Raw genomic sequence first — 72,089 nt, forward strand, 5'->3', positions numbered from 1 at the left:
GTCTTGTCAACATATTATTAGATTTATCTAGACAATAAACAGAAATAAGTTTGTCACAATTTAGTATGAAAACACTTAAACAACCGAAATTCCTTATAACTGAAATTCTGACGAACGTTTATAAAACCGATTTCGTCAACACTGATACGACACGTCAGTTTAAAAAAATTCCACTCTTTTATGACACACTGAAGATATTCCAGAACTTTCCTGCTCCGTCTTGGTGACATTCATAATATCGATAGTACTGATGTTGAAACACGGCCCTCAGGCCACATAACTGGACTCAAGGACTGTTAACTGGAGGCTTCAGTTATCATACGGGAGAAGACTGTTTTACATATTGAAATATTTCTGTTCTGTTGAGTGAACTTGTTACAAAATTCTCATCGCTATAAGCTGCTTGATTTAGCAAGCTATCTATAACTTTCTGCAGCATTTTCCTTCTCTTTTGACAACGATATACAGTGTGATTCAAAAGTAGTGCTCTTAAACGCTACACCCTGATTCCTTGCGTACTAACAGCGAAAATTATTTTTACCAAAATTTCGTCCTGTTCATAGTTTCTGTTGAAAATTGACCTCAAAGAAGGCAGTTCCGCAAATTGCCATCACGTGTAAGACAGGCACATTCGTTCAACGTTCTGTAGCCGTGCTGCCCAATTAAAGCACTGAGTAGAATTCTGCGTTCGAAAACTCGATTTCTAGATTTCGATTCCGTCTTCAGCTATTTTGTAAAAATGTTTTCTAATTGCAGACTATGTGGTTCGGTATCCAGTCTCTTAACCGTTGTACTGCAATTACATCAAATGTTATGCAGAATACTGCAACGATAAAATCTTATCGGACTTTCGCCCGTCTTGTCGCAACGTTTCAGTGAGTTCTGTAACCTTCACTTCGCCTAAAGATGATGGGTGCAAAAATCATTGAAACGTTGCGACAAGATGAGACCACACACCCGAGCTGATCACCCGAGAATATATTATCACTGGCATTCGCCGAGAAAGCCTGCAACCACATATGAAAACGTTTACTCTTTTCTCGCTCACGCGCAGTTTCGCCACAAGCTTTTCGGTCGAATGTAAACATTTTCTTCGTTTGTACCCCTTATCCCAAAGTAAAAAGATTCCATCTCCCCCCCTATCCATGTTTCTTTTATTCTAGGTTGTTCCCCTGCAACTACACAAGCTAGACACGTACAACGTCTAAGTCAGTGGTTTCCAGTCTGGTGCTATCTCCCGAGGGAGAAAATGTAATTTTCGGAGGGGTAAAAACAAAATATTTCAGTCATAAAACTAAACTTTAAAAAACCGTTACTATTATCATTATTTTCGGACAGTACAATACTGTTTACAAAAGATACCAACAGTTTTATACATAAATTACTGGCATTAACAAGTGACAGAGTGCGGTGTGGGCTACAGTTTATGAAACAAATGTATCAACAACATTTCTCTCAAATAATTCACCCTCTGCAAGCATATTTTCTGTTTTTTCCAAGCATCTGTGACAGTAAAATTGAGACATATAAATCACATATGATTAAAATATCTCCCGAAAATGTCTCCTCCAAGCTGTACGCAGTGCCTCTAACAGAACAGAAATTGCTTCATTATTCACTTAGCGACAGTAATCGAACTAACAGATAGTGCAACAGAAAAGTAACTACACCAGTGTAGTTTCCACACTGAATTAGTTATTATTATTAGTGGCAGTGGTCAGACACAAAGCATTGGCAGGCTAAAGTCTTCAAATTTCTGGCAGTTCGGAAGTCAGGAGTACAGCACTCAAGCGATTTACAAACAGTAGGCCTAAGTATTGGGAACACATGTTAATTTGGTAAATTTCACATGGGAGATTCAGGCAGGGCTTGAAGGAAATGTCGCTGAAGACAAGTGTGTTGCAGAGGAAGCATGTTTTGTAACAAGTTTCTAACCTCATTGTGGATAGTTAGCGTTCTTTTCTGAGAAGGAACGATTGATAGCACTCTTGATGCACTGACAATTGCTTGATCATATTATAAAAAAGAGAGTTAGAAATAAGCAGTACTAATTGTCCCAATGACTTATTAGTTGGTGATTTTATAGAACATCTAAGAGAAAACTATTTCCGTTATAAATCTTAGTTGGGCTCAGACGGTAGTGAGGATTTGGGGAGGAAGGGGGGGGGGGGAGAGAGAGAGTACTAACTAACATCTGATTACACTAAGAGGTAATGGTCTCAGAAACGTGGGAACTACTGGTCTAAGTGTATGCTTGCCACTACGAAAACTACTTTACTTTTATATGACGATTACTTTTTGTGATTATTTTGACATGTTTGACCAATAACTGCTACGTTCAACTTCAAGATAAACTGTAAGATATGTATCGTTTAAGTAACAGTGTATACTAGATCTTTACTGGGAAGAATAAAATGAGAAAGAAATACACCTATATCCGGAATCGAACTCTTGTAATCGAGTACTCGAATTTAAAAATGTACCCACTGATCTAACTCAGCAGCTCGTAGGATACAACCTAAAGACGAAGATACTTAACGTACAATTGCTTACAGTTGCCACAAAAATATTTTTCTTTGATCGAATACACGCACGGTAAGAAATTTTTTGTTTTCTAATGTTAATAGCACTTTGGCGTACGAGTGGGAGAATTTTTCTTCACCCTGTATACAAAATGCTAAAATTTTGGTTATCTGAAGAAGGAGACAATCTCAGCTAACCTTATGCTATAGTCGCAAGTGTACCGAGTTTAACATAGAGCGCACAGGTTATATGTGAATGTATGGGCTAGAGAACGAGATCGTTTTCAGTCGGAAGAAATCCATCCTCTGTCGACAGTGTAGTTTTTTTATCGAATCGAGCTACTTGGCGCGCTAGTAACCCACTGACCTCGCACTGAAGAAGTCGGCGGTTCAGATCCCGAGTCTGTCGTAAATATTTATGTTTTCTGCAATTTTCCTAAATTACTTAAAGAAAATGCTGGGATGGTTCCTTTGAGAGAGCACGAACAGTTTACTCTCCCCCCCCCCCCCCCGTGGACGCCCCCCCCCCCCACGTCAATGGCTACTACCCGTCTGAATACAAAAAGTGATTGATTAAGGAATAATAGATTAAAACTAGATAACAAAGAAAACCATGGAATAACAAAATTACGGCCAAGTAATGCAGTGAATGAAGGCAGTTACGTCCTGATACAAGCACCGTGCATCCGACCTCCGTTTCACGTCTCACTTGCTGCGCGCTGCCCTGATTTACAAGTAATATCACACCCAATTAAATCAGAGTTTCGTTGAACAAACACGGACAGTCTATTACAGCTATAATGATGAACAGCTGCAATCATCATCATCACAAATAAAATGCAAAGCGAAATAGCAGGGCATTACCAAGCTGTTACTGAAAGATCGGAGGTGTAATGTAAAGCGAACCCTAATAATATCAAATAAACATGAACAGTACGCTCTGGTTATGTGCGAGAATACAGCGGATCATGCCGTCTGCTTTCCTTTCTGTGGATATCAGCCAGTCCTGTCAACATTACCTAACGAAAGTTGAATTTGGTATTTCAGTCATAATTTACTTCGCCTCGGAAAATTGTACATCTGATTTTTGTAAAATCCGTTAAAAAGTTTTTCGAAGAACTTTCAAAATTTTAGGAGGAAAACAACTTTATTGTAACAGTGGATAGCTATTCTCGTAATGGTCATGCTACCGTCAGGACGCTAACATCAAATACGTTGGGAAATACGGTCGAATCGTTCAGAGATTTCGTAGTGAAGCTATGAAATACAGCTCATATTTCTTTCGTGGTCGCGGTAGACATGTACAGCAATCATCGAGAGAGTAAAGCAGGTGTAGTTTACAGGTGAGTTATTTGCTGTGTATGACGTTAACTGTATGTAATAAAATCAAATACTGGGTGGTTATAATTTAAAACACAGCTATCCACAGAGTTTCACGGAGGGCTCCAATTATCGCATGGCAGCGAAACTTCATAGATACTTCAATACCTTAATGCGGAAGAGTTTTAGCCTGGAAAAAAAATAGTTCCGATTTTGACCACCACGTGCAAATCTGGCTCTGTGAATGCAAGACAGACGTATAGAAATGTTTCCATATGTCATGAATTAGGAACGGGACGGGGACAGAAATCGGCAAACAAGTAAGAAAGGCATAGTGTTGATTTTGTCATTAATAAATGGCTCTGAGCACTATGGGACTTAACATCTGAGGTCATCAGTCCCCCAGAACTTAGAACTACTTACACCTAACTAACCTAAGGACATCACACACATCCATGCCCGACGCAGGATTCGAACCTGCGACCGTAGCGGTCACGCGGTTCCAAACTGACGCGCTTAGAACCGCACGGCCACACCGGCCGGCTTTTTGTCATTAATAAATGGCTCTGAGCACTATGGGACTTAACATCTGTGGACATCAGTCCCCCAGAACTTAGAACTACTTAAACCTAACTAACCTAAGGACATCACACACATCCATGCCCGAGGCAGGATTCGAACCTGCGACCGTAGCGGTCACGCGGTTCCAGACTGAAGTGCCTAGAACCGCACGGCCACACCGACCGGCTTATCATTAATAGCCGCTCACACAATTCTTTAGTATGAGCACTGGAGACGTCTATGAGTTGCTGTAAAGCGCCAGATTTGCATCTGGTGACCAAAATTGAAACTATTTTTTTTTTTTTTTTTTTTTTCCAGCGTGAATCGGTTCCGCGTTAACGCAGTAGCATATCTGCCAAGTTTTGCTGTCGTACGATAAATACAGCCCACACTAGATATGCGTGAGTAGCTGATCTGTAATTATAAACATCCGGTAGTTCTTCCTTCAACTTTTTGTAAAAAACAACGCTGTAAAATGTATCGTAGAAGCAAGTAACATATAACTTAGTGGTATTAACGAGAAAGGAAGAAGTAATCTGGTGACAGGTCAATTACTCTGTTACGTAGTGGAGTACAGCTACAAGTACGTTTGGGTGCTCCGGGTACCTTTGACAGACGTGATACAGCGTAATACAAATTAATATTTTAAAGTTTAACATTGGCTTTCACTGCTATACTTTTCAGATTTGAAACAAAATATCTTACAGCACGATTTCAGGGCTCTTCGCCACATTCAGCTGTCCGTCACAGGTGCTGAAACGACTGTTTATGTTTTGTGAACTTTACTGTGACTATAATCGGACGGAATTATGCTTGAGAATGAACTTAATTTCTTTCTATCGTTGAGGTACACGTAGACCACTGGAAGTGAGTTTCCAAATAAACACAATGATCCATCTGCTTGCATGGACGCAGACACACAAACAAACAGAAGAGCGCGAGTATTCACGCTTGTACGCGCGTAACGTGTAACAACCAAATATCGTAATGAAGGGGCAGCTCATTGAAGTACTGCAACGTATACACTCTTCGGTGGACTGCACGTGCAATAAATCATTATCTACTTTGATGTTATAGTAACGGAAACGACGAATTATTAGAGATACCTACTGGCTGGGACTATAACACAGGCAGAATATGTGATGTCTGCCTAACTCAATTTTGCTATTCTACATTCTTACTTATAATAAAATGGCTACTATTTAACAACTTACGTTTGACCTGATCCGATATTTTGTATAGTAGAAGAATCCAAATGGAAAGAAAAATTCTAAAAGTGGTTTATTTCATTTGATTAATGGCGGAAATAGATTACAAATTATACCTCAAAACTACAGCAGTCTCAGACAACATTTCTCCCTCCTGTGTTATATCTGCCAATAACATATTACGAGAGTCCACGAACAAAAATTTTGACCTATAGCAGTAGGCCAAAACCTTATAAAAACGATAGATTCGATTAGCTTAAACAAATAGTTACTAATTTCAGTAATTTTTCGCATCGTGCTGATCTGAGTGCATTTTTAAAAAATTTAATAAATTTAAATAGCAATCCAGGAGGCGAGGAAAGAAATATATGGGTGGCATCAAACCAGTCAAAAAATCTGACGTCTCCAAAAAAAAAAAAAAAAGTCGTAGCAATATGACAGATTTTTGGAATGTAGATGAGTGAAGGCTATAAGACAACGGAAACACGTTTTTCGGACGTCTGTAATTTCGCGTAGGTCGGGGCCATTTGAAACAATAAAAAAATGAGACAAAAACGAATCATAGGAAAGCGCCTGAAAATATGTTTTACTATTAAATTAGCGAGAAAAAATCATTTTACTGAATTGAACCTGTGCACTTTCAATTTTGAGAACGTTTTGAAAATGTTGAAATATTTCACCTATCGGAAGCAAAGCATTACGTTTGAAAATTGTTTAACATGATAAAATAAGCTGCTCAAACGTGGAAAAAGTTTATATCGGACAAATTTAGTGCCGAACCTTTCGATTCACACAATTTTTGAATATTCAAAAATCATTGGAAAATCTAACTGAAACGCATAAAAATCTATGTTGCAAGCCAATGAATAATTGTCAACCTTTAAATTCTGAGATGGTTAATAATGAGCTACTTGAAACCATCATACTGGAGTTGAAGGGCTTTTTAAATATGCTGGGATAAAATCTGGAAAGTACAGTTTAGATAAGGTGAAAAAAATGTAAAGGTTCTTAACCAATGTCGCACTCACCATCACTATCGACGACGCCAAAATGACTCTTCAGGTCACTACAAACATTTTCTATGATTTCTTCTGGAAAACAACTATAACGAGTCAAACTCACTCATTTCTTCATAAAAATCTTACAGTAAAATTCATGTCAACTTTACCTTTTGTGGATGTTGATTCTTATCTAAAATAATGTCTCTCATTTCCGGTTACTGGTTACCGGAGAACCGCGATATATCGTCAAGTCCCTAGTTGTCATACCATCCAAAATCAGTATGGTTTGGATCTATTATCGTATCAACGTTGCTTCACATTTGCGCAGTATGTTTTTTTTTTTCTACACAAGTGCTGCTCAGGTTCTGTTTTGCACGGCGGCAGCATGCAGGGGTCGTACTTAGATACATCCAGATTTACTGTTGTAGAAGAACTTTTACTTTACATGATTTGTAAAAATGTTTCATCAAGCGGAATCGACATCATATTTTTTTGTCGTTGTGTGATTTGCGCTTGAATCCTTCCAAGACGATCTATACACTTCCGATATCAGGAATATGTCTGCCTAAATCTGTACAAGCCCTTTGGTAGCGTGTAGAATTTTTCAGTGTTGTCAGCGGCCTTGTTTTCGTTGGGACAGAATGCGGGGAATGTACCTGCATTTGGTCATAGCATGAAAAGCTGGTAATTATGATGCTGGTAAAACGTCCATCGCTTCTTGCAGACGCTAAATATCTATGTAATGGCCGGAATTACCGGTGCTAACGTCAATCCAAATCTTTACGGTAATTTTTACAGATTTCATATTCCCAAACATTATAGCTAAAATGTCAGTGAAAGAACATCGAATAGGTACTCAACTTCGTTGATTAATTTTACCAACATGGCAATCAAACTTAACATTTACCTCCTAGTGTTTTGGACAAGTTAGATTTTCATTAATTGTTTGACTAATTACATAATTTTCAACGCAATATTTTTAGCGCATCTCGTGATTAATATGGATGGTTTTGTTCGCTGTGATCTACGGCATTTCCTGTTGTGATGAACTACCAGTTAAGAACTTTGTCAAAGCTTCTTTAATTTTACATTCTTCAATTCTTTGGCGAAATCCGAAGGTCTTACTTGTTCCGGTCCTGAGACGTGAAAGTCTACCGAAGTTATTCTATCGCGCCAGTCATGTTCGGTGTCACTGATGGACGCACATAAATATCTGTCAAATATTAGATCGATTCTTTCAATATCATGTTCACACAAAATGTGCCTAATTTTGTTTGAGTTATCTACAAATGTTCGTAAAACGTCTCGTAATGTATGCAGTAAAAATAATCCACCGGTGATTGAGGCATCTACAGATTCCGGCTCAGTGTTTCCAATATTTTTTCAATATCGCACACCAACGCCCATTTGTTGGTTTTATTTATTGTGCCGCTCATGTGACAAAGTGGTAGCGGCATTGGAGTTGTTGGATAACTCGGCATTTATTAGTATTTTTTTAAGGATAACGCTAACAGCCGCTCAAATAAATCTCGTTCTTGTCTCAGTTATGGGATCTTGGCATCGAGAAGTCTGAGAACAATATAAACGGGCGTCGTTACAACGGTCAAAACAGTCTGTTGTCGCAGGCGCTGCAGTGAATCAAAGGGCAAGAGCGTTACCTAAAAATAGCAGTTCTCAACATTGGAGCGTAATAAGCGCTGGAACATTCTTTTCGTTTTCGGAAGTTCAGGTCTGTCGGAAATGTTTGAAAATGTTCGTAACCCTGATAGCCTTCCAAAAGGTTTAAAAAGAAAATTATCTGAGTGACTGTAATACAGTAAGGTAAAATTTGTTTACCTTTTAAAAATGCGCTTTGGCCAAATAAAATGTTTGAAAACAAGTGTTTCTTAATAAAACGACAAAATCTATTCATGTTTTTTACGAGACTTATTGCGATAATACCATTAGTTCTTTTTTCCCCTTGATATGGTGGAAATGGACACCCGCGAAGATGAGACGTTGTTGACATTTCCTCCGGACCTACTTGGGCGCAGGATCATCTGATGATTTTATACGTTTTTGGCCGTAAAACGATGTGATCTGGTTTTGGTCGTGGGCTTTTGTACTATTGGGAAAACCGCCTAAAAACAACCAACAAGCTAGTCGTCGTAAAACACCAACGGCCGTTAAACCTGCGTGAAGTCACTCGTTGACATTTCTTCGGCGCTTAATGTGCTTCTTCATTTAAAGTCTGTTTATTAAAAATCGGTGAAACGAGAGACGTAGTGAATGTCTCTCTAAAGATGTCACCGTTTCTCTTCCAGGGCTATAAGACGTGCTTATTTTCGAAAATAAGGTGCCTGAACGCACCTCTTCAACCATACAACTCTGTCCCCCCTTCCACACGCCAACCATAAAATATCACAAGTTTCGAATTTTGAAAACTTGTGATAAGACTTACAATGAGAAATATTGTTCTGAAATTGAGGTTTTCAAAACATTATTATATTGAGAACACAAGTACTATATTGTATTTTTATTTGATCCTGTTACTCTCGTATGTATAGCACAAGTACATTAGATATTGAATAAGATAACATTTTTAAATATACCTAGTTTAAACATGCGCTTAATACACTTGTACTAATTTAAATCTGCTCCGCCGACTTGTTCCATTGAGTTCAAAACAAATTCGTATGGAGGTAGCGGAATGCTGTTTATCACTTAGGCACGTTTGTTTGTATTAACACTTAAACATTACGTGTTTACATTATTACAAAACAAAAAAGAACCCAGCATACCAGCATACTGTACAGACAAAACGGTACTAATGCATTACAAAAGCGGTTCGATGTGGTAACCACCAATTTTGTTACAGGTTTGTACCTACGATGCATTTTCTGGTACACACTCTGCATCCTACTTGTCTCTTCAGTTTGTAATGCAGCAGCCAGAACTCGTGCCAGCCGATGTTCCCCTGTCTCTACAGAGTCTCTTAAATTAAACTTTGCATACGACCCTCTCTACCTTATTGCACACCACGTCAAACTACTCTGAGATCTTCTTTTGCATTCAGCAGACGTGGAGGGCTACACGTCCTGATTGAAACGTCTTGGAACGGAAACGGTACGTTTCCGGACATGGGATCCTATTCAGAATGTTATATACTCACTCCCCACCTCAAGTCCTAGAAGTTTGAAACGGGAATTTACGTACACCCCAAAAAGAATCAAACAGTCGGGTTACCTAAGCTCTAGCATATAACCTGCCTGCTTTTTTTTGTAAGGTCCCCTACATTAATGGATCGACCGACGACTACTATCCCATCCCAAACCAAATACATTCCAGCGCTATGAGAAGCTTCTGTTAGATTTCTAGCAGTTAAATTTACGTACGTAAAGCAACCACGAAGAACACTCCATTCAATGAGTATTAAGAACGCACCGAACTGTTTTATTATAATAGAGAAAAGTGGCTCTTTGAATGAAACTAGTAGAATTGTATTTCGGTATAGATGTTACCCGTACATGTAGCATACATCATGTCGTGACAGATAATAAACATCTACGTTTTTAATCAAATACTTTTGTAATTACCTGCCTGGGCCTATGATGTAGGGCAGGCTGCCTCACACAAATATTTATTTCTACTACTTTTCTCAGGAACCTCATAGGAACAAAGTAACAACAATCATCGTGAAGCCCGGTACGTGTTTCAGTTTCTGATCAGGTAGCGGGTACGGTATATGAGCGCACGGCAAAGAGAGAGAGTGGTTATTTTTTGTGTTATAAAGAACAGCCAGATAAATTGGCCTGCCTCCGTCTCTGGACGTCAGTAGCGACATGACAAGAGCAGAGTTCTGAAAAAGAGAAGAGTCCAAGGCCGGGAGCTACGTGTAGGCACGCGGCGCTACCGGTGGCGGGCTCTGTGGGCGGTCGCAGGAGGCTCGGGCGGCCATTTTGAGCTCCCCTCCCCTCCAGCGGCGCTCAGCCGCCCCCACCGCCCGCGCACGCGCCATCGCGCGCGCACGCAGCGCCATGTTGACAACTGCATTCGCCCGACAGACGCCCGACCGACAACAGCGAAATTTGCCGTAGTCCGCGAGAAGCAGCGATGCGTAAATTTCACATTCGGCATACAAAAAGTAGGTTACCCAAGAACCCACAAAAAATAGCCTCAGTCAATAACCAAAACTCTCCTATGAGGCAATATAACCTTTCCGCATGGCAGTCAATCTCATTATATTTTTGAGTCGTATAAAGTTTCCAAATTTATCGTTTTTGTTGAATCATTGTTAAAAGCAAAAATTATAAACACAATTGTGCCATTTTTGAGCTACAAAGTACAGTAGTAAAATTCCTGAGGGTATTTTTGTTACGCCGTTACAACTACTAGAAAATGCGTAATTTTTCTCACCAGACGCTTTACTTCACTGAAGTAAAGCATCATCAGTGTTTTGTAATTTAAGATATTTACTATGTGATTTGCTTTAAGATAGGAAAGCAGTTCGTTAACAATTTGTTGGTATTTACTTATGGTAACTGATTTTTCGCCTACATCAGAAAATGCCATCTGCTAGCACGTCTTTGGTAAATTGTTGGCGAACAGTTTTTCCATCTCAAAAACAGATTGCAAATATCTTTCTTTACAGACCTATGGTGATGCTTTACTTCAATAAATCGAATCGCGTCTGTTGAGAAAAACACGTATTTTCTTGTAGTTGAAACGACGGTAGAAAAATACCCTCAGGAATTGTAAAGGAACTGCGAACAATATAGCGTACATATGAAGAATAGTAGTAAAATTTTTCTTGTCCGCAAATTGTAGAGCGTGGCTGTAGTGTTCCCTTATGAACTAGTATGTGTGCAAAAATAAAACCATAAAATATTGGAATAAATCTCGTCGAAACTTGTACAGCCCTACCATTTTTCTCGACTGACTAATATTCAGAGAAACCCCCGAGACTGAGTTTTGATACGGACGATTTCACAGTAATTTACTAGGTTTACTGATTGTAAAAACTCATTCCTGATTTCTCGTTTCCAACCTTAGAATCAGAATGTGAGTTTCATTTAGTGTTGCCAAGAGCAGAAAAGGATTGGCAAAATTAGAGGGGTCGTGGTATACTCAAATCTAGCTTACAAACAGATTTCGGATTAAGTCTCAACAACAGTATTAACACCCAAGTTTTGGGAGAAAGGTCGGAAGCGTTAAGCATTAAAAGTTCGGGTTCGCTTACACTACTCGATTTCTGACAAGAGAATATGGTTTACATTTATGATAATCTTTTCACATTTTGGGTCACAATAATGTATGAATGATATTTCCCCCATTTCACCGTATCATTTTTTTTATTTTATATTACTATCATGATTTCGGTCTTAAGACGTCATCAAGTACAACAGTGTCGCGTATATTTAGACTTTGTTAAGTAAAGTCATCGATGACTTCGCTTAACAAAGTTTAATTATTCCCAATATTGTTATACTTGACAATGGCTCGAGGGTGAAATCATGTTAGTAATATAAAATAAAGAAGTTGTACAGTCAGATGGCAGAAATACCATCCAAACATTTAGATCTATGTTTACTATGCAACCTTATAATAGACGTACACTATTTAATGTGTTAGTGTAACAGAAATAAAATATTATTAACGCTTTTGACGACGGCGACACTATACTTTTGCTGTACAGCTGTCTATATAAAATTCTAACATTCCAAGTAGAAGATTTGGATAAAGCTTGGGCGCGAGAATCAATTTAAATAATATTTTTGTGAATTACGTGAATATATTTTATTGAAATGTAAGTCAACACATTTATTCTAGGGCAGGTACAAATTCAGAAGCTGATTTAAATTTTTTGTGGCTTTTGCCGTACTTACAACCGCCAGAAAAATTCTAACAACCATTTTCTGTTACGATCATAAAAACTGATTTGTTGACAAAGAATTTATTCGAAACTGTGTAAGAATTTTAGCGGGAAAAATTCCATGGAATTCCACAAGGACAGATTATTTCCCATTTTAGCGAGTAATTAACACATCACTAACCATGTGATACACAGGCAGCTGTTTAATTAACACCTCAACCGATTAGTTTCAGGGGAGCTAACGTATTACTTACAAATGGACAAGTCGATTTTGCACCTTCCTTAAACAAACTAGTTGGAGTCATATTTCACTTTCTTGTCCTTGAAGAAACATATACGTCTTTCGTATCGACCGGATAGTCTACAGTGTTTAACTTCTTATCATCTGCTAAAGCTCCACGCTCAGTAATCAGGAAACATTTCACATACGACGCAATTATAATTTAGAGAAACGCCGGTTTAGACAGGAATATGAACTCTGACTCTCATGGTTACGGATACAGTGGCTTTAATTAACAGCGACAGATAGAGCATCGTTAATTGTTGATTTTGTTTCTTTTGCTCTTTATATGGGTGGAATATTATTACTTGTGAACGTCATATATCGCTCCACAAAGCAGCAACGATTAATGTAGAAGCCATCAATTGGTACAAGATATTCCGCCATATAAATTACTTACCGTGTCGGATTATATCTTATCTATCTGAACAACAACCAAGCGTGAATAACTGCCATGTGTCCCGCCTTACATTGTTCTGGTAGTAATGGAGTCACGTCATCCGTAAAGAAACGGATCACTTAATTAAGAGTCCAATTATTTTCCAAATTTCTTGCTAAGTATACATTACCAAATTACTTGTTGGCGATTATGGTCTAATCTTGCTTACATAATTACCGTGGAGGGTAAAAAGTTGTAAGAAGCGGATCAACCGGTTATCAGAATAACAAATCCGTTTCCACAATCTCTCATACCTTCATGAATATTCTACTCTTTAAGTCTGCCGCTTAACGGGCCAGAAACCCGCAGAAAACAACGCTTAAAGTAATTAGAAATAGCGGTCCGGCAATATACGCGCACCATTATCCGTGTCCTCACACGACGCGGGAGACTGCAAGACGAAACAAAGTTCTTCATCTACGCTTCTTAAAATTTTGCGATTCGCAGATACGCACATGTATTTCGACTTTCTAGACAGCAACTACTAAATTCGGTATTTACTATTTCTGTAAAGTTTTGTTAGTCTTTCCGCTTTCATAAAAACCGTGCTATTTTTTCATGTCGAGTATACACGTAAATATGTACTTCGTTCGACAGTTTGCAGCACGTCATATCGGTCGAAACCTTTTCGCGATCATCGGTATACCTCATGGTAAATCCCGTGCAGTGTAAATTCACAACAGCAAGTGACTGATTGAATACTCAGTTGACTGAATACAGATTACGGTTTTATTTCTGTGAAATGTTTGTCTGTGTGTGTTTATTTGGTTGGTTGTGTGTGAAAAATAGTGAAAAAAGACCTCAGATGTCTCCGAAAGGCAACCAGGCGAGATGCAAAATTACACGTGTATATTAATTCACATACAAATACTGAACGTCACGACGTGTACACATAGTACATACAAAGTTGTGGTTGCAATCGAAAGGAATCGCTTACAAAATGTTGAAAGTTTCGTTTTTATCCACTTACTGTCTAAAGATCTCTAGGTTTTAATTTCTACTCTCTTCTCTTTTTTGCAGAAATTATGATGATCCCTTTGGTCAGTGGCTCCGTTACAATTAAATTGTTTTTACTTTGTCCTGATAAGCCCCTTAAATATATTGTTTGTGGAATCGTTAGACACATTAAAGAACTTCATTTTCTGGTCTTTATCCTCGAAGTGTTGGAATATTTGAAATAGCCTGAAATTCTACTGATGATTTCTCTTTACTAGGACGTAATCTCAATATTTGGCAAAAAACCTAATTTTTATTTTTCGTTCGTGATACAGATGGACTGTAACGCCTGTTAATTAATGTATAAGTTTTCAGAATTATTACTACAGAGAATTTTGTTCACGTCGATGACTGTTTGAAAAGATACTTCATACGAAATTCATTCTGATTTCGTATGGATCGTAATTCAATGCTCCCGTTGCCATTACCCAATTTCTGTACTTTAATAAAGACTTATAATGTCGCTCAACGTCCAAGAGCACAGATTAAACAAAAAGTACTAAGTTTGAGTAAATAAGTAGAGCACAGAGGAACTGAAGTGGTTTTGGTCTCAACCATCGTTCAGCGATACTCGCTATCCTGTCTTGGCCAGCGCTCTGTGCTGACGATCGGCATGTACTATTCCTTGCTCTTCACAATTTAAGTTACAACGAGGTTAATAGAATGAAAGTGGAAATGACAGGTTTTAAAATTCTGTGGTCAGGACAATAAAATGCTGCGATATTTTGTACCACAATCGAGTGTGTGAGAAACAGCAGCGAATAACGACGCAAGCTCCCGTCTGTCCACCATTATCTCGTGGCGTCGGCGCGACACACGCGCATTCTGTCGGCGGACGCCGGAACGACGAGCACCGCGGCGCCGCACCAGGCGGCGTGCCAAGCAGCGTCCCGCACAAGCCGTGTTCACTGCCGCCCATTTTAAATTTCGTCAAGGGTAACGGTCCCACAGCTCTGTACCCGCGCCCTCACTTTAGATTTAATTATTTTTCGTCCAAACTCTAGGGTTAAAATTTAAAATAGGGATTGTGCTCGTAACCTTTCCCTCTATATGGCTTCGCAATGATGTTTCGCGCAGCGATCGAAGGGTAATTTTAGGTAACCAATGAGAGAAGAGTCAAGAGGCGACGCCATACGTGTACGCACTGCAGTGGGGAAGGGAGTGAGAGGGGGAGGGGGGATTTTCCCCTCGTTGAATCTTTGCTGCAGGTATTTTATTCATTACAGAATTTTCAAGTATTGAGGTACACCTAAAGCACAGGTTTAGAACAGCTGTCGTTAGCAAGTATTACATTACTTACATCAGTTTCCATGCTGATCTCGGTGACTATTTAGGCGCTCTTTTGTAGCTATGCCGAACGTAAGCCTTATAAGAACAATGTCCAACACAATCCTCAACTTTTCAGTGCTGCTTATTCGGCGCTTATGGAACTATAGAAGGTACAGTTTTAACACCCAATACAGTATGAACATCAGTGGCATTCATCTGTACAACATCCGTTCAGAACTGCCACAGCGACACCCTTCAACCCTACCGCCCATCGTAAGGACATCGTAGTTTACTATTTGTCGAGGACAAACAAAACCTGTCAAGGCTTGCTGGGAATCCATTCAGATTTGTACAGCGTAGGTAATGTAGTAAATTTTGTAGATCGCACTGCGGTGTAGGAGTGTTCATGTGGACTACATCTGTGGGCTCAAATACAACATTCGGAAAGAGAAACCACCATTTTCTGCGTAAGAGAGGAAAAAAATTATGAAGTTTCAAGATCGGAGATATATTGTCACCAAGAACTGGTACACACTAAATCTATATGGGACGCAACACTGCGCAACATCAAGTCGTAGAATTACGAATAAACAGCAGCTGCCATGCCTACACAATAACGTGTCTAACGGGATGATAGCACTTTACCCAAATAAATGTAGCATTCAAAATGCATTTTTCAGCTTTTATTATATTGTCGCCGAATCAGCTTTCTTACGATGAACAACTTTAAAAGTTAGAAGCCGTGGAAGATCAAATAACGTAACGAGATGCGAAGTTATTAGGACAGAAAAAAGGTGGTAGAGATATCATCAGTGTTGAACAAGCGTTTTTAGTTCATTTCCTGTTTCTGCGCTTTGAGGAGTATGAATAAATGACATTGTTTTCTATCGTTTTTGATTATATGCAACGGGGTTTACTCAACTTATAAAAGTAATATTATTGGTAAGTCAATGAAAATAAGTTTTGTGAATATTTTCTAGTTTCTTTCGCCAACTAGTTGGATACGCAGAATTTAGTGATATGAGACAGTAATTTCAGATTGTTAAATCAAAAAATCCTCATCCATATTCGTAGACCATTAAAAATATACTGATGGAATGTCCTCGCTTTTTAGATATCAAAACAGTCGCCTTTCCAAATCTGGATCGGACAAGCACTGAAGTCGTGAAACACAACAAGTTTTGGATATTTCCTTTTAATTCTGTAAAAAATGTCTGTTTTAGAATTTTGCCCCCTCTGGGAAAAATGTCTGCTGACACCCATGGGACACGCTTATTATATGTTCTAAAAGTGCAAAATTGCATCTACATATACACTCCCCAAACCACTACGAAGGGTAAACGTAAATTTCTTATTATCAGATCAAAAAAAAAAAAAAAAAACATATCAGGCTGCGACCACGAAACTTGTAAATGGTGTTAAATTCTGTTAATAAATTCACTGTTCAGTGCGACTATGGATGACTTAGCGAATACCTCGGCTGCTGAATTCTGCGTTTTGGCTGTGCAGACCTCGCCAACTGGTCGTCACTCTGGAAAATCGAGCGATGCGATGGCTTCCTCATCTGAGTGCAAAGGAAGGTGTCACTGGGTGCTACGTCACTAGAATATGGAAAGCGAATAAGGGAGTGGGATGGGGTTGGGGGTGGGGGGAGGGGGGATTGAGAGGCAGTATATGAAAGTCCAAAGAAGGAGCAAGTATGATGGTGTCCTGTACAGAATGAGCTGGGACGTTGTAATAGAGTTAAAACACCCCCTCTGACCGCTTCCCACGTAGCTTCAGCTTGACAGCCTCATCCAATAACGCCAAGAGAGATCAGCAGAACACAGATTTGACGAGTTGCATCTTACGACTGTAATATGCTGGCAGTATACAACGGCAGGAGAAGAAATATCTGTTTCCGAAATTCGGATCCTCGCCTTAGATTTTTCGTGAAAACATAGGAATCTCTGTAATATAATGGTTAGACGGAGTAGTGTAACGGTTACAGAATAGATAAATTAGCAATTTGGATTGTAACTAGCCACTTTATGTTGACAGTCCAGCTAAGTAATCGCTTTGCACCGATATTTTTTTCCGCTGTTTCTGCTGGTGTAGATCTCGACACTGGACTTTTTAGACTTTTTGAATTTCTTTCCTCACTGACTTTCGACACTGGACTTTTTTGGATTTTTTGCATTCCTTTCGACGCGAGTTTTCTTCTCTGAGCACATCTTTCATTGTATTTTCCAATTTAATACCTACTTTATCTTATATTCCGACGAATATTTTTATTGTCTCATTGTTATGGAACACAATCGTGCTCCGAAAGCTGTTCACGATGGCACCTGAATCGATGTCCTAGCAAAAAACGCCTTTCTATCATATAGCATTTTATAACTTTACACAAAGCTAATTCTTAACAAACACGCCCGTGCGACTACAATGGTATTATGACGGCGACAAACACCTACAGACATTATCTATCCATTGTGGCCTCAACCAGTGCTTGTGCATGATTAACCTCGTAGTTATTAGCGATTCAAATCTGACGGTATTTTGTAACGCAAGAAAGCTCGACCGACGAGCGAATAGACACATCTCACATCACAAACACCCTTCAGTGTCACGTAAGTCGACGGTACTTGTGTCCCCGCCTTTGTCGACGGTGGTGAATCACCGCTTTTCCATAGATTGCTTTGCGACTTTGCCTCCGGGTCATAATGACACACTCACTACTCGTTATGGTGATTAGATGGCTAAAGAAGTCATCTGGATTGTTCTTCCACGGATGCAGCATCTCCGCTGCTAACTCGATAGGCGAGCTTTTTGAACGGGTGTCTGCATTAGCGAAACCCAACGGGCTGCGGCTGGCCATGGTGGCCGAGCGGTTCTAGGTTCTTCAATCTGGAACTGCGCGACCGCTACGGTCGCAGGTTCGAATCCTGCCTTGGGCATGGATGTGTCTGATGTCCTTAGGTTAGTTAGGTTTAAGTACTTTTAAGTTCTAGGGGACTGATGACCTCAGCTGTTTAGTCCCATAGTGCTCTGAGCCATTTGAACCAACGGGCTGCGACTTTCGTCATGTTCAAAATGTCGTGCAAGGTGTAGACAACTGATCCGCGACAGATTTTCACTTCCTTCACTATGCCTCGATCGAGATACGAACTCCTGTGCCTCTGCTTCTCTTGCGTTTCTAGGCTCTTCACAGAGACATTGCCTGCCACTTCCTTCTTCGCCGTTCCAACTGTTCCATACTGGAAGGTGTGCGCATATGGTTGGCAGGTCCTAAAATGAAAAAAGCCGGACTCAGCGTTATACAACCGGACACTTTTTCATTACATAGAAATAAAATGAGCTGAGAAAAGTCATGGGACACCTAACATCGCATCAAAACTCCTCTTGGTCTGTGTAGTGCAGCAACTCGACGTGGCGTGTACTCATCAAGCCGTTGGAAGTCCTTTGCGGAAATACTGAGCCATGCTGGTTCTGCAGCCGTCCATAATCGCGAAAGTGTTGCCCGTGCAGGATTTTGTTCACGAGCTGACCTCTCGATTATGTCCCATAAATGTTCGATGGGATTCATGTCGGGCGATCTAGGTGGCCAAATCATTCGCCCAAATCTTCACAATGTTCTTGAAATAAATGTTATGACCCGGTGTCATCCGCAAGAATCCGCAAGAACTACATAGTTGTTTAGGAACATTAAGACCATGAATGGCTCCAGGTGGTCTCCAAAGTAGCCTAACACAAGCATTTCAGTCAATGATCATTTCAGTTGTACCAGACGACTCAGTTCATTCCGTGTAAACACAGGCCCACCATAATGAAGCCACCATCAGTTCGCAGAGTGCCTTCTTGACAATTTAGATCCATATCTTCGTGGGGTCTCCGTCACACACTAACCCTACCATCAGCTTTTACCGAATGAAATCGGGACTGTTCTGACAAGGCCACGGTTATTCGGTCGCCCAGCGTCCAATCTATATGGTTACGAGCCCATGACAGGGGCTGAAGGCGATGTTGTGCTTTACCAATGACACTGAAAGCGACTGTCTCCTGGCTTAGCCCGTTGACGTCAAATTTCGCCGCACTGTCCTAACGAATCCATTCGTCCCACATTGTTTTCTGCGGTTACTTGATGCAGCTCAAAATGGTTCAAATGGCTCTGAGCACTATGGGACTCAACTGCTGAGGTCATAAGTCCCCTAGAACTTAGAACTACTTAAACCTAAGTAACCTAAGGACAACACACACATCCATGCCCGAGGCATGGCAGACTGTAACGCTAGAACCGCTCGGCCACCAGCGGCCGGCACTTGATGCAGCGTTGCTTGTCCGATAGCACTGAGAACTCTACGCAAACGCCTCTGATATCGGTCGTTACGTGAAGGCCGTCGGCCACTGCCTTGTCCGTATTGAGAGGTAATGTCTGAAGTGTGGTATTCTCGGCACTGTTGACACCGCCGAACTCAGAATATTGAATTCCCTAATGATTTCCGAAATGGAATGTTTCAGTAGTCTAGCTCCAACTACCGTTCCCGTTCAAAGCCTGTTAATTCCTTTCGTGCGACGATAACCACGCCGGAAACCTTTTCACGTGAATCATCTGAGTACAAATAACAGCTCCGACAATGCCCTGCCATTTATACCTTGTATACGCAGGTCATATTGTGCCCCATGACTTTTATTTTCACCTCATTGTAGAGTCAGTAGGGTATTTTTTAAAAAAAATGGTTCAAATGGCTCTGAGCACTATGGGCCTCAACTGCTGAGGTCATTAGTCCCCTAGAACTTAGAACTAGTTAAACCTAACTAACCTAAGGACATCACAAACATCCATGCCCGAGGCAGGATTCGAACCTGCGACCGTAGCGGTCTTGCGGTTCCAGACGGCAGCGCCTTTAACCGCACGGCCACTTCCGCCGGCGGGTATTTTCAATCGTTTGTTAATAATCAGTTACAGTAATTATTTTGCGGAATCAGTCTTAAGCGTGCTCAAACCAAACAATCGGTAAACAGCCATATTTTAAATGGGAACGTTGTAGATCAGATGCCGCGCGGGATTAGGCGAGCGGTCTTAGGCGCTGCAGTCATGGACTGGGCGGCTGGTCCCGGCGGAGATTCGAGTCCTCCCTCGGGCATGTTTGAGTTTGTTTGTCCTTAGGATAATTTAGGTTAAATAGTGTGTAAGCTTAGAGACTGATGGCCATAGCAGTTAAGTCCCATAAGATTTCACACACATTTGAACATTTTTGTAGATTAGATGTTGCATTGACTGACATCGAATGATACAATGAGTTTACTGTTACCAGTCACTGTTTATACCCACAACACGTTTCAAAGGTTTCATTCTCCATCATCTATATATGTTAACACTTTACCGTCCGCACGTCTCGTACAAACTTATTCGCTTGGCGCCGGCAAGTCGGATTACTTGGCTTGTCGCCGGCAACTTGTCACCTTTCCGTTGATGACAAACTTCAACCACATTGTCTTTTGCGCGCTTTAATTTTCCGGAAATCCTCTATTTTGCCGTATAGTACCACAAACACGAATTTTCTTTTCAAGTAACTTCTCTGCAAGTTCTACACTGTTATAATACTTATCCATGGAGAGGTGAAGCCACTTTCCATCAGAAGGTGTCAATAGTTTCATCACTGTTTTTGCTAAAGACTGTCCAGCGCCGGAATATATCTTGAATGAGGAAATGTATCACACAGTATCCGAATGAGTATGCCGTATTTCGTAATTTTCGACAGATTGTAAACTTTAAAATTTAACCGTCCACGCCACGGTATCATTCCTTCATCAATTGAGATGTTTTGACTTAGTTTAAACGTTTCTTTAAACTTTTTGGAATAATAATCAATTACGAATTGCACTTTGAGAAGCCGGTCGGCATTATCCACTTTATTGTTGCTGTCGGAAAAAAGTAAAAATGATAATATTTGTCTGAATCGGTTGCCGGACATCGTTTTGCGAAATATCGGTGCGTCCATCAATGGATTCGTTTTCCGACAATTCCCATAAGGATAACAAGCCCACACCATTTCCTAAATTCGGGTCCCGTAACGTCGACAAATTTGGCATTTTTAAAACCCAGTTTCCTTCTATTGCAAATTTTGACTGTAGTACTTTTTGGTTTCGTTGCTAATATATTCAAATAGATGGTTCCCAATATATGATTGTACGATATCCTCGACGCTCTGTGTATCTTTGGGAAATATGTTTGGACCCGAGGATCCTTCAAATTTATTATTGGTGCTCGGTAAATGAAAGTCTCACCACTGTGCACTGTCTTCTTCGTCTGAATCAGCCGAATCAGTAGGCAACCGTAGCGTTCGCCGAATTCTCCTTGGACGTATTTCACTATCTTCCTTCGATTCTGCTTCACTTTCATTTTTTTTTTTTATATCCAATGCCTTCTTCCCAATTGGCCAAGTCGCCCGGGACGCCAGACAAGACGTCCGCACATTCATCGTAAATAATCCGGTTGTCTCTTCCGTCCGCCATGATTAAAGGGCACAAGTACTTATAAAAACAAAACACTTGTTGACGTGTGTACTTTATTGTTACCTGAACTAAACACCAACAGAATGCCAAAGGTACTAAAGTGCTGTGGCCGGCCACTTTAAGATACTACGCTCACAACACCTCCGTGGTGTCGCCGGCCACTGAGCGATACTATGCAGACGACACTACTGTGGTGTCGCCGGGAGGCACAGTGTTAATACGACTGGCACCGTGTCCAGTGGTTACCGTCTCCTTTCTCTGTCGTAAAATATCACAATATGTGATGGACGCGACATTGCATTTGGTCCATGCACCGCCAGAATTTCACGTTGAATCTGTGTGCAATTTACACGTTGTGTCCGCAAGAACTGTACTGTACCGTGTGCTTCAATTCTGGAGTACGTTTCCAGTTGCCTCCGCACCATTTCACTCCGGCACTGTAAGGCATGTCTCACCCGTACTGCCATACTGCAGCAGAACATTACTTGCGGTATCTTCGACAATGCGCCACCCTTGTCCCTCAATTACCTTAGCGCGGGTGACATGTGGACTTACTTTACGAAATTCTTACGTAATATTCAACTAGTAATTATGTATACAGAATCTGACGAGCACTGGATACACAGCCTTAATACAATTATTGAAAGCACTCATATGGTTGTTAAAAAATATTTATTGCAATTGCGATTTCGACATTCTGGCTATGTCAAGCACAGTGAGATGTTAAAGCTCACTGTACAAAGTTATGACATGCTGGAAGAAAGTTTGAAACAGAATAAATTTGACGATTTGAAAAGGAACAGGGACGGTGGCACCGTCTATAAGTAGGTTCAAATGGCTCTGAGCACTATGCGACTCAACTGCTGAGGTCATCAGTCGCCTAGAACTTAGAACTAATTAAACCTAACTAACCTAAGGACATCACACACATCCATGCCCGAGGCAGGATTCGAACCTGCGACCGTAGCGGTCACGCGGTTCCAGACTGAAGCGCCTTTAACCGCACGGCCACACCGGCCGGCTCTATTAGTAGGGCGGAGTGTCAACTTCCATCCTGTACACAGATCAGAAACTATGCCATACTACATACTGGTTGAAGCAACATCGTGCGCCAGCGGTGGACTGCTATTTTCGCTACTGTGAATCCGTAGTGCGTGTGTAACGTGCCTGTCGTAAGCATTCCAAGACGCAGCCTCGATATCAAATTCTTGCTAGTGAAACAATACTGAAACGAGTAACGGGTGTTGTGTGATGTCCTTAGGTTACTTAGGTTTAAGTAGTTCTAAGTTCAAGGGGACTGATGCCAATCGATGTTAAGTCCCATAGTGCTCAGAGCCATTTGAACCATTTTTGAAACGAGTAACAAACTTCCGTGCATCTCCCATTGCATCGAATCGAAAGTCAACAGGAAAACCGTCAAGACTCCTGAGAATATCGAACGTGTGCGTAGTAGTTGACGCGCAAAAACTCGCTTTGAACAGTTATAAGTTGGAATTCATGATGAATTTTCCAGAATTCCTCCTGCGGTTACGAAAGATGTGTTTAAAAACTGGGTGAAAAGACTCGAGAATTGTGTAGCTGCGAATGGTCATCTTTTGTCCGATGTAGTATTTTATAAGTAAACTTGAAGAAATGATACACCTTGTTTAAAATATTCAACTTATTTTCGCGATCAGTTTGAGTGTTATTCATATTTGGAATCGTCAATACACTGTAAGACATCCTATACATACGGCGTTGTAAGTACACTGACGAGCCAAAATATGATAATCATTGCCCACCGTGGCGTCAGATGCTACCCAGTGGCGTTACGAGCAAGTGACGCTATAACAAAACTATGTAAGTGGAGCAGACAACGACGGGAGACCACCGTAGCGACGATATGGCTTGCTGCATGGGGAAATCCTTTGAGATAGGTGACTTTGACAAAGGGCAGATTATTATAACGCAGAGCCAGTGAACGAGTATTTTGAAAATGGCGAAGCTGTCCGAATGTTTACGTACTACTGTCGTGAGCATCTACGGAAAGAGGTAGAAGGACGGTGAAACTACTTCTATGATTCAGAGAACGTGGGGTTCGGAGGCTTGTCTCCTCTGTAAAGTAGGGTAGATGGTGATCTGTGGCATCTCTGCCGAAATAGCACAGCGCTGGAGCACACGCAAGTGTTACGAAGCACACCGTTCAAGGTACATTGTTGAACATGGATATCCGCAGCCCTATGTGTTCATATGTTGGCCCAACGACATCGTCAATTACGACTTCACTGGACACGGGTCCATCGGGATTCTACAGTCGATCAACGGAAACGAGTCTGCTCTTCGGGTGAATCACATCGCTTCTACACTGGTCCCGGTCGTCTCCACAAACGCCGTCTTCGAGGTGGACTGTGGCTCGAGACGTGCAATGCACCACGGACGCAGGCTGGTGGGAGCAGTGTTATGCTATGGGAGACATTTTCTTGAGCTTGCATGGGACCTGTAGCGTAATCTAAGACACACTGACAGCTGTGAACCACTTGCACCCCTTCATGTTTGATGCCTTCGCCGACGGCGATGTCATCTTTCAACAGTATAACTGTCGGCATCTCGGAGCTATAACCATGTTACAGTGGTTTCAACAGCACTATACTGAGCTCACATTGATGTCTCGGCCACCAGATTCGGCTGATGTAAATCAAATGGACCCCATCTCCGTCGCTATTGGGTGCCGTCACCTCGTAAGCAAATCAGCGGCCTGTTATTTACGCGGCTTACATGACATGTGCGTACTTCCACAAACCTATCAAAATACTGTCCGACCTATGATACGCAGGCCCAGTGATATATTTCCTTCCAAAGGTGGACAAAAAAAGGTATTAATTAGGTGGCCACAATTGTTTTGGCTTATCAGTGTGTGCTCGCTCTTTCACACAGTATGTGAGCACGAACTGTATGGCAAGAACAATAACAACATTCAGTATGCGTAAAAATACCTGCACAATACACACCGAAATATCATTGTGATTTCGTTACCACCAGTATGCGCTTACAGTTGGTATATGTGTACTGTTGGACGTAATACGATGTACTGATTCCTTAAGTTTTTGATTTGATGATGTCAGACTGCCGAAATGAGTAATGCATTTGAAGGACTGAATTGCTATCCTGACAGAAAAAAGTTTTTCGATCAAAGCACCTCTGAATAAGTCCAACACAGCTCTGGAAGAAACGTTAAGAACAAAAATGATTCATGGACGCTCCCATATAACCTGGAACATACACTAGCATCTAAACTAGTCGTGAAAGAATTCATTTTATGATCCAATGACTTAACGGCATCAGGACAGTGTCTGCTAGGAAACCAACGCCGCGCGGGATTAGCCGAGCAGTCTTGGGCGCTGCTGTCATGGACTGTGCGGCTGGTCCCGGTGGAGGTTCGAGTCCTCCCTCGGGCATGGGTGTGTGTGTTGGTCCGTAGGGTAATTTAGGTTAAGTAATGTGTAAGCTTAGGGACTGATGACCTTAGCAGTTAAGTCCCATAAGATTTCACACACATTTGAACATTTTTTGAAGGAAACCAAAACATGTAGTCTTTTCCGACAATGGGCCACTCTTGTTGCGCAATGTCCTTAGCGTGGAACGATATGTATAATTTACCTTCGGAAGTCCCATCGTATGTTATTGTCATGATACTTTCAAGAGATACAAGATGGTGACAGCGCAATGGTTGCACTGTCCTCCTCGAATTGAAGTTCTCAAAATTTACGTACAAATGGTTTTGTGAGAACTATGTCACTATTTTTTTTCAGAGATTCCCGTTTGTGTTATCTAAGTATCTCTGTCGGATTCTGCATGTAATTAGCCGACCTGTTACGATGCTAACAGTGCATCACTGAATAACTTGGATTCGAAACTTGATACGGGCCGCAAACGCTGGAGAAATGCTTTATAAATGGTCACACTAGCGTCTTGTATACTGTTACCTCTGCAGAGACACTATACTCACCTAGAACTCATCCAAGTTATGTTACTCCCACATTTACCCTTCATTTTACTGATTTTACGAGTTCGCCTCTGTACATATCGCTTTATAGTATTGCCCCTAAATATTTTAACTATATTACGTGCTCCAGATTTCGCCAGTAACCTTTTAATGGAATACTATCGAGTTCTTTCTCTTCGTTATAGACTTCGTGTACCCATCCCATTTGAAGAGTGGTACCATTTCTTTGTGAGTGACATTTTGTCCCATATTTTCTGCGTTTCGTTAAGATAATATTTACCTATGGATAACAGCGTCGCAAGATAACAACCTCATAGCGCTACTGATTGTCTGGTAAAACGTTTATCCTCTTTGGGAACATTAACGATCCTGTTAACCATCTCCATTAGGACCTTGCCTAGTAAGGCGGTGCGGGTCTCTCGCGTCGTTCCCATACGCTCTGTATAGAAGCATGGGACTTCATTTCATTTTCATACGCTACCTTGTGGCACACCTGGTACTACTGAACATCCGTTGTCCAGCATAATGTACTAAGTTTGTCTGTCGGATATTCATCGGACCAAACGCGTATCAGTGAAGACAATCGTGCAACATTATTAGTCGAAGATGTGATTCAGTGCTCAGGTGGTCACCTTGACTCGAATCGGGAACATGATTAGCCGGTAACCTCAGGGCGGTTCCCACATTAAACTTTTAGTCTATCGTTACGAGAACTTTAGCACACACAGTATACTTCGAGATACAACCTAAAACAGACCTGATGCGTAGACTTTTTTGAGTCCGAGAGAGAAATGATAGACACACAAGCAAACGAGCAAGCGCACTCGCCCAGGCACGCACACACACACACACACACACACACACACACACACACACTTACACACACAGAGAGAGAGAGAGAGAGAGAGAGAGAGAGAGAATGAGGGTAGTGAAGGGGGGGGGGGAGGAAATTCGTTTTCACAAATACGCACTCTTAATGTCAGTAGAGGTAAAATTGAATATGCATCAAATTCCACAACCCTCTCAATAATGACAGTGGCCTCTAGTGTAGCATCACTTTCCAACCTGATCAGTTGAGGTTAAGGATAATACGCGATGAAAATGTTTAGTGGACGTCCGCATAAACTACTGAATAGAGACCTACCTAGTAGCACACAGCAACTCATTTCTCCTTGGTGACGTAGCGGTAGCGTCGTGGCATGCACTCGGCAAGACACCGAAAGCGTTGTGCGGTCACCACGATTCAATTTTCCTCTCAACCACCGCACGTAAATCACACAGAATGTCGGTAGATGTATTCTAGACGCACATATCTCGTTCAGTGGCATCCCAGAGGTACTCAGCAGTCATCCTCACTTAATTCCGGAGACATAAACCGTGTATTGTATTGATGAATTTAAGTGTGACCCGTGAGAGACATTCTAGCAGATTACGCTGCTGTATCGTCCGCCGGTGAGACACATCAAAGACTGTTGTATCACATTCGATACAGTTGAGCACTGAATAAAATACCAGCATACACCAATTCAACTTCACGGCTATTCTAGCGATTGAAGGTAGGCAAACCCCCACCTAAAGCGTGTCGAAGTGGATGCCTAACTCACAGGTGCTAGAGCAGCATCGACGCTAAATGTATGTCGAAGCTTCTGACAGATACATTTGTAACGTGCTCGACGAAGGTGTGTGAGTGGCACAGTGGCTGTCGCCGAATTGGGAGGAGGGGGGTCTTAGAGATGCCACCTGTCGTTTTATTCATGCTGATGTTAATGTTACACCCTAAAATTACCAAATATGCAGCAACCAGTAGCAAAATCATGTTTGATATATTCACTTTTACCATTCGATTTTAACTGATTAACAGCCATCATCGATGCTTACAACCAATATGTGCCCTGAGTAGTAATACTGTCGTAAGCAGAGGTCAAACATAAAGTGATCAACACTACGTAAGCTTTGCGGTGCGTGGTGGAAGGTACCTCCAATACCAGTATCGGATGAATCACTTTTCTTGGTGCACCACGTCGACATCTGTATGCATATACGCCGTAATCAAGGCGAACGGAAGCAAGAAACATACACCACGCCATGGATGCATGCCGATGGGTGCAGCGTTATCCTGCGGAGGACATTCGCCTGGACTTATATGGCTCCTGCGGTAGTATTTGAAGGCACCATGACGGCTGTGGACTGTGTGTACATTATTACTGACAAGGTGCATCTCTTACTGCTTGATATCCTCCCCCACAACGATGGCATCTTCCAGCACGATAAATGTCAATCTCAAAAAGCCGTAGTCTTGCTACAGTGGTTTGAAGAACGTTGTAGTGAACTCACGTTGCTGTGTTGACTACCAACCCTACCTGATCTGGAACTGATCCAACACATCTGGGGCGCTATTTGGTGTCTCCTCGGCGTTCGCCATCCATCGGCCCGCAGTTTACGGGAATTTAGTGCGTAGACATCAGTTGCCACGTACCTCCAGAAACGTACCAAAGACTTGTTAAATCCACGCCACGCAGAATCACTGTCATATTGCAATCCGTAGGTGACCCATCAAGCTGTTGATCAGGTGGTTATAGTGTGTTAACTCATCAGTCTATAATCATATTTTTAAGTGGTTTTTCTTCGTGATATAGTTCCGAAATATACGCCACGAGCTTCAAGATAATTTGTGGTAAGAGCCTCTTACATTTCGCTTTCCTTCTTGTTAATTATGCGTGCCTTATTGATTTTGTTCCTCTCGCGCGTCTTATTTGTCTCCTTTTTGCTCCTGCATTTCCATTTGTTAAAATCGAATACGCACACCTCTGATTCACAACAAAAATGAGCTAACTTTCGATCTTCATCATTACCACGCCTATATAAGCATCACTCGAACTCTTTTGTAGAAAATCTAAACGCATAATTTTCGTATGTTTTCTCTTTTACTGCGTCGACTAATACAGCTACGTGGTCAATGACACTTGCTAAGATACTCACAGCACTCATACAGAACGGCGGTTTCAAACACATCAGTAAATACTTAGCAAGATTTTTGTGCAAATAACGGCTACTTATGGCAGAGTCGTTCCTTATATGCAGCTCTCTGCCTTGCCATTCTTCATTATGCGTATTTACTTCTATACATCAGCGTAGCCATCCTCTTAATATAAAAATTTGTTTTAAATTTCGGAAGAGTAGCCTAGTGTAGTAGTCGTGATTCTCAATAATATCCATGTTCCAAGCGTTTAGGGGTGTGCTATAATGATGATGAAGTCAGTGCTTCACGAAAATAGTTAATGATATATTTTATTATCATCGGTCAATTTGCCATTGCTTACTGTTCGTACAGATTGGATTCACAGCCAGTTTTCCAGCACTCAAAAAGATCTTCAGTTAACACAGAGGAAACAGGTTGACCATTCAATACCTACGTTAGGTAATCTGCTGCACAAAAAATGGCTCAAATATATATTTACAAGCTCAGGGTTTGGCTTGATAGTAAAAAAACATATCTGACACAGGTAGAGTTCTAGTTGCCAAAAATAAGCTGCAGTCAAACAAAGGTGATTCACCTGAATCACCTCGAAGATAGAAAGTCCCATTCCTCGCTCACCAATGATATGTCCAAGATCACATGCGCTGACATCGACGTCTTGTCCACCTTCCAGTAACGCCAATGGAAAGTACTAGATGTGTGCAAAGAGTGACGGGAATTTTGTAACTTGGCTTGTTGTACTGGTCCTATTCATGTGGTATTTTTGTTACTGAGATGGTAAACATAACTGAAAATATGTGTACAGTGTTAGCCATATCGTTTGATCAGAGCGACGTCCAAAAGGCTACACGTAATTTGGTAGTGCGGGCGACTATTTATTTTGTTTACAAACGGATCAGAGAACTTGTATTAAAATTCTGCTAGAAGAGGGGAGTGAATCGCACAATTTTTTTTTGTAATAATTAATATTGTTCTTGATTAGTGCGATATGAGTAAAAACCGGTTTAACAGTGGTACGAAACCCTGAATATGATGCTCGCAGTGGACGCTGCAGCACATCATCTACCGAAGATATGTGGAAAAAGTGAAGCAAATATTTACGATGGATCACGGGATAACAATCAGAGATGTCACAAGTTGCTAAGGTCTCTCTAGATGAAGCCAGCAACAATGCATAACTACTAAAACGTGTCAGTATTGGTGCTAAAACATAATATTGCAGAAAATCCTTCAAAATTTGCGCTCAGGCTCCTCAGTGGCAGCATTCTGGATCGCCAAGACCGAGAACAGTTCCACGATTATGGTCAAATGTGTTCTTCAGTTCTGACTTCACAGAGCACCACGAGGTCTTACTACAGGGTAGAAGGACAAACAAGGTGTAGTCTTATAGGTTCTACTGCGTTTGGGTGAAGGAATCCGAAAATAATTCCTAGCTTTTGCACTATGATAATGCACCTCCTCGCCCGTCGTTTGATTTTTTCTGACGTTTTGGTCAAGAACACTACTGCAATGATCCCTCAGTCTTCATGTTCCCCACATAATACCCACTGTGTTTCACGCTGTTCCCAAAAACAGGGGAACTTTCAACGGCTGTCGATTTACAAGCAGAGTTGCGGTTAAAAACGCATCCTTGAGAGACCTAAAATCTATCCCATAGATCGAGCTCTAGAAGCGTTTTCGGGATTGGAAAAAGCACTGGCATATATCTGTAAGATCTTTCGGGTACTAATTTGAAGGGGTTGGCCTTTATGTAGACCATTACATGAAATAAACAAGAATTCGAATTACTTTTTGAATACACTCCGTATAGGTGTTGTAACAGGTAGATAGGCCACAGTGGGAACGAATGGAGCGACTGACTGAGTCTAGATTACATTTGCAATTTTTAAAATATTTATTAGTCACCAAATTTCCATGAAACCTCGGTGCCGGAAGACTGCACAAAAATTTCTCTTTAGATTGGTCTACAATTTCTGTAACAGTATTAAACACTGAAACAACAATTGCTTTCTGAAGCGACTATTTGAAGATAAATGTGGAACGGAGCTTAGAAAGGATCGAACAACCTATCAGCCAAATTATTAAACTCCACAATTTAATAAAGCAACCAAAATATCATCCTGCAAAAAATTCCAACAGTGTTTATTTTGCGCAGATAGTAAAGAACTGCCTCTTCGAATGGCTCTAAGCACTATGGGACTTAATATCTGAGGTCATCAGTCCCCTAGAACTACTTAAGGACATCATACACAGCCATGCCCGAGGCAGGATTCGAACCTGCGACCGTAGCAATAGCGCGGTTCCGGACTGAAGTACCTAGAACCGCTCGGTCACATCGAGAAATGCCTCTCTCACACTGACTTGTGAGGCCCACATAAACATAGCGATTGATACCAATAAATGTCAGTAACCAACTAACAGTTTCACACATTAGAAAAGAATCAGTAGAGCTAGATCCTAATGCTGACTGAGTAGTACATAATCTGAGATGGAACATACCTCCCTATTTTCTACAAATGGCTAGTCATGTCCCGGCCACTGCTTCATTAACAGGTCCATTAGACTCCAGCATTATTCTAGGTCAGTTCAGAGAAATACAATGAAATCTCGGCTCTTCCACCTAAAACAGCCCAGCATTATACATTTGCATAAACAGTCTCCTTGAGCTCACTAGTACAGTTATTGTTTCAACTTCAATCATTCCAGTCACCGCTGTAGTCTAATTTCAGTTGTTAATTACTGTTCAACAAATGGATCTGAACTATTTGCTTACATAGTACCATCCCCATTACACAATAGCATTTAGCAAATTGGTTTTGAACAGCTGTCTAATATTGCACAACATAGAATACCAGTTTTAATAAGTAGCAAGAAATGAATGCACCGTATATTACGGTACTTTAGCCCCAAAAAATAGAGCTAGTAATAGTGCAGAGCGACGGTAGTCATAAGACGTATTCAGCCAATGCAACAGCTGCATCTCACTCCACGCATCTGCCCTCCTTAGACAATTTACGTGCAGGCCGCCTGCTGCAAGCCACTGTCTCTCCGACACACACAGTGCGAGCTGCTGACCGCTCTGTCCAACCTCCGATAAACAAGCAGCGGCGCTCGAAACCTGGGCCCGCTTACGACAGCCACCCTATCGTTCTCCAGTGTCCGTCGGCAAAACTGTTAAATACTTCCTTTTTTCCCTCAAAGCTCACTCACTCACACAGATAAACCAATTTGAGATAAAGAGGTTCCGTAACACCTGGACAAAGAAGTCTCGCCAACCTAGTTCGTCTGTTGCCAACCTAGATCAAAATGCCGTACACGGCACAGTCTGACGACAATGTAATCACGTGACACGCATTCACCGTAGCATCATGAGCGTTTCGTCTCCGTCATACCACCTCTCTCAGACCGATTGCTCATTGGCAAATTTTCACTTCGACCGATAATTACGCGTGCCAACCGAATTTACACAACTAATTAGAGGACCGTGCCGTCCTCTTCATAAACACATATTACATGGAACTTTCTCTGAACCAGGACGGCACATTGTTATTTAATTATGAATAAATGCTGCTTAGCGGAGCATTTATAACCAACCAGAGTGTGGCAATCGGAACAGAACAGATCCTCATGGCGCAGATGGAATAGACCAGTACTGGTCCATGTGTGTAACTACAACGCCACCGGGAGCACTGCGACGAGGAAAAGCACGGAACCAACCAATGCTGAAGGGATGAACACGCAACTGTTCAAAAATTGTTTCGCACCATCCTGGCTCTAAGCACTACGGGACTTAACATCTGAGGTCATCAGTCCCCTAGACATAGAACGACGTAAACCTAACTAATCTAAGGACTTCACACACATCCATGCCCGAGGCAGGATTCACACCTGCGACCGTAGCAGCCGCGTGGTTCCGGACTGAAGCGCCTAGAACCGCTCGGCCACACGGCTGGCCCACCATCCTCATGATATGTATAGATACACTGCCTGACAAACTAGAGAAGCACCCAGAAGATATAGTCGGACGTCAATGAAATTGCGTACATGCACACATTATTGGCGGATACGTAACTGATTAGAGCTATAATTCTCTATGACATGTAGGACGGCCACCGCAGTGTCTTACTTTCGTTCGTGTTTGTTGTCGTTACCAGCCCTGATAGATAACGGACGTGAACAGCGTCAGATGTTGAATGATCACGGAAGGACGCGAATATGACGCATGTTCCTGTGAGAAAGAGTTATCGGCACCTGGCAGACTTTGAAATGGACCTCAATGTGGGTCTCCATTTGGCCGACTGGTCCAATAGTGCAGTACCCAGATTTTTGGGGATGTGGTTGGCACAGTGGCCTGATTTTGGGCTGAATGTGAAAGTGAGGGTAGATATAATAGAAGCCAAGTTTTCACAAGGTCAGTTCATCACAAGAGGAGATCCCAGTGTTCGCACCAAGTACATCGCAATTCACATACAGTTTAGTAATATTAATAAAACCATTTGAAATAAAAGAGATTTCTGATTCGAAGTCTGGTCGTATTAGTGGCATTACTCTCCAACCTATAGTTAATAACTCTGAGGCCCATGGTTGCCTTAGACTACTATGGTAAGATTTCAGAGAAGACGTGCCAGTCTCACAGCAAGAACCATCCCCACCCCCCCACCCCCACCCCCACTATCCAGTGTATTTTATATCTCACAGCGACGGTTATAAATACGAGGGCTATTCGAAAATCAAAACTGTTTTATTTGCAACAGTTAACTACAGCTTCCAGCTACTTATCTCCTTAGTCACCGATAAGACTTAGACGTTTGACGTAGCGTTGTACTAACTTTCCAATACCCTCGGCGTAGAAGGCAGCCACCAGTGCTTTCCGCCAATTCTCTACGCTGGCCTACAGCCCGTTGCCTGCGCCAAAGTGTTGTCTTCGTAGCCAGCGGTTCATGTGAACTGAGCGAACAGAGATGAAACTCAGAGGGAGACAATTATGGGCTGTACGAGGTGCATTCAAGTTCTAAGGCCTCCGATTTATTTTCTAATTAACTACTCACCCGAAATCGATGAAACTGGCGTTACTTCTCGACGTAATCGCCCTGCAGACGTACACATTTTTCACAACGCTGACGCCATCATTCCATGGCAGCGGCGAAGGCTTCTTTAGGAGTCTGTTTTGACTACTGGAAAATCGCTGAGGCAATAGCAGCACGGCTGGTGAATGTGCGGCCACGGAGAGTGTCTTTCATTGTTGGAAAAAACCAAAAGTCACTAGGATCCAGGTCAGGTGAGTAGGGAGCATGAGGAATCACTTCAAAGTTGTTATCACGAAGAAACTGTTGCGTAACGTTAGCTCGATGTGCGGGTGCGTTGTCTTGGTGAAACAGCACACGCGCAGCCCTTCCTGGACGTTTTTGTTGCAGTGCAGGAAGGAATTTGTTCTTCAAAACATTTTCGTAGGATGCACCTGTTATCGTAGTGCCCTTTGGAACGCAATGGGTAAGGATTACGCCCTCGCTGTCCCAGAACATGGACACCATCATTTTTGCAGCACTGGCGGTTACCCGAAATTTTTTGGTGGCGGTGAATCTGTGTACTTCCATTGAGCTGACTGGCGCTTTGTTTCTGGAGTGAAAAATGGCATCCACGTCTCATCCATTGTCACAATCGACGAAAAGAAAGTCCCATTCATGCTGTCGTTGCGCGTCAACATTGCTTGGCAACATGCCACACGGGCAGCCGTGTGGTCGTCCGTCAGCATTCGTGGCACCCACCTGGATGACACTTTTCGCATTTTCAGGTCGTCATGCAGGATTGTGTGCACAGAACCCACAGAAATGCCAACTCTGGAGGCGATCTGTTCAACAGTCATTCGGCGATCCCCCAAAACAATTCTCTCCACTTTCTCGATCATGTCGTCAGACCGGCTTGTGTGCGCCCGAGGTTGTTTCGGTTTGTTGCCACACGATGTACTGTCTCCATTAAACTGTCGCACCCACGAACGCACTTTCGACACATCCATAACTCCATCACCACATGTCTCCTTCAACTGTCGATGAATTTCAATTGGTTTCACACCACGCAAATTGAGAAAACGAATGATTGCACGCTGTTCAAGTAAGGAAAACGTCGCCATTTTAAGTATTTAAAACAGTTCTCATTCTCGCCGCTGGCGGTAAAATTCCATCTGCCGTACGGTGCTGCCATCTCTGGGACGTATTGACAATGAACGCGGCCTCATTTTAAAACAATGCGCATATTTCTATCTCTTTCCAGTCCGGAGAAAAAAAATCGGAGGCCTTAGAACTTGAATGCACCTTGTATTGTGGGTAATCAAACATTTCCAATTGAAAACGATGTAGGAGCATCTTCATTGCCCCTGCAGAAAGTGGCTAAGAATTGTCTTGAAGGAGAAACCGCACGACAGTTATGTAATGTTGGCTGCATAACTTCAGGTGAAATTTCTTACCAGGCCGTCGTACTTGGCGGGGGACACTATTGTTCTAGGTATTTTTGTATGCTCTCTGTGTGCTCAGAACTAAAACGAACGAGGTAACGCGATCGACGGGCATATTAGAGACACTGCCCAACACACCTGTGAAAAACTTAATCGGATTTTCACTGTGGTTTCCATTTCGCGACCGATAGTTGCTTACTTTCCGAATAATCTTCGTATAAGCACATAGAGCGTTCCACATCATATAAATTTGATTCATCTGGCGTTCATAGTATCCAGTGTGTTGACTGTCCAATGAGATATATCGGCCAGACTGGTACGTCACTCAACAGTCGTTTCCGGTAATATCTTAATGTGGCTAGCTCGTCCTCGTCATCGTTCATCCTCATCACCCGCGCGCAAGTGGCCCAATATGCCGTCGAATGAGATAAGACTTGCACTTGGCTCAAGCGCACATCTCCGCGAAGCGTGAAATACAATTACAAACGTGTACTCCAATTTATCTGTTGTGCACCATCAAAAGATAGGTCTGATTCTCATATCAGCATCCGGTTCTTATGTCATAGTACCTCATCCCCTACACTATTCGCCCCAGTATCCTGCCGATTATTCTTTGTTGATCACTTGCTCTCTTTATGAGGTTGGATTCTGTGACTACAAACGTTGGGACGTCTCCGTGTGCTAATTTGTGCGACACTACAGTAAGCAGATTTTATTTAGGTTTATTTTAATTGTCTGTCGTTGATTAATTATATAAATACATACGCGGGTAGTTCGGAAAGTTAGATATGTTTCCATTTTTCTTCGCGGCACTGCTACGATCGCAGTCCCGCTCTTGCGCAGTAGTGTCTCTACTTCAAGCAGAACGAAATAACACCATTTCGATGTCACACTGTGTTGTGTGTCGTTCGTAGTGATTTTTTATAGTGGCATCGCTGATCAAAAACCCGCCGCGTGTTAACTGAGATCTATGATTGTTTTCTGAGTGCTAAGGACGTTAAACTAAGTGACAAATCAGAGAGGCTTACGGAGAAAATTCAATGGTGAGAAGATGAGACCGGCAATTAAGGGAAGGGCATGATCAAGTGCATAACCAAGAACGAAGTGGACGTCTATCTTTGGTTTCTGATGAACTAGTTAGCACAATCAAAGAAATGATAAGAAAAACCTTAGTTTTACGATTAATACTGATTCTCCTAAACTTCTACAAATTTCACCAACAGTAATTTACGAAATTGTTTCTGAAAAACTGGGTTTTCATAAACTTTCTGCACATTTGGTGCCTTAACTTCTTAGTGAACAACACAAACAATAAAAGATGGGCAGCGCACTCGACTTTTTGACACGTGGCGATGACGATGGCGAGAAATGTTCATCGCAGATAGTGACGGGGGATGAAACTTGGGTTGCTTATGACACCCCTGAAGCTTCCTTGGTGGTAAGCGCTTCAACAACGATGAAGAGGTAAAAGAACATGTTGCCACATTGTTGACAACACAGGCGGCAACATTCTATGACGGAGGAATACATGAAGATACACCATGCTGTACGAACTGCCAGGAAAATTACTGGGGCTATATTGGAAAGTAGTGTGAGTGTTACAGATTTTTGTGAAATAAATTGCTTTCTCTATCTGTAATTCATCCCTTTTTGTAACCAAACGGAACTTGCTTTCTGAACTACCTTCGTAGATTACCAGGATGCTTTCTTTTCCATGTAGAACCACCTGACGATGCTGCTTTAATGTAGTGAAACCGGTCGTGAATAAATCGTCAATTAACAGCTGGTTACAGTTTTATTCAAGTCCAATTTACCACAACGTAATTCGTCCATATCTGCATCTACCGTCAGAGAACAAATAATGGACTCAATGCAAGACTGTGTGTCATCCCGCACCATTTGTCGGAGGCTGGTAGGAGTCGGAATGGGGAATTACCGTCCGTTGCGTAGGTTGCTGTTAGCACCACAACACAAACGACTCCGTTTGGAGTGATATCGTGACTGGGAAGCATGGACTACTAAGGATGGCATCCCGTTGTCTTCAGCAATGACCATAGTTGACGAGTTTGGCGGAAACCTGAGGAGAGGTTCCATTCCTCTAATATTTAGGAGAGACACAACAGTGTTACTACTGCATCATAATATAGGAAGCCATCAGGTATGAGTTCAGTTCGTGGCTCTTATTGATTGAGGGAACACTGACGGAACAGCGGTAGCTCGCTGACATGTTGTATGCTTATGTGTTACATCTGATGTGGCAGTATGGTGGTGTGATTTTTCGACAGGAAAATGCTCGTCCACATACGGCATGTGTATCTATGAGCTGCTTGTATGATTTTGAGGCGATCTCGTGGTCAGAAAAATCCCTAGTTCAGACCCCAGTGGAACATGTGTGGGATCAGTCCCGAAGTCTACGCTGTCCCAATTCAAAATATCAAGGAGCAGCTACAGCGGTTATGGGCCAGCTTGCTCAACAGAGGATATAACGGCTTTATAAGGTTCTTACCATCCGAATAAGCGCATGTATCCAGGCCAGCGGGAGTGCAGCATCACATTCATAAGTGGGCTCATACTGACAAGTTCTTTGTAAATTTTACTCGATATTGTAATCACTGAAATAAAATGACACCCTTTCAACCAGTGAAATTTCATTTTGCTGTCTCCTCCTCTTCTGGGTTCTTCACTTTTTCTGCGAGGCAGTGCGGGATCTGTCGAATATCTATTTCTTAATACTATATTTTCTCATCTTCTAGAGACTAGTTCATATGGTGGAGTTCATCATAACTGTGTTTAGTTTTCCTACATATCTCCACCATTTGCAGTTCAGTTATGAGATTATCATTTTTCCAATGATTCATACTTAAAATCAAACTGTAATGCAGCCCTTTTAACGTTTTTCTTTTTTTTCGTATTTTCGTGACGAAATGCAGAAAATAGCTCTTCAAAATTTCGTCAGTTCCCTCATAGATACAATTGTTCTTTCTGGTGAATTTTGTGAATCTGGTTATCAGTTACATAATCACTATGGTACCTTCGTAAGGATACGTTTGATTTTCGGTACATAAATCTTGTGTTTCTGAGAGTGAACTGATAAGGCTCTTTTTCACCTGTGTCAGTTTCCTTACTTGAGAACTCTCCAGTGGATATGAGGTGCGATCAGATGTTCTATCCATCCAACCATTCCGGAAACCTTTCTCCAGCCAACGCCGGTTCGAGACTGTTATGGTACTTCTTCAAATACTGCGAGAACCAAACATACACTATGAGATCAGAAGAATCCGGACACCTGGCTGAAAATTACGTACAAGTTCGTGGCAATTTTCGTTGGTAATGCTGGAATTCAGTATGGTGTTGGCCCACGCTTAGCCTTGATGACAGTTTCCACTCTTGCAGGCATACGTTCAGTGAGGTACTGGAAGGTTTCTTGCAGAATTGCAGCCCATTCTTCACGGAGGGCTGCACTAAGGAGAGGTATTGATGTCAGTCGGTGAGGCCTGGAAAGAAGTCTGCGTTCCAAAACATCCCTAAGGTGTTCTATAAGATTCAAGTCAGGACTCTGAGAGGGCCAGTCCATTACAGGGATGTTATTGTCGTGTAAGCACTCACCCTCAGCCGTGCATAATGAACAGTTGCTCGATCGTGTTGAAATATGCAATCGCCATCCTCGGATCCCTCTTCAACAGTGGGAAGCAAACAGGTGCCTAAAACATCAATATAGGCCTTTGCTGTGATAGCGCCACGCAAAACAACAAGGGGTTCAAGCCCCCGCCATAAAAAACACAACCACAACATAAGACCACCGCCTCCAAATTTTACTGTTGGCACTACACACGCTGGCAGATGACGTTCACCGGGCATTCGCCATACCCACGTCCTTCCATAGGATCGCTACATTGTGCACCGTGATTCGTAACTCCACACAACGTTTTTCCACTGTTCAATCGGCCAATGTTTACGCTCCTTACACCCAGCGAGGCGTCGTTCGTCATTTACCGATGTGATGTGTGGCTTATGAGCAACCGCTGGACCATGAAATCCAAGTTTTCTCACCTCCCACCTAACTGTCACAACGCTTGCAGTGGATCCTGATGCAGTCTGGAATTCATGTGTGAAGGTCTGGATATATGTCCGCCTATTACACATCACGACGCTCTTCAGCTGTCTGCGGTCTCTGTCAGTCAGTAGACGAGGTCGGCCTGTGCGCTTTTCTGCTGTACGTGTCCCTTCGCGTTTCCACTTCACTATCGCATGGGAAACAGTGGGTTCAATGGTTCAATGGCTCTGAGCACTATGGGACTCAACTGCTGAGGTCATTAGTCCCCTAGAACTTAGAACTAGTTAAACCTAACTAACCTAAGGACATCACAAACAACCATGCCCGAGGCAGGATTCGAACCTGCGACCGTAGCGGTCTTGCGGTTCCAGACTGCAGCGCCTTTAACCGCACGGCCACTTCGGCCGGCGGGAAACAGTGGGCCTAGGGATGTTGAGTGTGGAAATCTCGCATACAGACGTATGACACAAGTGACACCCAATCGCCTGACCACGTTCGAAGTCCGTGAGTTCCGCGGAGAAAATGCACCTAATATGGAAAACGTATGTTTTTGGGGGTGTCCGGATACTTTTGATCACATAGTGTACCTGCACGTAGGCTATTATTACGTTGAGTCGCCACTCCCAAATACTATCACGTCCTTCCACCCTGTGGAGGTGTCCACCTGTTGCTTTTGTCTCTCTCTAGTGTAAATGGTTTGGGCAAATGTATCTGAGGTGGATCTTCGGAGCAAGCCTGATAAATTCCTCGGTGGATGTGGAAAACCACCTAAAAACCACATCCAGGCTGACGAGCACACCGGGACCTTCAGTTTGTTCCCCTTGTGGATTCGAACGGAGGCCGACCCGCCTCCTCGTGCCCCACCAGGTGGCGCCCTTCTTTTTTTTTTTTTTTTTTTACGCGTCAAGTTCCGTAGGACAAAATTGAGGAGCAAATCTCCAAGGTCATGGAAGGTGTCAGTACATTAAATTACAACATAAAAGTATTAACAGATAAAAATGAATGTTTATGAAACCGAAAAAAGATGGTCCATAAGTTTAAGTAAACGCAATTAATAATACAATGATATCTAGCTTAATTTTTCAATGAACTCCTCGACAGAACAGAAGGAGTGACCCATGAGGAAACTCTCCAGTTTCGATTTGAAAGTATGTGGATTACTGCTAATATTTTTGAATTCGAGTGGTAGCTTATTCAAAATGGATGCAGCAGTATATTTCACACCTTTCTGCACAAGAGTTAAGGAAGTCCATCCAAATGCAGGTTGGATTTCTGCCGAGTATTAACCGAGTGATAGCTGATTATTCTTGGGAATAAGCTAATATTGTTAACAAGAAATGACAGTAAGGAATGCCAACGTCAAAATACCCAGACTCGTGAACAGGGGTCGACAAGAGGTTCGTGAAGTTGCAGTGCTTATTGCCGGAACCGCCAGTTTCTGAGCCAAAAATATCCTTTTAGAATGGGAAGAGTTGCCCCAAAATATAATACCATACGACGTAAGCGAATGAAAATAAACAAAGTAAACTAATTTTCGTGTCGAACGATCACTTACTTCAGATACCGTTGGAACAGTAAAAATGGCAGTACTAAGTCTTTGAAGAAGATCCTGAACGTGGGAATTCCACGACAGCTTACTATCTACCTGAACACCTAGAAATTTGAACAGTTAAGTTTCACTAATCATATGCCCGTTCTGTGAAATTAAAACGTCAGGTTTTGTTGAATTGTGTGTTAGAAACTGTAAAAACTGAGTCTTACTGTGATTTATCTTTAGTTAATTTTCTACAAGCCATGAACTTAGGTCATATACTGCTCTACTTGAAACCGAGCCAATGTTGCACACAACATCCTTTACTACTAAGCTACTGTCATCAGCAAACAGAAATATTTTAGAGTTACCTGTAATACTAGAGGGCATATCATTTATACAAATAAGGGACAGCAGTGGCTCCAACACTGATGCCTGGGGCATCCCCCACTCGACAGTACACCACTCAGACCCCACATCACAGCCGTTATCAACACTGTGAATAACGGCCTTTTCTGCCTGTTGCTGAAGTAAGAGGTGAACCAATTGTGAGCTATTCCCAGTATGCCGTAATGGTCCAACTTCTGGAGCAATATTTTGTGATCAACCAATCAAATGCCTTAGTTAAATCAAAAAATAAGCCAAGGGTTCGAAATCTTTTGTTTAACCCATCCAGTACCTCACAGAGAAAAGAGAATATAGCATTTTCAGTTGTTAAACGATTTCTAAAGCCGAACTGTACATTTGATAGCAAATGGTGTGATATAAGATGATCAATTTTCCTTACACACACAGCCTTTTCAATAACTTTTGCAAACACTGATGGCATAGAAATAGGTCTAAAATTATCTAACGCCGTCGTCCGTCCATGTGTGTAAGAATCAGAAGTTTCCTCGAAATAAACAACATTCTTACTTAGCGTTAATCTGCGATATTAAGCGAATCTGGGGTGTGTCTCGAAATTGCCATAATAGAACGTGAAATGACTTTGAAAATAAAGCTACCACTTCCATAATGAAGATATTAACGCAGCGCCGTCCGGTAACACTTTGAATAAGTCACGAAGCATATGACGAACGAAAAAGAAAACGAGAGGTCTTATTAGATTAGAGAATGTGGCATCAACACTGAGAACTGTGGAAGGCTACACCGTGAGAGAGGTTTGGTGAGAGCGCCCACCAAGTGAAATAACACCAATCTGCATCTGAATGTGTGGCCTAAGTGTGCGGGAGGAGCTTTCTTCAAAACAGCCCTGCTCTCCAGCTCGTTTGAATTTATTCCTTTTATGGACTCTGAAATGCCGCGTAAAGTGCAGAATAAAAGAAGAGCGCGTGATGTGGTGTGGTTGAGCGGAGGACTACATCAGCAGTCGCGAGGAAATTCCTTGGTGTTTAGCGCCCACGTCGGGATCACGGCTGCGGTTCTGGGAATGTTATTTCTCGCTGCGGGCGGAAATTTTCTCACACGTGCGAACAAAGCACAGGCACATACATATAGTCTTTAACACACCTGAGTAGAGGGGAAAATATAATAACTTCAATCCTGTGTGGCAGTTTCTTCGACGATAAAGGGAGCCATGTTTTATTAAAACTATTCAGTCGGTGGAAGACCCTAAACTGACTGGTTCCTCGAATAAAAATAGTGGTTGACAATTAGTATTTCAGGATCTATTTTTAACACCTTTTTATTAGGTCGCTTTCTTATCTCTGTCCGTTTGGCAAAAATTTTGCAACTGATTTTAAACTAACTTCCCAGTGACTAGAAACTTTCAAAAACAGCTCACTTTTGGTCTGGTGTGTAGTGGAGCGTACTTTCTCCACCTCTATTTCCCGCTTTTCCTGTTTCAGTCGCGAATGTTCCGCTGTAGCATTGATTACTAGTAACCCATCATGTAAGCTCAATTCCATCTAATCTTTCACGGTCCTTTCGTGAGGTGTACGTAGGAAGAAACAATATATTCATTGATTAAAGTCAAATGCAACTGAAATAAACCTTAAATACACCACATGTCTCAGTTGTTATCTCATCAAAATGTTTCATAACGATTGAAAACGACTGAAAAGTAGAATATAATTATTTAAATAATATTTTTAATAGAACACTTTTTTAACCAGGAATAAAAAATAAAGCAATTTCTCCTAGCGCCACACAGATTTCTAAACCCATACAGCCAGCCCTGAAAAATTGTGATTGTGGGTTTTTAATGATTTGACAATACCAGTAAATGTTAGAACCAAAAAAAGTGAAGCGCATCCGGTAGATAACTGCGAAGAGCGTAGAGCATAGCTGTCACTTGGGAAAAACCACAAAACACTTCATATCATTTGCAGTGCAATAACATTGGTAATTAAGTAAGTGAAATATTCATAAATGAACCACATGTTTATAGTTTTAAATTTTACAAATATTGTCATGGCTATTAAAAATTCAGAAGCATAGATTTTCAGGCCTGTCTGTATGATATTAGGGATTTGTGTTAGCCTAGGAGAAATTATTTTATGATTTTTACTCGTTTTTTAAAACCTGTTGTATTAAAAAGATTTTTGATTTAAAGAATTATTTTTATATCAATCTCCTGCCTGGGTTAATGTGGCCAGCTACGACTTCCTCGCATCTGCTAACGTCTTCCTCTATGAGTAGCACTTACACCCAACGTCCTAGATTGTTCGATGTAAATATTCCAGTCTCTACTTCAGCCACAATTATTGCCGTCTACAAATCAAAATGTATGTCCTCGTCGATTCAGCCAAGGACTCACTTATCTACACACATCAAAAACAGTTTTGTATCACCCTGGTTCCTAGAGTTCCTGAAGATAGACGTTGCCTGTGGATACTTTATCACGGACACAGTCCCTTTGACTGTTCGGAGATGTCACTAAACTCGCCCAAAGACGTAAACAACCATGCTTGAGCAGCGGGGGTCCGACAGCCGATCAGTTCCAGTCATTCCATCGGGAAGGAGGTACACGGCCCGAGTTGTCTGTAGTTCAACCATGCCGAAACGGTCAATACCCGGTTCCATCACGTCCGCGTTGTTACTTTGTGCCAGGAAAGGCTCTCAACAAGAAAAGTGTCCAGGCGTCTCGAAGTGAATCAAAGCGATGTTTTTCGGACATGTAGGAGATACAGAGAGACAGGAACTCTCGATGACGTGCCTCGCTCACACCGCCCAAGGGCTACTACTGCTATGACGATTACCCATGGAGTACGGTGCGGAGGAATCCTGACAGCAACGCCAACATGTTGAATAATGCTTTTCGTGCAGCCACAGGACGCCATGTTACGACTCAAACTATGTCCAACTTCACTCCCAACGTCCATGGCGCGGTCCATCTTTGCAACCATGCAGCACGGTACAGATGCACCCAACAACATGCCGCAAGGACCGCTCAGGATTGGCATCACGTTCTCTTCATCGATGAGTGTCGCATATGCCTTCAACCAGACAATCGTCGGAGCCGTAGTTGGAGGCTACCTGGTCAGGCTGAACGCCTTAGATACACTGCCCAGTGTGTGTAGCGGGGTGGACGTTTCCTGCTATTTTGGGGTGGCATTATGTGGGGCCGACGTACGCCGCTGGTGGTCATGGAAGGCGCCGTAACGGCTGTACGATTCGTGAATGCCATCCTCCCACCGATAGTGCCACCATATCGGCAGCATATTGGCGAGGCATTCGTCTTCATGGACGACAGTTCGCGCCCCCACCGTGCACATCTTGTAATGACTTCCTTCAGGATAACGACATCGCTCGACTAGAGTGGCCAGCATGTTCTCTAGACATGAACGCTATAGAACATGCCTGGGATAGATTGAAAAGGGCGGTTTATGGACGACGTGGCCCACCAACCACTTTGAGGGATATGCGCCGAATCGTCGTTGAGGAGTGGGACAACCAGGACCAACAGTGCCTTGATGAACTTGTGGACAGTATGCCACGACGAATACAGGCATGCATCAGTGCAGGAGGACGTGCTACTGGGTATTAGAGGTACCGGTGTGTACAGCAGTCTGGACCACCACCTCCGATGTTCTCGCTGTATGGTGGTACAACATGCAATGTGTGTTTTTATGAGCAATAAAAAGGGGCGGAAATGATGTTTATGTTGATCTCTATATCAATTTTCTGCACAGGTTCCGGAATTCTCGGAATCGAGATGATGCAAAGCTATTTTTGATGTGAGTGTTATCTTGAAAGTCTACTCAATGCTCAGCATCCTTCTCTAAAACGAAATTTCGAACGCTTTGATTCTCCTCTATTCCTGTTTACCAGGTTAACTCGCATACAATGCAATGAAGCTGCATTTCTAGATTTCTTCTTATTGTCTTCGGTTATCTTTTTTTGCATGGGTTGCTCCTCATCTCAAAGGCTCCTGGTTATGGCTTGGAAGTTATGTTTGTAATTTTCATCATTTTCCTCGGTTTCGGTGATATTTCGTCTATGGACACCTTCATCCCATTTTGTCTGCCTTGGCTTCTACTGCACTGCAATTACGGGGAAATCCGTTTCATTCTGCACTGTCGATGTTCTTCTATATCCGACATGCTTAAAGCGGCCATCGACTCCTCAAATGAAAGAATATGCTTCTCCTGTTCGTATTCAACTGCACTGTAATACTCTTTACTATAGCCAACAATTTTTACTCTCCCAGTTTCATTTCGTGTGTATTATGAGCTTGCTTCTTAATTGTTTGCTTAGGCACATTTGATATACGAGTACGTGCGCATTCGTTTAATCCATGTTCCCCATTCATGTATACTGTTACAGTTGAAGTATTTGATCTGTGCTCCACTTTCCACAACGCCTTCCTTACTTATTGAATTAAAAACTTACGATAACGAATGCAAGAGAAAATTCATCATACCATTTCCAATCATTATGTTGCATTAATAAGGCTAAATGTCTCTATTACAGGTCATTATACTAGCACGTGTCTTAAACAGTACGTTGTAGACAATGTAGCCATTTTCTTCTTATTGATTTCCCACAGATAAACCATAATCAATACAGATTAATTACTATCTGAAAACTACCATTATTTCATGTCTACTCACAGATAATAAGACATTACGTTGCCACTCGCCCTATAACAGCAATTCTCATCGCAACGTACTCAAAAAATTTAGATGAGATCTCCAGAAAAATAAACGCTAGCTTCAGACGACTTGTTCCTCACACAAAGTACCAGTAGCTGACAATAGACTCAAAGAAGGAAGTAGTTCACGCTGACGTCTAGATGTCAGATAGTACAAGAAGTTCGAATTTTATAGTAGTGATACAAACCCGGAGCCGGCAACTCTCCCCTATGAGCAACGTGTCAGGTATGTGTAAAGTCCGTTTCACACCGGAGCAAACACAAGCGGACGAAAATTCTCCGTGTTGTAAATGATAGGCTACTGCGAGTAAACTGCATTGGGTCGTGTTCGGTTCGCATTTGCTAACATTCGCTCCAGTTCTGCTAGTTATCGGTCCATCACAGGAAGTTTGCGACCTCCCTGCTTCAGCAATATCAGCATAGAAAATTTTTGTCTCTCGTCTCGTCTAATTTTGTGGCTGTTGACGTGAGTCGCGTGAGCGATCGAATTGTCTGAAGAGAATTTAATGTTGCTGATAAAAGAGTAATGGTGTCATACGTGCTTCTGGTATCCAAGAGGCCTGCAGAACAAATGTCAAGGGAAAAGAAATATGTCTAGTACAAAAGATCTAACTGGAGACGTAAGGCAAAAGATAAATTCATTGGATGCTCGGATCAGGAAAGAATGAAGTGATCAGTCACAAGCTTTGTATTTATTTTTATTAAAAAGGTAAAGCGCAATAAATTTCTTTGAACGTAAACAAGCACAAATACGTATCTGTTATGCTAACTGTAATTTAAAATACACGAGAAACCTTTTCATTCACGTTGCTTACGATCGCGGCAGCGGTAATTACATGACTGATTTATCACTCCATGCTAGCGGATTTTTGATAATATATAAAAATGGTTTATAGGGGATCAGGCTATCAGCCTGGTAATAACCAATACCTAGGTATTATCAAGTAGCCTGAGTGGCAGGGCGTACGTATATCTCAGATTTCTTTAATTATATTTTATTTCCATTATACTCGTGCTAGTCCGCAACTCGTGGTCTCACGGTAGCGTTCTCTCTTGCCGAGAATGGGGTCCCGGCTTCGAATCCCAGCGGGGTCAGAGATTTTCACCTGCCCCGAAATGACTGGGTGTTTTTGTGTCGTCTTCACCATCATCATTCATCTCCATTACGGTCGGAGGAAGACAACGGGAACCCACCTCCATTAGGACCTTGCCTAGTAGGCCTCGCGGTTCTCCCGCATCGTTCCCCTTCGCTCTGTCAAGAAGCATGCGACTTCATTTCCATTTCATACTCGTGCTACGTAATTTAATAAAATTCTTCAAGTGCTTTGCAAGTGTTACTGCAGACATCAAAACTATCTTGGATGTACACTGACGAGACAAAAGTCATGGGATACATCGTAATATCGTGTCAGACCCCCTCCTGCCCGCCGTTGTGCTTGGAATGGACTCGACAAATCGTTGGAAGTCGTCAGCAGAAGTATTGAGCCATATTGCCCCTATAGCGGTCCATAATTGTAAAAGTGTTACCGGGTACAACACGAACTGACCTATCGATTACGTTCTGCAGAGCAGAGTGACCGCGAGGTTTGAGACGTCATGCCACGGACTGCGCAGCCCCTCCCGCTAGAGGTTGGAGCCCTCCCTCGGGCATGGGTGTGTGTGTTGTTCTTAGCATAAGTTAGTTGAAGTTAGTTTAAGTAGTGTATAAGTCTAGGGACCGGTGACCTAAGCTGTCTGGTCCCTTATGGGTTCACACACATTTAAACATTTGATTACGTCCTGTAAATGCTCGATGGGATTCATATCGGGTGATTCGGGTGGCGAAATCGTTCGCTGGAATTTTCAGAATGTTCTTCTAATAAATCGTGAACAGCTGTGCCCCGGTGACAATTCCATCGTTGTTTGGGAACATCGAGCCCATTAATGGCTGGAAATGGTCTCCAAGTAGCCAACACAACCATTTTGTGTCAATGATCGGCTCAGTTGGACCAGAAGACCTAGTCCATTCCACGTAAATAGAGGTTCACCACGATGTAACCCACACCAGCTTGCACAGTGTCCTGCTGACGACTTGGATTCATGGCTTCGTGGAGTCTGGGCCACACTGGAAACCCTACCATTATCTCTGAATCGGGTCTCATCTGACCACGCAACGGTTCTCCAGTCGTCTGGGGTCCAACCAATATGTTCACGAGTCCAGGAGAGGTAATGCAGGCGATGTCGCACTGATATCAAAGACACTCTCGTCAGTCGTCTGCTGTCATAGCCCATTACCGCCAGATTTCACCGCATTACCTAACTCATACATTCGTCGTACGCCTCACATTGATTTCTACGGTTACTTCGCGCAGTGTTGCTTGTCTCATGGCACTGACATCTCTACGCAAACGCCACTACTCTCGGTCGTTAAATGTAGGCGGTCGGCCACTGCGTTGTCCGTGGTGAGAGGTAATGCCTGAAATCTGGTATTCTCGGCACACTCTTGACACTGTGGAGATCAGAATATTGAATTTCCTAACGATATCCGAAAAGGAGTGTTCCATGCGTCTATCTCCAACTACCAATCTGCGCTCAGTATCTGTTAATTCCTTTCGCGCGGCTGTAATCACGTCGGAAACCTTTTTCACAGGAATCAATTGAGTACACATGACAGCTCCGCCAATCCTTTGCTCTTTTATACCTTGTGTACACGATACTACCGCCATTTGTATATGTGGATTTCGATGTCCCATGAAAATGTGAATAATGACTAACATAAATGCCTCCAGTTGCTAATGCCGAGAATGTTAAGTAGCTTCTACCCTTTCTTCAGGTTATGTTATTCCTCGAGAATTGGTGTATTTTTATTTATTTGTTTTAGATTGAGAGTGAAATGTAAGCCTCTACCGATATACGTGTGAAGTTCTGGAATAACGTTAAAGAAAAATCGGGGCTGCAAATTATTGTTCAGTGTGCTATCTTCATATATTTCACGCTTTACTTACAGATTTGAACTCTTACGTAAATTATTCTTTTTCTTTGGCATTTTCCATAATTCATCAAAAACAGTGAGCTCTCAATGCAAAATAATCCTCTGTGTACATCAACGTTTGGCGCCGTGCCTCTAACACTATAGTGTTGGACCTTATGTACAGATTATTAGCACCAGAAAACTAAAACACAATGTTTACAGGCCTCGTTCGTAGAAAACTTTTCTGTTCCTTTGCCTACATTGCAGACGCTTGTTCACAGATGCAGGCATACGGCAGTGATCACTGTGAGACAAAATCGTTAAAGCCCTCATGGAAAAGTATTTACGGTTGCCTACGGAACAATTAACACCTAGCGCACATTAAAGCTCGCCATGAAGACCAAACGCCCAGGATATTGACTGACGTCAACATTCTCTTGTAAGATAATACCTGCCCCACATTGCCAAGGGTATATAATCTACACTGCAGAAGTTTCTCTGGGAAGCCCTTACACATCCTCCATACACTCCCGACCTCTTCTCATACATACACACATACATACATACATACATTGATCCTTGTTCCATGGATGAATAATACGACATTGCGGAATGCTGTAGAACGTGCCACTTTAACATAAGTTTTCGTTACACAAAATAATTAATTAATTTTTCTACAGTTACTACTTCATATCTAAGAATTCATCTATTGAGTAGAAAGAGTTGTCATTCAGAAATTCATTTAATTTGCTTTTAAATGCTGGTTGGCTATCTATTAGACTTTGAACTCTATTTGCAAATGACCAAAGAATTTTGTGGCATCATAATCCCTTTCTGTGCCAAAGTGAGATTTAATCCAGAATAGTGAATATCATCCTTTATTCTAGTATTTACTATTAAAAACAGTCTTTATCAGGATTTATTTATTAAGGTGACCGGTTTCGACCACTACTGTGGTCATCTTCAGACCTACAAGTCGTATACAAAGCTTTAATTAGAGGGCTAAATACATCAAAGAAAGTACATAAAGTTATAAAGGTATAAAACGATGAATTACCATTGAGTAGAAACCTCTTTCTGCTGGAGAATCACTACTGGAGAAACCAGTGCACGTCTTACTATATATAATGGACCGCAACGGTCGCAGGTTCGAATCCTGCCTCGGGCATGGATGTGAGTGATGTCCTTAGGTTAGTCAGGTTTACGTAGTTCTAAGTTCTAGGGGACCTATGACCTCAGAGGTCCCATAGTGCTCAGAGCCATTTCAACCATTTGATCCCCTTTTTATGCAATGGTTTAACAACAGCTTATTTCAGTCTATCTGGAAAAATGCCATGTTTCAGTGAGGTACTACATATGTGGCTGAGAATCATACTTATTTTTTGGGAACAAACTTTTAGTACTCTGTTGGAAACGCCATCAATTCCATGTGAGCTTTTACTTTTGAGTGAATTTATTATTTTCCTAATTTAAGTAGGAGAGGTGTGTTGAATTTCAATTTTATCAAAATGCATAGGTACTGCCTCTTCCATATACTGCCTTGCATTTCCTAATGAATAGCTGGATCCCATTTTCTCTACAACACTTAAAAAATAATTATTAAAAATGTTTTCTACTTCTGACTTTTTGTTAACAAACTTTTCATTGTGTTTGATAGAAATACAGTCTTCCTGTACTCTCGGTTGCCCTGTTTCCCTTTTCACAATATTCCAAATTGTTCTAATTTTATTATCAGATGTGCTAATCTCCGACATAATGCACATACTTCTGGACTTTTTAGTAACTTTTCTCAATACAGTGCAGTAGTTTTTATAAAGTTTCATTGTTTTGGGATCATTACTCCTCCAAGCTATAAGATACATTTCCCTTTTCTGTTTACAAGATATTATTATCCTTTTAGTAAGCCATGGCTTTTTACATGGTTTCTTACAATTATATTTCACTGTTTTTTTTTAGGGAAACTGTTTTCAAATATATTCAAAAAGATATCATGAAATAGGTCAAATTTTAAATCAGCATCACGTTCCCTGTACACCTTACCCCGGTCTAACTGTTGCAAGCTTTCCCTAAAATTTTCAACTGTTAAATCGTTAGTGGAACGCACTATTTTGGAGGACTGTTTTGCATTACTGTATGGAGCTATATCATATACTGTAACTAGCTGTGCATCGTGATCAGACAGACCTTTCTTAACAGGAAACGTTTTATTTGATTAAATTTATCTTCGTCTATGAAAATCCAGTGTGCTGCTTTTCTGTACCACCGAAGTAGAAAAATCAATAATTGATGTCAAATAGAAAGAACCAGGTAATACTTCAAGGTCAATCTTTCTATCAGACTCTCTCAGAAAATCTACTTTGAAATCCCCAGAATCAATAATTTGCTTTCCTTTGACTGACAGGCAGCACCACAAACAATCCAAGTTTTTCAAAAATAGTCGAAAATTTCCCGATGGGGACCTATATATAGCTGCAGTTATAAAAGAGCAATTTTTTTAGTTTAAGCTCACAAGCATATGCTTCTATGTGTTGCTCTACGGAAAATTTTTTAGTTTCCAAATTTTGCACACTATTACTGATTTTAAAATATATGGCAACTCTCTACATAGTGTCTCTACTTACACGTTCTGGAAACTTATGTCCACCTATATTTACCATTTTCATACGTGTGACTATATGATGTTCAGACAGGCGTAATACATCTATTCCACCCTCAGTTTCTTTGTGGAACCCTAAAGAAAGACATTTGTGGCCGTCCATTTGCTTCGAATAAGAGATCCACGCCTGGATACAATCATGAAGGCACTGACCGTACTGTCTCACAGTGTGGTAAATGCATTAGCAGTTATGGCAATTACTTTTAAAATAATGTACAGTTTATTTACTTCTATTCCATCTGTCTCGTTTTCATTTGAATTCTCCTTAGACATTTAGTGGTATATGTTGATTTTGTCTATAAAATGTGTCGCAAGTAGGGTTAGTAGTAAACGAGTAATAGATTTGAATGCCATTTCTGAGGTTGAACTTCTATTGCTTGGACAGCGAAAATGCGGGTGGTGTCAGAGGAATAAGTTTCTAAATGGTTGTAGATTATGTGTAAAGAATGTTCGCAGTTATTAAGTGTTCTCATTCTCAAACGCTGTATAAATGTGAGCTGGGTAATTTGCACGCCGTGAGGTACGTTCCCTCAAGACATACACTTATTTTTCTAAATTAAATACTCGACTTGCTGTCTTAAACGTTTAACAAAAGATTAAATCTCTTAATGACAATATTATGGCAAGAGTTTTAAATGTTTAAGTTCGTTCAATAACTATATGATATACGGAAATCCAAATGTTTGTTGCATCTGGAAGCTGCGGGATTAGCCGAGCGGCCTAAGGCGCTGCAGTCATGGACTGTGCGGCTGGTCCCGGCGGAGGTTCGAGTCCTCCCTCGGGAATGGGTGTGTGTGTTTGTCCTTAGGATAATTTAGGTTAAGTAGTGTGTAAGCTTAGGGGCTGATGACCTTAGCAGTTAAGTCCATATTTTATTTTATTTTATTTTATTTTATTTTTTTTTTGCAACTGGAAGCGACTAGATAGTCAACCTGCTACTGGGAATTTGGCGACAGGGTGACAGTTTTAGCAGTTTATTAGCTCAAAAGTTGGTTGCGAAGAGAATAAAATTTTGTTTGTGAAACATTTGAAAATCATATTTTTTGATATAGATGGAACTGAAAGGTTAAGGACGAAAGTAACTTTCGCATGAAGAGTCTCTGCCAAGTAACATAGCTCGATGATACTCATCCTGTACATTGAAAGAACTGCTGCTTTATAGTATACAAGGTAACTGAATGAAATACGCAATGAGGAGAACAGAAACGATACTTTTATTCAGAAACAACAATTACAATGTAATCAGCGCGAATCATGACACTCCTGTGGACATTACAGATGACGGGACTTGGTTCTTAATAGGATGTGTGAGCACTACGGACAGAAACGCGTGCACTGAACGGTGCCTCCATGCTGCGCTCAAAGTAGTAAACGACTTCTTGTGATAGGACGTTCCAGCCCTCCACCAGTGCGGTTGACAACTGCTGGATGGTCTTTGGTGCATCTGGATTCGCTGCAGTACGTCATCCCAACGTATCCCACAAGTGTTCGATGGGAATTAAGACGGGAGAATGGGCAGGCCAGTCTTTTAGACGAATATCCTCTCGTTGTATGGGCTCACTCACCTGCGCTATTCGATTCGGTCGTCCACTGTCATCCGTGAAACTGAAGTCAGAGCTGAAAGCATCAACCAAAAAGACGCACATGGGGAAGAGTACAGTGTCACAATAACACTGACTGGTGAGTGTGCAGTGTTCAAAAATTAAGAGTTCCTCCCAAGCAACATTATGTGTCCCTCACGCCATAGCACCTGGACCATCAAAACGATCATGGTCGACAATGTTCTCGGGTGCATTGCGTGTTGCCACCTCTCACCATGTGAGGGTCCATTCCAAATCACTACCCTGACAGAATCTTCTCTCTTCCGAAAAGTGCACACAAGCCCACTCGTCGTTGGTCCACTCCCTACGCTCTTGCCACCATCAGAAACTTTTCCGAAGATTTGCGAGTGTCAACGGATTAGTTGGTTGGTTTGGGGTACAAAGGGACCAAACTACAGGATCATCAGTCCCTTTTTCCTGACGTAAACAAGGCTGAAGGTAAAATAACACCCAAAGTACGTTTGGGAAAGTAAAAGGGGGAAAAGAAATGGTGAACCTCCCCGAAAGAGAAAACGAAAGGAACGAACAAAAAAAATTTAAACGGACACCACAAGGAAAAGTAGGGGAAGGTATTAAAACCGTAGAGCAGATGGTCTGGGTTCGCTGATCGCAAGAATAAAAGAGGATGAGCCAGCCACTCTGCAACACACTAAAATATCCATCCCAAAAAGACAAGGTGAGATGACATGAAGGGAAAAGACGAACACCAAGACAAACAAATGCAAAGAAAAGGGTGACAGAGTTAAAATGGAGAGAGGGTGGAGGCCTCAGAGAGAAGGCCAAATCTCCACCCTTAAATGGTACCATAAAAAACCTCTCACGAATAAAACGTAAAACTAAATCTGCTGTTGAGGTACTGTCGTCCAACACCGAAGGTAGGGTGCTGGTAAGGTTAAAAGCCCGCCGCAGAGCGGCTAAAATTGGGCAGTCCAGCTAGATGTGGACGAAGTTATATCGAAGGGACAGCGACACCGAGGTGGGACTCGCGACGGAGGAGGTGACCGCCTGTTAGCCACATATGGCCAATGCGGTGCCGGCAAGGACAACAGATTCCCTGCGAGTGGCTCGCATGGATGACCGCCACACATTCGTTGCCTCCTTGACAGCACGGAGTTCATTTGGTGTAATCAGGGCGCGCTATTAAGTATCCCAGATCACGAAAACTTTGTGGCGGAAGACCGATCGCAAATCGGTCTCCGTCAGGCGAATCTCCAGAGATGGTTTACTGGTGGCCTATTTGGCCAGGCAGTCAGCAAGTTCATTGCCTTGTATCTCGACATGTCCTAGGGTCCATTGTCCATTGTTGTAAACAACGTATTAGTCGCCGGACAAGAGACCAGTTCCAAACAGTGGCCGTGCTACCGTGGAGCCGAGATTCAGTGCACTGCAGTCCAGTTAAATGTGGCTGCATCTGTAAACGCTATTTGACGAGGGTTTCTTCTTGCCTGATGCAAAATGTAGCTGTCGGTTGTTGCTATAGTTGACCATAGTCGATGACCTTCTCTCCTTGAGCCAACTGTCCCTCTGGCTCGGAAAACTCCCCAATCACGCGAAAGAATGCTGTGAACAGTGTCAAATTCCTGGGCTACATTCGTTCCACCTCGTCCATCTTCCTGATGATTCTTCCGCGTGTGAAGTCATTCAAATATTGTCCCTAGGTTAAGCTGTAATGAAAACACCACTGCAGTGCGGAGTAACTGCTCGCTTATTGACACACAGTCTTTGCCCGCTAATTCAACTATTTCGTGTTGTGTCGCCAGCCTCATTTGCCTCTATAGTTACGGTTATATCACGCCATGTGACGCCCAACTTTCTGTGCACAGCTGGGAGACTTCTGGCGACACGTTCCCGCAATTTTATTCAGTACCACCGAGTAGTTAATACGAGGGTTGGAACTTGAATAGTGGCAACGATTTATTCACAACCGATACAGAAGAGTTACATGTTTTCACCTGTTGCTGTCCCTCAAAGTAGTCACCAGCGTTGTGTAGAACCCCTTGCCAGCAATGTGAAAGGCGTAGTATACCGTTAGCAGATCCTGTTCTGTTGATGGTACGAGTGGAGCGGTCTACTGCTTGTTGAATCTCGGGAACAGTTCAGAAGCGAATGCCATGAAGAGGTTCCTTCATCTTCGGAATCAAATCAGAGTCACAAGGTCTTAAGTCCGGGGAGTATGGTGGACGGTACAGTACTTGCCAGTCCCATCGACCGAACAGAACAGCCACAGCTTGCGTTGTATACGCCCGCGCATTGTGGTGCAAAATGCTGGGTGGGTTGCGCAGAAAGGGTCGCCGCTTCCTTAGCAAAGCTGTCGCAGGTGATGCTCCAAAAACGAACACTAATACTGTGCATTGTCTGACGTGGAGGCACGTAATGATTTAGGGTAACACCATCACAGTTGTACACGAGAATCACCATAACTTTGCCAATACTGACGCACTTTCGACTATCGCGGCGACCTATAATGACGTCATTCTTTGGATTGATGCTTCAGTTGTAGCTGGTACGAAGTGGCCCATGTCTAATCCAGTGTTACGAGACGGCGTAAGAAAGCCTCTCCTTCGCGCTCATAGCGCTCCAAGTGCGTCTGAACAGCGTCGTAACGCTTACACTTCTGCATTTCCGTCAAGTCATGCGGAACCCAACGTGATGCAATTTTTCGCATGTCCAGGCGTTCCTTCAGGGTGTGAAGCACAGTCGTATGGGCTAATCTGGTTTCGTGGGCGAGCTGACGAAACGTGTGGCGTCGATCACGGTACACTAACGCGGCAACAGCACGTACGTCTCCTTCAGAGACGATAGGACGGCCTGCCCGATGCATGTCTGCCACAGTTTGCCGACCTTCGTTGAAGGCTTTTACCCAACGTGGCACTGTTCTGTACGGCAACGCCGATTCCCTGCACGCCTTTTGAAGACCTTGATGACACTGTCGTGCTGTACGACCTCTGGCACATTCAATCTTGATCCAACTCCGTTGTTCCTGATTCGAAAACGTAATGACACAGTTACGTTAGACCGCTCACTCACAAGTTTTTCCATCGATTGTGGGCGCGCCGGTGACGTGGGACGGGCGATGCCAATTGCTCGGAGATAAGGTAGGTATGTCAACCACGTTTGCTATCAGTGACAATAGTGGATTCCATTGCATAGGGTGTCCACAGCAGTATTACCACTATTTAAGTTCCAACATACGTACCTTACTTCTACATCTACAACTACATCTACATCTATACGGATACTCTGCAAATCACACTTAACTGCTTGGCAGACGGTTCATCGAACCATCTTCACAATAATTCTCTATTGTTCCACTCTCGAACAGAGCGCGGAAAAAACGAACACTTTTCCGTATGAGCTCTGATTTCCGTTATTTTATTATGATGATCGTGCCTCGCTATGTAGGTCTGCGTCAACAAAATATTTTCACATTCGGAGGATAAAGTTGGTGCTTGAAATTTCGTGAGATGATCCCGGCGCAACGAGGAACGCCTTTGTTTTAATTATGACCATCCTAAATCCCGTATCATGACCGTGACACTCTCTCCCCTATTTCTCGATAATACAAAACGTGCTGCTCTTCTTTGAACATTCAATATGTAGTCCGTTAATCCTATGCAGTAAAGATCCGACACCACGTAGCAGTGCCCCAAAATATGACGGACAAGAGTGGCGTAAATCTGTAAATTTGTGGTAAGATATTATGGGACCAAACTGCTTAGGTCATCCGTCCCTAAGCCTACACGCTACTTAATGTAACTTAAACGAACTTACGCTATGGACAACACACACACACCCATGCCCGAGGGAGAACTCGAACCCCCGACGGGGACAGCCGCGCGAAGCGTAGTGCAGGCACACTGTTTAGCAGATCTGTTGCATCCTGTAAGTGTTCTTCGAATAAATCGCAGACATAATTTCGCGTTCCCCACAACATTTTATATGTGTTCTTTCCAATTTAATTTGTCAGTAATCGTAATTCCGAGGCATTTAGTAGAATTTATGTCCTTTAGATGTGATTGACTTATCGTGTAACCGCAGTTTAACGTATTCCTTTCAGCACTCACGTGGAAGACCTCACACTTTTCATTATTTAGGGTCACTTGCAATTTTCGCAACATACAGATAGCTTTTATAAATGGTTTATCAATTTTTTTAATCTTCTGATGATTTTGCTAGACGATAAACGACTTCATCATCTGCAAACAACCTAATACGGCTACTCACATTGTCTCCTAAATCGTTTATGTAGATAAAAGGGCCCATAACGCTACCTTGTGCAACGCCATAAATCGCCTCTATTTCATTCGATGATTTTCCGTCAGTTTACTACGAACTGTAAAATCTCTGACAGAAAACCACCAATCTGGTCGCATAACTCAGACGGTATTCCATAAGCACGCAATTTGATTACAAGCCGCTTCTGAGGTACAGTATTGAAAGCCTTCTGGAAATCTATAAATACTGAATCAATTCGAAATCCCTTGTCAATAGCACTCAACACTTCCTGCGAGTAAAGAGATCGTTCTGTTTCACAAGAACGACGTTTCCTAAATCCGTGTTGACTGTGTGTCAGTAGACCGTTCTCTTCGAGGTAATTAATAATGTATGAACACAATATACGTTCCACAATCCTGTTGCATTTGAGTGTTATTGATACGGGCCTGTAATTTTGAGATCTGGTGGCAGTCAAGGGAAGGCAGTATTCGGTTACGATTGTGGACGGGGCCTTAATCAGCTACTATTGGTTGTCTATTACAGTTACACACAATTTATTTTAAACCAGTAATTCCAGGCTCGACAATAAATAAAAAACACCACACGTTGCTAATGAAGGAATAAACAACAGTGTAGATGATAGTACTTTCAGTGAGTTAAAATTTAGCAAATCACCATTAAATACACATACAACAGATAATGTTTTAAAAGCAAGTCACTGTGATCTCGGCAGATGGCCATACACGCCAGGAATGGCAATAAATTAAGAACTGTTTAAAACTCACTGCAACTTACAAATTACAGGTACTGAAATATTAAAGATAAGTCGCCACAAACACAGCAGACGGCATCAGACGCCAGGAATGGCAGTAAATAAGGTTTTAAAGGCTTACTGCGTAAATACAAATACCAAATTAGAATTTTTAGGCAAGCGACTACAATCACGGCTGAAGACCGTACACGCCAGGAACGGCAATATTTATAAAAAAAATTTGAAGCCTATTGTAAAACATCAAATACAACAGCAAAAGTTAATTGAGAAAACAAGCAACTGATCCAGATGGTGCTCCAGGAATCGACCTCTGAGAAGGTCCGCCAACAAACACTTTCGCGAGCGATGAGATAGGCAGCCAAGAGTTGCATTCACTTCACAAGATGGTAACTCAGACTAGTGGCAGTCTAACGAATGACTAATGATAATCTTGCTGAAGCTACCTTACGTCCGATAAACCAAATGCAACGATTGAATAATACGCCAAAGCCGGAACCGACGGTCTGCACTACGTCCCCAGAATACTGTATTTAGAGTCCCCGGAACGAGAAAGGAATCATTACCACCAGAGTAGAGGAATCACCAACTGGCTACAATCAAGAAAGCTGTCAAAACTACACGCCTTACCGGACAACAGCGGCAAGGCAAGAAAATGTACACTGCCGTTACATACACTAACCCCAGGGCAGGTAACTGGGGCGTTAGCGTTCACCACGCAAGAAAAATTACAGGTGGTTGAACTTAGCAAATGGTAACAAGTTGAACGCATTAAATAGTAATAAGAAGCCGAGGAAAGCTAGTCAGATCCGCCTTCCCCAAGCATCACACTCGCTGCTCTTCGCCTTGGCGACACTACGAGCAGCAACACGAACCCAAGTCACTGGATAATAGCATGATATCACAATGGTGTAGTTTTCTCTAGTTGGATTGAAATGCACTCATCTTAAGGCTTGCTGGATCCGGTTTATGACGAGGTCGTGTACCCTCGTGACCACAGCCCTTCCATCCGGCAGTCCATGCGTGCCGCCAGCGGTCCCGGTGTGTTCTTCCACTGCACGGACCTCACTTCTCCTCAGTCCCCAACCGAACCCACTCACACGACCCGGCAAAACAACGACGTCGCTCCAGAGATAGGGCAGCAGTTACTGCATATCGATAGCCGCCGCTGCTGCCACTATCGGGTAGGCAACGCTTGAGAGACTGAGTGGCGCCAGTCAAAACGAGAAGAAGACAAACAACGGCAACCATGCCAACTAAACGATACCGTCTGGCCTCCAAGTTGTTCTTGTTGTGGTCTTCAGTCCTGAGACTGGTTTGATGCGTCTCTCCATGCTACTCTATCCTGTGCAAGCTTCTTCATCTCCCAGTACCTACTGCAGCCTACATCCTTTTGAATCTGCTAAGTGTATTTATCTCTTGGTCTTCCTCTACGATTTTTACCCTCCACGCTGCCCTCCAGTACTAAATTGGTAGCCGGCCCTTGTGGCCGAGCGGTTCTAGGCGGTACAGTCTGGAACCGCGCGACCACTATGGTCGCAGGTTTGAATCCTTCCGCGGGCATGGGTGTGTGTGAGGTACTTAGGTTAGTTAGGTTTAAGTAGTTCTAAGTTATAGGGGACTGATGACCTCAGATGTTAAGTCCCATAGTGCTCAGAGGCATTTGAACCATTTGAACCACTAAATTGGTGATTCATTAATGCCTCAGAACATGTCCTACTAACAGATCCCGTCTTCTAGTCAAGTTGTGCCACAAACTCCTCCCCAATTCTATTCAATACTTCATTATTAGTTACGTGATCTACCCATCTAATCTTCAGCATTCTTCTGTAGCACCACATTTCGAAAGCTTCTATTCTCTTCTGGTTTAAACTATTTATCGTCCATGTTTCACTTCCATACATGGCTACACTCCATACAAATACTTTCAGAAACGACTTCCTGACACTTAAATCTATACTCGATGTTAACAAATTTCTCTTCTTCAGAAACGTTTTCCTTCCCATTGCCAGTCTACATTTTATATCCTCTCTACTTCGACCATCATCAGTGATTTTGCTCCCCAAATAGCAAAACTCCTTTACTACTTTAAGTGTCTCATTTCCTAATCTAATTCCCTGAGCATCACCCGACTTAATTCGACTACATTCCATTATCCTAGTTTTGCTTTTGTTGATGCCCTCCAACAGATGGCAGAAACCTACAAACAGCACCAACGCGAGCCGCAGCATGGCTCAAATTTACTGAATTACTCCTATTGCCTTTCTCGAATATTGGCGGGACATGTGCAACTTTATATCTTCCTTACGTTTTATAGATCAGTGTTTATTGCTGTCTCTAATAAGTATGTTCATTTTTAGTCGCCTTAATTGCTGCTTGTGACACAAATAAAAAAATCTATCTCACGTGGATAGGTACTTGGAACGGAGGTGAAATTTCTCAGCCCAATATGAAGCTCAGCAGCCACTGGTATCACCCATTGGTGATCTAGAGAACTGCCAGCAACTATTTCGTTTCTGGGCTGGTGTTGGACGCTCCCGCGCCGTGGCGCTACGAAGCGACGCGGACGCCGCCGCCGCCGACACGGACGCCGCCGCCGACGACGCGCAGCTGATGGCGCGACCCAGTTCCCGCGCCAGATCCGCCGCCGCGTATTCCGATCACACGCCCGCGACGCGCCTAATGGCCGCGCGGCATTCGCCGGCACGCCCGCACGTGCGTGGCGCGAAGGGGTTGCGTTGCTTCCTTTGTGGCGGCGCGGCCGCTCGCTGCCCGGATTAGCGCCGTATCTGCGTGTCGCTGCCGCTGCCACTGCCGCTGCCGCGCGGGCCGTCATAACAGGAGCGAGCTGCAGCCGCCGGAGCCGTCGCCCTCGTCCCCGAGTGCTGCTACACGGGCGGGACGGCCGCTGATGTCTGTGCGTACTGGGAGGGCTGAAGGCGTGTCTCAGAGATTAACAACCATCTGATGTGACATTTGCACAACTAGTCACCAAAACTGTAACTCTATGAAGGCGCCATCCAACAAACCGTGAGTTGGCGTTAATACACTACTGGCCATTAAAATTGCTACACCACGAAGATGACGTGCTACAGACGCGAAATTTAACCGGCAGGAAGAAGATGTTGTGATATGCAAATGATTGGCTTTTCAGAGCATTCACACAAGGTTGGCGCCGGTGGCCTCACCTACAACGTGCTGACATGAGGAAAGTTTCCAACCGATTTCTCATACACAAAAAGCAGTTGACCGGCGTTGCCTGGTGAAACGTTGTTGTGATGCCTCGTGTAAGGAGCAGAAATGCGTACCATCACGTTTCCGACTTTGATAAGGGTCGGATTGTAGCCTATGGTGATTGCGGTTTATTGTATCGCTAGCGTTGTTCGAGATCCAATGACTGTTAGCAGAACATGGAATCGGTGGGTTCAGGAGGGTAATACAGATGACAGGGATCTTATCCTCATGGCTGTAACGGATCGTGCAGCCACGTCTCGATTCCTGACTCAACAGATGGGGATGTTTGAAAGACAACAACCATCTGCACGAACAGTTCGACGACGTTTGCAGCAGCATGGACTATCAGCCCGGAGACCATGGCTGCGGTTACCCTTGACGCTGCATCGCAGACAGGAGCGCCTCTGATTGTGTACCCAACGACGAACCTGGTTGCAAGAATGGCAAAACGTCATTTTTTCGGATGAATCTAGGTTCTGTTTACAGCATCATGATGGTCGCATCCGCGTTTGGCGACATCGCGGTGTACGCACATTGGAAGCGCGTATCGTCGTCGCCATACTGGCGTATCACCCGGCGTGATGGTATGAGGTGCCATTGGTTACACGTCTCGGTCACCTCTTGTACGCATTGACGGCACTTTGAACAGTGGACATTCCATTTCAGATGAGTTACGACCCGTGGCTCCACCCTTCGTTCGATCCCTGCGGAACCCTATATTTCAGCAGGATAATGCACGACCGTATGTTGCAGGTCCTGTACGGACCTTTCTGGATACAGAAAATGTTCGAGTGCTGCCCTGGCCAGCACATTCTCCAGATCTCTCACCAATGGAAAACGTCTGGTCAATGGTGGCCGAGCAACTGTCTCGTCACAATACGCCAGTGACTACTCTTGATGAACTATGGTATCGTGTTGAAGCTGCGTGGGCAGCTGTACCTGTACACGCCATCCAAGCTCTGTTTGACACAATGACCAGGCGTATCAAGGCTGATATTACGGATAGAGGTGGTTGTTCTGGGTACTGATTTCTCAGGATCTAAGCATCAAAATTGCGTGAAAATGCAATCACATATCAGTTTTTGTACAATATATTTGTGCAATGAATACCCGTTTATCATCTGGATTTCTTCTTGGTGTAGCAATTGTAATGGCCATTAGTGTAGTACTTGGATATGTCAATTATTACCACTAATATTGAAAAGATATATCGAGAAATTCTTTACAGACCGTTGTTCAAAGTGGACACAGAATCAGTGATAAAGCTGAACCAGCTGTAGCTATGTCAGATGCACTTAAACAAGCGGGAAACTGCTTTGATCGCGAAATTACGCATGGCGTTCAGTAAGTAATGCTATATTTTTTTCTGAAAGTAGTTCGGTTTTATTCAGGATTCCAGTTTACCATATTATTCTCCAGTCCTTTGGCTACAAAACCCTATTTTTCAACATAATCTTGGTTCAATGCGACGGCACTACGCCACGTTACTGTGGGTGGGGGTGGGGGGGGGGGAGGGGGGGCAGTATGCTCACATGATACCACTCTGCTGGTCGATATTGGTGCCAACGTCTTGCTGCATCAATAATTTCTCCATGATCCAGGTACTGTTTACCGCGCAGTGCAGCCTTCATTGGGCCGAACAGATGGCGGTCGGAAGGTGCGACATGTGGTTGTATGGTCGGTGAGGAAGGGCAGACCACTTAAGTTTTGTGAGCTCCTCTCTGGTGCGCTGACTTGTCTGAGACCTCGTGTTGTCATGGAGAAGGAGAAGGTCGATTGCAGTTTTTTTTGCCGACAAACACGCTGAAGTAGTTTCTTCAATTTCCTAAGGGCAGCACTATACACTTCACAGTAGACCGTTGAACCATGAGGGTGGATATAGAACATTGAAGCCAGCTGAGCAGCGAGGTCTTTTATTGTGACCCGTCGATCATGACGAATGAGAGGGTCCACACGTTCCAACATTTCAGGGGTTACAGCTGTGTGCAGCCAGCCACTTCGAGGGACAGATTATCGCTATCTTGTTGCGATGATAACAGACGCCTCTCCCAAAGACTCACCGTGCTTTTGTTCACTGACAGGTCTCCGTAGCCATTCTCCAAACGCCTCTGAATATCTGCGATGCTCTGGTTTTTCTCCAAAAGAAACTCAGTTACAGCTCTTTGCTCGGAACGCATCTCCTGTGCAGATGCCATTCTGAATGTTACGTATAGCGCCACCACCAATCGAAACTTCGTGAACCTACAGGGACTGAAGCGGCAATATTCGACAACGTCCTCCAAAAAATGGCGCAGTTTCTGAGCCGAAAACGGCCAAGAGAAGCAAGTTGCATCGCGTACTGAACGTCTCTCATATTACCTTAACCGTCTTCCGAATAGCAGTATGACACCGAAAAACCGTTTGACACAGCGACGCAGTGTCCCAGTCATTTATGAAAAATGCAGCAAAAAGGAGTTACTTCAATCCGGTCAAAGGCCACGGCGGCATCCCTGTAACGAAGCGGCCGACCAACCGGCTAAACAAGGCGCAGCTTCCGGAACGCCATGTCATCCAAAGATACCACATACAGACTTCATATAACGACTTGAAAGGACTATGCGAATGGGGTGGAACAAGGAATGGAGCAGGCGGACCAATGGCAGAGGGAAACGTTATAGAGCGGCACACCGTGTGATCCTGTCAACATACTGGTATCAGAAGCACACTGTGTCTAGAGATTTTGTACAACCACCTGCGAACCCAGCAGTGCTTCGTAGTTGCTAAATATGTATGGAAACTGCATGCATACCCTAATTTCCTAGTCCTCCCTTTCTCTGTTCTTCTCCTCCTGCCCCGCTCTTTGTCCATTTCTCTCTCTCTCCCCCCCCCCCCCCCACCGCTCTCTGTCCGTTTCCTCTTTCCTCCTCTCTATGTCCATTTCTTTCCCCACTTCCGTACTTCCGTTCCATTCACCTCCCCATCCCACTTCTGACACTGAGCCTTGTTCATCTTTATGGCAAATTAAGATTCTGTAGTACTAGTCTAATCATAAATGCAAAGCCATAAATACAAATTTCCCGTTTTCTGTGAAATCCAACTGCCAGGAAGAAAACAAATATATTCATAATGAGAAAGGATACATAGGTAGAAACAATATGTCTAATGATTTTCGGCGCGAGGTAACCGCGTGGTCTAGGGCGCCTTGTCACGGTCCGCAAGGCTCCCTCCGGCGGAATTTCGAGTCCTCCTTCGGGCATGGTTGTGTGTGTTGACCTTAGCGTAAGTTAGATAAAATAGAGCGTAAGCTTAGGAACCGATGACCTCAGCAGTTTGGTCCCATAAGACCTTACCACAAATTTCCAATTTTTCTAATGGTTTAAATGCCGGTTATCCTAGTTAAAACTGACTGTAAGAAAGAAAACTGCACATTTTCACAGCACAGTGCATCTCGTAATTTCCTTTCTCACAGGCGTTTTTCACAAAACACTGTTCATTCCAACTCTAAAAAAAGTAGATGGCACGAAAGAAATTCAGTCCCAGTCGTTTTAAAAACGCTTAATCTCTTGGGATTGATCGACAGTCGTCTCTGTACATGTGAAGAAGAAGAGGGCATGAACCATATAATATTAGGGTGCACCGAGAAGAGGGACAAGGTAGAGGAGACACCAAATCGATCGTCTGCGATGGGGTACAATGGCCCCTACTAGTTTACCACTCTTTTGATAACAACTGACGTTAGCGTCTATAGCACTTACATAATTCTCAAGGAAACGGCAGTGTCCATATAATCAGCCAAGTCAAAATCTAAATTCTGCTAGTACTTTTTTTTTTTGTGCCAGAGGAGACCGGCAAGACGAGACCATATGCACCACGAGAACTGCCGCTACGAGGTGGCAGGGCAGGAATGAAGAAATGCACTGGGGCATGCACCAACTATTAACCAGTACAAAGAAAGACAAATCGGACAGAATACTGCCACAACCTCTTTTTAGCTGATAATAATACATCTTTTTATATCGAATTAATCAGCAACCAGTTGCAAACAGAAGATGAATTTCAGAATATCAAAATTAAGGATGAAAGGTCTTAAAAATTTAAATATAAAAAAATGGTACACCTTTTAACTATCTCTCACTTGCGAGTGTTAGCAATAAAATACATGCTGTATATTGCTGAGGTTCTAAACAAATTCAAGAGCAATATGTAATACGATAATGAATCCATTAATACAACAAGAGCTAATAAATGCTTACACGTAGTTCATAGTGGCGGTACAAAAACGGTATAAGGAAGCCAAGCGCAGACGTCACGCCAGAAGTGGAGTAAATCGGCTAAAGATATGCATATCTTTAAGGTGTTCTCGGGGTGGAGATCAGAGAAAACCGTACACAACTATAGCTTCCGTACGGCATAAACCAAAAAAAGTATGTGCACATAAGCGGAGTAATAAATAATACAAAACCTAATGAGGACATAGATGGTTCAAATGGCTCTGAGCACTATGGGACTCAACATCTCAGGTCATAAGTCCCCTAGAACTTAGAACTACTTAAACCTAACTAACCTAAGGACATCACACACACCCATGCCCGAGGCAGGATTCGAACCTGCGACCGTAGTAGTCCCGCGGTTCCGGACTGCAGCGCCAGAACCGCTAGACCACCGCGGCCGGCAGGACATAGATGAAAAGCGGCACTGTGGATGGGAAATTTGGGAAATAATCACTGTAGTGAGGTCGATAGCATGCTAGTAGGGGAACCCGTCAACAAAGTGTGAAGCGCAACATTGACTGGAACCTGTGAATGCAGTAAGGAGAGAGACAACTCTCTTTCATTAGCTAATATTAAGTATCGGAGAGTGATTATAGAGAAAAAGATAATACTAAATACATCTTTTGTTGTAAGTGTCTTTAATTTAAATGTTGTACATACGAGGGGCGTTCCATATTGATTTATACTTCAATTTCTCCCATCGTTCGTTGCGCGCCCTTCGATTCATCATTACAGTAGGTAGGATATGTGAGTTGCACTTTCATCTAACGGTAGGCGGCAGGACAATCATTGGAGTTGTAACACCAGCACAGCACTGGCCAATTTCCCAACTACTATTCTTACATGAGCGGACGACGTGGAGTGGAGTATCATCGATGTTGGACAACACTGGACGACGTGGCTTCTGTGGAAGAAGGGTGTGGACACTGTGGATATTCACCGGCGATTGGTGGCAGTGTGTGAAGGGTGGACACCGTCATGGGAAGTGGTCTTGCAATTCCCTATATGAGTCGACGTGTACATCATACTCCGCAAGCCACTTAATGGTGTGTGGCGGAGAGTACCTTTTACACCACTAACTGAGCCCTCAAACCATTTTCCACTCGCGAATAGCACGTGGGAAGAATGATTATCGGTAAGCCTCTGTATTGGCTCTAATTAGTAGAATTTTCTCCTCGTGGTCATTACGCGAGACGTATGTGGGGGAAGTAAAGTGTTGCCCGTCTCCTCGGAAAGTGATCTCTCGAAACCTCTCCGTGATGCACAACGCTTCTCTTGTAACGTCTGCCAGTGGAGTTTGTTGATCATCTCCATAACGATCTCGCGGCGGTTAAACGATCCCGTGACGAAACGCGTTGCTCTTCGTTGGATCTTCTCTACCGCTTCTATCTGTCCTACCTGGTACGGATCACAGGTAGATTAACAATACTCAAGAATCGGTCGAACAGGCGCCTTGCAAGCCACTTCGTTCGTGGACGAGTTACATTTCCTTAAGATTCTTCCTATGAATTTGAGTCTGTCCTCTGCTTTTCCCACTATTTGTTTTATGTAATCATTCCACTTAAGGTCACTGAGGACAGTTACGGTGGATACTGTTTCCCGCGATTTGTTATCAATAGTGTAGCTTTACAGCAGTGGGTTTCTTTTCCTATGTATGCACAATACGTCACATTTATTTACGTTCAGGATCAACTGCCACTGCCTGCACCATTCAGTAATTCCATGGAGGTCATTCTGCAAATCGTTACTATCTTCTGGCGTTTCTACTTTGTTATAGACAACTCATCATCTGAGAACAGCGTCAAAGATCCGACGCTTTCTACTAGATCATTTATATATATGTTGTAAACAGTAAGGGCTCTATCACACTCCTGACGATTTTGTTCTATTAAGAGCAAGGAAGTCTTGAATCCAGCCGAAAATCTGCTCCAATACTCGATAAGCTCGTATTTTTTTTTCACTGAATGTCATTTCGGGGCGGACTCAAATGCCTTCGTGAAGTCAAGGAACAGGGAGTCAACCTGAGCGCCGTTGTCGGAAAACCCCGGCTGCCTTCGCTGAAGCGAGGTTCCAGGTACTGGGCCACCAAGCGACTCGCCTCACTTGGCCCCTTTAACTCCTGTAGGCCCTCCTTGATCCACTTTTCTGGAGTCTGTAGCACTCACTGTGGGGCTGTTACTCGCAGTTCCTAGAAGTTTGCCAAATGACACCCGCGCGGAGGCTTCTTCATAGCTCCGAACAAGTGATATTCAGAAGGGGAAAAGTACACGAAGTGTATGAATCTTGCCATGAGATTCCCAACTGGCAGAGCTTACATAGCAACAGTCGATTCCGGCCGTCTCACCTTTCAAATTTAGCGAAATGCTTACAGTTCCTCTTAAAAAGACAAACACGCTGGTTGTAAGATCTTGGTTGATATAAGTTTTAAGCGTATTGCACATAAACAGAATGAAGTGCTCTTCTTGTAAGTAGGCTGTTTAGGTTTTCTTATTGGTAACGCCACGTAGCGCTCTGTATGAGAATCACTGGCTGTGCTGTGTGCAGTCTGTGGGTAGTTTGCATTGTTGTCTGCCATTGTAGTGTTGGTCAGCTGGATGTTAACAGCGCATAGCGTTGCGCAGTTGGAGGTGAGCCGCCAGCAGTGGTGGATGTGGGGAGAGAGATGGCGGAGTTTTGAAATTTGTAAGACTGGATGTCATGAACAGCTATATATATTATGACTATTAAGGTAAATACATTGATTGTTCTCTATTAAAATCTTTCATTTGCTAACTACGCCTATCAGTAGTTAGTGCCTTCCGTAGTTTGAATCTTTTATTTAGCTGGCAGCAGTGGCCCCACGCTGTATTGCAGTAGTTCGTGTAACCAAGATTTTTGTGAGGTAAGTGACTTGTGAAACGTATAGGTTAAAGTTAGTCAGGGCCATTCTTTTGTAGTGATTTTTGAAAGTCAGATTGCATTGCGCTAAAAATATTGTGTGTCAGTTTAAACACAGTCATGTATAATTTTTCTAAAGGGACGTTTCACTCTGCCTACTTTCAATGGCAGAAAATCTCGCTTCTGTATCGTGAAACTTCTGCGAAATAAAAGGGGTGCATGTTTCACGCGATTCTCTCTATACTTGTCCAAAAAACATCTGTCTCCTATTGTGAATTGTTCCTGATACATTTTTTGTAGTTCTGAGATAGTCCATGGTTACTCCGTAATTATGGAAATTCTGAAGTTTGTAAAGAACCTAATTTACTTACATTTCTAGTTTTTCATACTTGACGTTTACTCAAGTTTATATTTCAGTACTAAGTCTTTGTTAGCATGTAGATTGTACTACTGCGTTGCCGTGAGAGGCACCCTGTAGGTGCTCATACTGTGGCATCAAGCAGTCAGGCATGCAAGATGAGTGGTCTGCCAAGCGAGTGGATTCATTCTTATTTATCGAGTAACATGAACTCTCGTACTCACAATTCAGTTACAAATTATCCTCCTGTGTGAATAATACGCAACGGAAACGCACATCTGACTATCAGTAATTTACAGAACTCTGACTGTTCACTACGCACTGGCAATACCACATTTTCTTTTTGTCTTTTATTTAACGGCTTTTATCAACACGTGGCCATCGCACTGAATATGAGTGGCGCACACATTATAAATTCTGGATATCATGACAACATACAATTCGAAGGAAAAGGCCACCAATCTTTTTCTTTTCACTATCTTATTTATTCCGATAAATTCTATAACCTAAACACACAAATTCTATAACCTACAACAATAACACATGAGAAATTCCGCCCAGTGGGCATGGCTTTACATTGGTGAATCTCTATCTTATGGTCTCGTAACTATTTGACGCTACAGTGCACTTTCTGGATAGGATGGTGGATCTTTTATTATTTCTCACACTTCGACTCTCACATTCATCATCACGAAACTTTCCTCCAGACCGACAGTACAAAAGGAACACGCATAACCCACTAATCTTTTGAAACTACCTTGCTACTCTCCCATGCAAACCACACATACCCAAATTACATGACATACACCACACTACAACATGGAATACAATACAATAAATAGTCACAACACTATCACTTTCAGCTCTCCCACTTCAATTAGTATTTATCCCAGTTTCACATGACACTGCCCCACTTTGTAATTCTACTTTCCTACTATGAACTCTGGAGATATATGCACGTCTTCCTGTGCAATGCAAGCCAAGTGGCGTTACTGGATAGACGGCCGACTCACCTTGCTTCTCTCTCAGAGTTTGAATCTAGCGTCACACGGAATCATATCACGCAAAGTAATATTAAGAACATATCCATCACACACGCGAGTCCTCAACTGATACCATGGACGAGTACTTCTCTTTATCCTTTGTCTCATACACAGATTGAGACTCACACAGTACTCACCACGTGGAAGTACTCGCCTCTAATTTCAAGTCCTGCACACGCCATTTCTTAAATATTTCAACTTATGGTACACACGCTATTTCTTAAATATTTCAACTTATTGTACACACGCTAGTAATTCAGCTTAACTTAAGGACACGGAAGTATTTCAACTTATTGCTACACGTGGTTTCATTGTGACCATTGGTCACTTCCGAAGATTACTACAATCCCATTAATATTACCTGCCTGACATTTAATTCTCCCCACAAAAGTTCCTGAAATAGAGAAATTATTATTTCAAACTACTCTTAAATATTCCACATGCATACCATGTCTCCACTCTCTTGTCTTTACGGAGCACAACTAAAACAGGTCTTAACAGCACAAGATCCAGTGGCAGAGTGCTGAAACATGGCCGTTCTTCAGGTCCTCTCACACCTCTGCTGAAGTGGGGGAGTACCTTGCTACCGTATTGGTCAGCCACATTTCAGGTGCTCAAAGCTCAGGTAAATTTCATCTCTTTGGTCCCACCAAAGGTGGCCAAAGGATCGTCTCAAGATGATCATATATTCACATTCACTATCTGTGGTTAGCAGACGACCATACATTCATTCATGTCACAGATCTCACCAAACTGGATGTAGGAATTTATTTTGTGGGAGTGCACATGAGATCAATTAAATAAATAAATTTTCATTCTTTCCCACACTGGTATCCAGCTTCGCTGTATTAATTGAAATAGAGTTATTTTACAAAAAAATGTGTTGTTCTGACAAAAATAATGAAATATGTTGTACCTATTTTCAATGTCGGGCGGTACTGTACCCTTTCACCACCGGCTACCCATGCAGAAAAAAATGGCATGGTACTATCCTTGCAATGCGAGGGTGGTTCCGATTTTTTTAAGAAAACTGTATTAGAACAAATGTAGCATGTCATCGAAATAACCAGGAGGAGACCTTAGCCCCTGGTGACCTCAAATAGACGACCAAATGCTGTTACTTTACCAAATTATTGACACAGTTGTTCCATTATTGTACTCTCCACAATCCAGAGTAACGTAAACATACAAATTTACAACAATCCACATGACAAATAAAACATTAAATCATACAAATAAAAAATAATGTTGAGATAAAAATTTGCTTAGTTACTGGGATCTTCGTTATTTTTATGAGTAATCCAAACTTCACTAATTCTATGACAAATAAAAAAAAATACTAATTGTACTCATGAAATTTTAAATAGCTCACCGTCCAAACACAGAACAAGTAATCTGACATTCATAAATTGCGTTGTAATACTCTTTACACGGCAATGTCTAACTACAAAACAAAATCAACAAAAGAAAAAAATTTCGTACACTAGTTACATGTAGAATATCAGGCTCCATACCATTACTCTAAAATGTACATCAAACCTACGGACAAATTAAACTGAGACAAAAAAAAACAATGAAATATACCACAGGTTACATACTGGTTACGTAATATAGTCAACCTAAGACATCATGTTATACCTCGTTAACTATCATCACTTAAGCAATTGCCACCACTACTCGACTGTGAGTTTAACCTTATCCTTGTCCACCAGTACAAATACCTGCTGCTGAGCCAGTCATTCCATCAACTTTGATCAATACACGCAGTAAATAGTTTAACAATTAGTGCTTGAATCCACCAGTAGCTCTCGTATCTTACACTACTGCTCATTTCTCTGTTGTTACACATTTGGACGACAAGAACTTGCATTTCGACTAGCCTTCGTTACACTTTATTGTGAAATATCACCACTGTGATAATGAAAATAAGTGGCTTCAGTCAACACACCAACAAGATCATTACTGTCCATGACATCAAAATGCATCAATTAATTCCGATATTTGTTGTGCAATGCAAACTCTTGTCCCCTGTGACAACTTTACTGACCTATGCAACAAGAGCCACTACGTTAGTATTACGCCACTGGCTAATAATTAAAGCATCATT

The sequence above is a fragment of the Schistocerca nitens genome, chromosome 9, assembly GCF_023898315.1.
Source record: "Schistocerca nitens isolate TAMUIC-IGC-003100 chromosome 9, iqSchNite1.1, whole genome shotgun sequence".
Taxonomy (NCBI): Eukaryota; Metazoa; Arthropoda; class Insecta; order Orthoptera; family Acrididae; genus Schistocerca; species Schistocerca nitens.